The following is a 72,089-nucleotide window of genomic DNA, read 5'->3' as shown; positions in this document are numbered from 1 at the left end:
TAAAGTGGTGTATGGTGTGAATCCTTACATGCCTTTGGATTTGATTGCATTACCAAAGGATGAATTGGTTCAAAAGGATGCTAATGACAATTTGAATGGCATGATGAAACTACACCAACAAGTTCGTGTGAAGATTGCAGCCGTGAATGAGGTGTACAAATAGAATTCCAACATGCATAGGAAACCACGTGTCTTTCAAGATGGTGACTTGGTGTAGGTATATATGAGGAAATAACGTTTTCCTAACAAAAGGAAGAACAAAAGTTGATGCCAAGAGTAGAAGGTGCTTAGAAAGTGGTGCCACATGTCAATGATAACGCTTATAAGGTGGATTTGGGAGGAGACCATGGAGTGTGTTCTACCTTTAATGTGGGAGACCTTTCACCTTATCTTGTTGAGGATGTCATTATGAATTGAGGTTATTTCCTTTCAAAGGGGGAGGGGATGATCCATGCATGGATCACGAAAGCCCAAGGCAACTAATTAAGGATTACTAGTAGGCTAGAAGGTGGTTTGGGCTCAATGGTTGGGTTGTGCATGGTAACCTACGAATTGAATTACGGTCGCATGAGGCTAGGGAAACATTTTAAAGGCTTCCTAGGTGCTCAAAACCGTTAATTTTTGCTTCATAAATCCTCCTAGCTATTTTTGATACTCTTTGGTGGATTACTGTTACACTTTAATGCTACTTGTGGCTCCTTAATAGAGCATGGACGTTTTTTTCATTCATTAGTGTGTCAGACGTTTTTTTATGTGTGGTTTCATGAGTTTCTATAATTTTCATTATTAGTTTTATTGAGCAGATGGTTGCGTGGCTTGTAATCACCAACTATGTGATAAAGGCTTCATATAAGCCAAGTATGCATCGAAAAAAGAGATAGACGAAATTTTAATCAAAAGAACCTATCATTTGTGGTTGTTATTCTAGCTTAATTTACCTAAACAAAACCCTACTCACTTAATCAAGCCCATAAAGAAAGGCAATCATGTTTGTGTCCTTAAACATGCAATACGGGACTTGCTGATTCGTGAAGCTCATGGTGGTGGTTTGGCGGGTCATTTTTCCATTAACAAGACTTTGGAGGTGCTTCAAGAACATTTCTTCTGGCCTAAAGATGTTAGGGATGTAACCAACATAGTGGGCAAGTGTCTTACATGTCGGATGATGAAAAAAACTTTCAAGCATGGTGTTTAAACATCCTTTGCCGGTTCCTATTTGGCCTTGGGAAGATGTGTCAATGGAATTCATTATGGCTTTGCCTAGAACTCAAAGGGGGAAGGATTCCATTATAGTGGTGGTGGATAGGTTTTCAAAACTTTCTCACTCTATGTCGTGTCATAAAACCAATGATGCATCTAATGTGTTTGATTTGTACATTACAGAGGTGGTTTGCTTGCATATTATTCCTAAAACTATTGTTCTGATAGGGATTCCATGTTTTTGAGTTACTTTTGGAACACTTTGTGGAGGAAAGTAGGTACTAAGTTACTTTTTAGTACATCCTATCATCCACAAATTGATGGGAAAACGAAGGTGACTAATAGAACTTTGGGTACGTTGTTGAGGGGGTTGGTTAGCAAAACTCAAAAACATTAGATATCAAACTTGCACATGCTGAGTATCCATGTAATGGTTCTCCTAATTGTGTTATAGGTCACTCTCCTTTTGAAGTGGTGTATGTTGTGAATCCTTACATGGCTTTGGATTTGATTCCATTGCCAAAGGATGAATTGGTTCACAAGTGTGTTAATGACAAGTCGAAAGCCATGATAAAACTACACCAACAAGTTCGTGTGAAGATTGAAACCGTGAATGACGTGTACAAACAAAATTCCAACATGCATAGGAAACCACGTGTCTTTCAAGATGGTGACTTAGTTTAAGTTCATATGAGGAAAGAACGTTTCCTAAAAAAAGGGAGAACAAAAGTTGATGCCAAGTGCAGAAGGTCCTTACAAAGTGGTGTCACGTGTCAATGATAATGCTTATAAGGTGGATTTGGGAGGAGACCATGGAGTGCATGCTTCCTTTAATGTGGGAGACCTTTCACTGTATCTTGTTGAGGATGGCCTTAATGAATTGAGGTCATACCTTTGTTCACTTTGAATTATAGTTATAGTTAACTACTTGTCATAGTTGATACGTGGTCTTGACTTGATACGCATTCAATCAAATATTATTCAAGGATAGTTTTCACCGGTATACAACTTAGTACGTCATGATTACTTATTAATCTGTTCATTTATTCCCATACACCTATCATTTGTGGTTTTTATTCTAGCTTAATTTACCTAAACACAACCCTACTCACTTAATCAAGCCCATAAAGGCATCAAAAGGCAATCATCTTTGTGTGCGTAAACAGGCAATACGGGACTTGCTAATTCGTGAAGCTCATGGTGGTGGTTTGGCGGGTCATTTTTCCATTAACAAGACTTTGGAGGTGCTTCAAGAACATTTCTTCTGGCCTAGAGACGTTAGGGATGTAACCAACATAGTGGACAAGTGTGTTACATGTCGTATGACGAAAAAAACTTTCAAGCATGGTGTTTAAACATCCTTTGTCGGTTCCTATTCGACCTTGGGAAGATGTGTCAATGGAATTCATTATGGCTCTGCCTAGAACTCAAAGGGGGAAGGATTCCTTTATAGTGGTAGTGGATAGGTTTTTAAAACTTTCTCACTCTATGTCATGTCATAAAACCAATGATGCATCTAATGTGTTTGATTTGTACTTTACAGAGGTGGTTCGCTTGCATATTATTCCTAAGACTATTGTTCTGATAGGGATTCCACGTTTTTGAGTTACTTTTGGAACACTATTTGGAGGAAATTAGGTACTAAGTTACTTTTTAGTACATCCTATCATCCACAAACTGATGGGCAAACGAATGTGACTAATAGAACTTTGGGTACGTTGTTGAGGGGGTTGGTTAGCAAAACTCAAAAACATTAGATATCAAACTTGCACATGCTGAGTATCCCTGTAATGGTTCTCCTACTTGTGCTATAGGTCACTCTCCTTTTGAAGTGGTGTATGGTGTGAATCCTTACATGCCTTTGGATTTGATTCCATTGCCAAAGGATGAATTGGTTCACAAGTGTGTTAATGACAAGTTGAAAGCCATGATAAAACTACACCAACAAGTTCGTGTGAAGATTGAAACCGTGAATGACGTGTACAAACAAAATTCCAACATGCATAGGAAACCACGTGTCTTTCAAGATGGTGACTTGGTATAGGTTCATATGAGGAAAGAACGTTTCCTAACAAAAGGGAGAACAAAAGTTGATGCCAAGAGCTGAAGGTCCTTACAAAGTGGTGTCACGTGTCATTGAGAATGCTTATAAGGTGGATTAGGGAGGAGACCATGGAGTGCACGCTTCCTTTAATGTGGGAGACCTTTCACCGTATCTTGTTGAGGATGGCCTGAATGAATTGAGTTCATATCTTTTCAAAGGGGGAGGGGATTGTTTGGTTTTGAGCATTCTAACACTCCTAAGTGTACATGCAACCCTAAATACCTTGGATCTATGTTTTCTCTATTATACATGCAAATATGAATATTGTAACAACGTAAATTTTAAAACAAAATTTTCATTTCAAAATAAAGTATTTTCATTCAAAACAGGGCATAAATATTCCAAGTGTCATATCAAAATACAAATCATAAGAATCCCAAGATCACAAAACATCTTTCAGTGTGTACAGATCACGTCGGCGCCTTCCCACGGTTCTCGCTAGTACCTGAAACACATACACAACAACTGTAAGCATAAATGCTTAGTGAGTTCCCCAAAATACAACTTACGCACATACGCCTTTCCAGGCCCTGACCTTCCGGTCCATGTGTCTCAGGGGACTTCCGTCCCTGCTGGGTAAACCTTCCGGTCCTACCCACGCCAACCTTACGGTCCGAGACTCACAACGCCTTCCGGCCCATAACATAATCGCCTTCCGGCCCACATAACATACGTAGCATATATAACAATTAACTTATCACATATAACACATATATCTCATATCATATCCGACCTTCCGGTCACACAGTCAAACCCTTCTGGGTACAGTATAGTGAGAAGACTCACCTCGTGAATATCGAAAGCTAGCAAATCCCAAAGTCACTCGTGCTCGATCCGCCGAGCTACAATCTCCCTATAACATCATACATCTCTTATTAATACTTTTATCTTCTAAGTTTGAATATCCCTAAGGAGTCAAACATAGGTCAACCCTGGTCAACGGTCAACTTGACCGGACTCGGCGAGTGCTAGAGCGACTCGGCGAGTCTAGACGTCCTCACCAATTCTCTGAGATTCCCTTTCTACACGTCGAGTATCTCCCCTGACTCGACGAGTTCCTTCTGGAAGAATCGCGGGGCCACCCCGACTCAACTCGCCGAGTCTGAAGAACAACTCGGCAAGTCCCAGTTCGACTCTAAGGCAATCTTCAAGCTACTCGCCGAGTCTGTTCATCGGACTCGGCGAGTCCATGCCATGCAACCGCTCAAACTGCTTTCTAAGGTCAGATTTGCTCCAACAATCCAGAGGTATGGCCTTCCTAGACTGGTTCCTCACGTAAAGTCCTCATTTTGGTGCTCATAATACACCCCATGACTCATAATTCACGTTTTGACCTAAGGCATAAGGATTCCAATCCAAAACCTTCCTTGATTCCCGAAATGCTCAGGCATGGGACACTCTGGACTTCCAAAGGTCCCAATAAAAGGTTCCAATCGCTTGGGGAACTAAGGGGACACTCAATCTAGGCACAAAAGGGTTCAATAAACCCTAAATCCATATACACATCAACATAGAAGAATGCAACTCGAAAATATTACCTGAATAATGTTGCTTCGTGTCCCCAATCCTCAGAATATGGCTTCTCATGTTGTTCCCTTAACCAAGCCTCCTCCTTTTTGCAAAACAACACTTCCAAGGTCAATAATGGCCTTCTATCTTGCTCCAGATGCTCTCAATCGTATTAGGGTTTCACTCACAGGACTAGGGTGAACAATGACGGCCATAAGGCCCCTTATATATGTCCCAATCCTGAACGGTTAGGGTTTTCGCTAAACAGCGTAGACTCGCCGAGTCCATATCCAGACTCGTCGAGTCCAGTCGCGAACCCGCGACCAGATCCGCGACCCTACTCGGCGAGTCTGGGCTCCAAATCGCCGAGTCCCCTCTTAAAACACCCAAAATCATAAATATAACAATACCTGGAATTCCGGGCTGTTACAACTCTCCCCCACTAGGATTAGACTTCGCCCTCGAAGTCTCACTCTGAAAATAGCTCCGGATGCTGCTCCCGCATCTCACGCTCCGGCTCCCAGGTCATTTCCGATCCCTTCCGGTGCTGCCACCGAACTAACACTAGAGGTATCTCCTTATTCCTCAGAACCTTGATCTTCCGATCTCTGATGGCCACTGGTCTCGCGGCATAATTCAGGCTCGCATCCACCTGAATGTCCTCTAATGGAACTACTGCCGACTCATCGGCTATACACTTTCTCAATTGCGACACATGAAAAGTGTCGTGGATATGTCTCAATTCCGCTAGCAACTCCAAACGGTAGGCCACCAGTCCTACCCTTGCAATCACACGAAAAGGCCCAATATACAGGGGCCCCAACTTGCCCCTCTTCCTGAATCGAATCACTCCTTTCCAAGGAGAGACCTTCAGGAGTACGAAGTCGCCGACCTGAAACTCAAGCTCGAACCGGCGTCTGTCTGCATAACTTTTCTGTCGGCTCTGGGCGGTCAATAACCTCTGTCTAACCTGCTGAATCTGCTCTGTCGTCTAAAGCACGATCTCGGTACTGCTCATCACTCTCTGTCCCACCTCTCCCCAGCAAATGGGGGTCCGACACCTCCTACCATACAACAGCTCAAAGGGTGGCATACCAATGCTCGAATGATGGCTGTTGTTGTAGGAAAACTCTGCCAAGGGTAAATACGCATCCCAGCTGCCCCCGAAATCTAGCACACATGCTCGAAGCATGTCCTCCAGCGTCTGAATCGTTCGCTCGCTCTGACCGTCTGTCTGGGGATGGTATGCGGTACTAAAATGCAATTTAGTACCCAGCTCCTCATGGAATTTCTTCCAGAATCTGGAAGTGAAGCGCACATCACGGTCTGAAACAATCGAGATCGGCACCCCATGTCGAGATACCACTTCTCTCACGTATATCTCCGCCAACTTCTCCGCTGAAGAACTCTCACTGATGGCAAGGAAGTGAGCGCTCTTCGTCAATCTATCCACGATCACCCAAATTGCATCAACTCCTCTGGCAGTCCTCGGCAATTTGGTGATGAAATCCATAGTGACCTGTTCCCACTTCCATTCGGGAACCTCCAATGGCTGCAACTTGCCATGCGGTCTCTGGTGCTCGGCCTTAACCCTCATGAGGCTTCAACTGCCTCGACGCATAAGGTATCACATGACCCCTCTGCATCAACACTGCACCCAGCCCCGAAATCGATGCATCGCAATATACTACAAAATCCTCCATCCCTTCCGGGAGAGCTAATACCGGGGCCTCGCACAACCTTTGACGAAGTGTCTCAAAGGAGGTCTGTTGCTCGGGACCCCATGAGAACGCAACACCCTTCCGTGTTAATCTAGTGAGCGGCACAGCGATCTTGGAGAAATCCTTAATAAATCTCCGATAATACCCTGCCAATCCAAGGAAACTCCTGATCTCAAAGGGTGACTTCGGCACCTCCCAACTCATCACCGCCTCAACCTTGGCCGGATCGACCAATATCCCTTCCTGATTAACAACATGTCCTAGGAATTGGACCTCCCGCAACCAGAAGTCACACTTGGAGAACTTTGCATAAAGCTTCTCCGATCTCAAAACCCCAAGGACCTCCCTCAAATGTTCCTTATGCTGCTCTCTAGATCTCGAATACACTAGAATATCATCGATAAATACAATCACTGACCGATCCAACATTGGCCTGCATACCCTGTTCATGAGATCCATGAACACAGCCGGGGCATTGGTGAGCCCGAAAGGCATCACCACGAACTCATAATGCCCATATCGCGTCCTAAACGCTGTCTTCTGGACGTCCTCATCCCGCACTCTCACCTGATGGTACCCCGACCTCAGATCGATCTTGGAAAACCAAGATGCTCCCTGCAACTGATCGAATAAATCATCGATCCTCGGTAACGGGTAACGGTTCTTGACTGTCAACTTGTTCAACTCCCGGTAATCAATGCACATCCGGTGTGAACCATCCTTCTTCTTGACGAACAGAATAGGTGCTCCCCACGGTGAGCTGCTCGGCCGAATGAATCCCTTCCCCAACAACTCCTGAAGCTGCGAGGACAACTCTTGCATCTCTGGAGGTGCAAGACGATAAGGCACCTTAGCGATAGGCGCGGCCCCCGGAACCAGATCGATACCAAACTCTACCTGCCTCACAGGAGGTACTCCCGGCAGTTCCTCGGGAAAGACATCTGGAAACTCACGCACCACCGGTACCTCCTCAACTGAACTCGGTCTCTCGGAAGTCGCTCGCGTATCCATCACATACGCCACAAAACCCTTACAGCCCTGCTGTAGACACTGCCTCGCTCTGGCGGCCGAACAAAAGGCTGATCCCAAACGCGTACCCTCGCCGTACACCGAAAGAACTCCCCCACTAGGGTCTCGTATAGTCACCAGCTGACGCTCGCAGTCGATGACTGCACCGAATCGGCTCAACCAGTCCATGCCCACAATGACACAGACATCACCCATCGCGATAGGAATCAGGTCAATCGGAAACTCAACCCCGAAAATCTCTAACACACATCCCCGGAGAACCTCCGTGGCACAAATCACTCTCTCGTCGGCTATAGAAACTCTCAGAGGCCGACTCAACGACTCACGACTAATGCTGATATGCTGACTAAAGGCCAAAGATACAAAGGACCTACTCGCACCCGAGTCAAATAACACTAAAGCAGGCACAGAGTTCATAAGGAAAGTACCTACGCATATCATAACATAAGCATAACATCTCGACATCAAAATAAATACATGAAATAAAGCATACCTGCCACAACATCGGGCGCAGCGCGGACCTCCTCCGCAGTCAGCTGAAAGGCTCTCCCACGAGCCCTCGGGGCCTCGGCCTTCACCGGTCGAGTCTCAGTAGCCCTGGCAGTAGGTGCAGATCCCTGAAGAAGCTGATGGCACTCGGCCGTCCGATGGCTTGTCTGGTTGCAATGAAAGCAAACCGTAAACCCCTTGGGGAAATCCCTAGCGATGTGCCCCTCCTTGCCACACTTGTAGCAAGCACCAGTTCGACATGCCTCCTCATGACCCTTGCCGCACTTTCCGCAAGTGCGGCCCTTCGAACCTCCCGTCCTCGAATCGGCGGACTTAGTCCGCTTGGCTGCCGGCTAAGACTGAGCCGGCCGCCGGTCCATCCGCTGAGACTCGGCCTCCTCCCTGGCCTGGGTCTCCAACTCAATCTCGCGCTTCCTGGCATTCGCCTGAAGCTCAGCAAAGGTATGATAGGTGGAGTTTGACACAAACTCCCGGATATCCCTCCTCAACACACCCAAGTACCGGCTCATCCGAGCCTGCTCTGTGGACACCAGCTCGGGGCAGAACATCGCCCTCTCATGAAACTTCCGCGTGATCACCGCAACCGAATCAGTACCCTGCTTGAGGGTCAAGAACTCCTGAACCAATCGTTCCCTCTCCACCGGGGGAACGTACTCGTCTCTGAACATAGAGGTAAACCCCTAACATGTCACTGCTGAAATCTCTGCCAAAGTGAAGTTCGCCGTCACGAACTTCCACCAATCCTTCGCTCCCAGACGGAGCTGGTTCAAAGCGAACCGTACCCTCAGATGCTCCGGACATGAACAAGTGTAGAAGCACCCCTCAATATCAGTGATCCACCTCATCGCAGCAATCGGATCCTGCGTCCCATCAAACTCAGGTGGCTTCGTGTTGCTGAACTCCCGAAACAGCAACGAGTCACCCCCTTGTGGCCTGGCAGCGGCCACAGCTGCGGTAGCTGCAGCGGCTGCAGCCTCAGTCAATGCGGCGTACCGCTCTTCAAAAGTCTCCATCAAGGTGGTCTTAATAGACCCAAACATCTCCGGAATCTCAGCCCGGATCGCTGCTGCCACCTCCTTATGAATCATCTGACGAATCTCCTCGTCACTCACACCGCTCGTACTCGCTCCGTGGCGTGGTCTAACCATGATCTCTCTGAAATACAACATAAAACTATCAGAGACTCTATCGAGTATAGTCGCACTCGATAACGCAACCCTACTCAGTCTCCGTTATCCAGGGATTCTTACTTGGGTCTCCCACTGACCCGGTGTCTTCGGTAGTACGGGCCCAATACTACCGACCACACCGCATCAGCATTCATCCCAAGTCTTCCTCCCCAAACCCCGGATAGTGAGTACTCTACTTTTGTTACGCACTATCTACCCGCACGCTATCAAAGCATCTCATATAGGCAAACCTCCCTAGACTAAGGCATCATAAATTAGGCCACTCTAGTCCTATTATGAATACCTAGTCTTCTAGCATGCATAACAATTCATATCATATCTTATCTTTTAACATATAACATAACATTGTGAGGTATTTTGGGGATCTTTACCGTTCGGGCGCTGACTGATCGTACACACTGCTTCTTTCTTGTTTACCACAAAATCATTTATAAAAGTTTATGCCTTTATTTTAAAAGTTTCCCTCAAATCCTCGGTTTGAGTTCAGTTACGCCTGAAGGTGCACCTGAATCCCTCAAACCAAGGCTTTGATACCAATTTGTAACAACGTAAATTTTCAAACAAATTTTTCATTTCAAAATAAAGTATTTTCATTCAAAACAGGGCATAAATATTCCAAGTGTCATATCAAAATACAAATCATAAGAATCCCAAGATCACAAAACATCTTTCAGTGTGTACAGATCACGCCGGCGCCTTCCCACGGTTCTCGCTAGTACCTGAAACACATACACAACAACTGTAAGCATAAATGCTTAGTGAGTTCCCCAAAATACAACTTACGCACATACGCCTTTCCAGGCCCTGACCTTCCGGTCCATGTGTCTCAGGGGACTTCCGTCCCTGCTGGGTAAACCTTCCGGTCCTACCCACGCCAACCTTACGATCCGAGACTCACAACGCCTTCCGGCCCATAACATAATCGCCTTCCGGCCCACATAACATACGTAGCATATATAACAATTAACTTATCACATATAACACATATATCTCATATCATATCCGACCTTCCGGTCACACAGTCAAACCCTTCTGGGTACAGTATAGTGAGAAGACTCACCTCGTGAATATCGAAAGCTAGCAAATCCCGAAGTCACTCGTGCTCGATCCGCTGAGCTACAATCTCCCTATAACATCATACATCTCTTATTAATACTTTTATCTTCTAAGTTTGAATATCCCTAAGGAGTCAAACATAGGTCAACCCTGGTCAACGGTCAACTTGACCAGACTCGGCGAGTGCTAGAGCGACTCGGCGAGTCTAGACGTCCTCACCAATTCGCTGAGATTCCCTTTCTACACGTCGAGTATCTCCCCTGACTCGACGAGTTCCTTCTGGAAGAATCGCGGGGCCACCCCGACTCAACTCGCCGAGTCTGAAGAACAACTCGGCAAGTCCCAGTTCGACTCTAAGGCAATCTTCAAGCTACTCGCCGAGTCTGTTCATCGGACTCGGCGAGTCCATGCCATGCAACAGCTCAAACTGCTTTCTAAGGTCAGATTTGCTCCAACAATCCAGAGGTATGGCCTTCCTAGACTGGTTCCTCACGTAAAGTCCTCATTTTGGTGCTCATAATACACCCCATGACTCATAATTCACGTTTTAACCTAAGGCATAAGGATTCCAATCCAAAACCTTCCTTGATTCCCGAAATGCTCAGGCATGGGACACTCTGGACTTCCAAAGGTCCCAATAAAAGGTTCCAATCGCTTGGGGAACTAAGGGGACACTCAATCTAGGCACAAAAGGGTTCAATAAACCCTAAATCCATATACACATCAACATAGAAGAATGCAACTCGAAAATATTACCTGAATAATGTTGCTTCGTGTCCCCAATCCTCAGAATATGGCTTCTCCTGTTGTTCCCTTAACCAAGCCTCCTCCTTTTTGCAAAACAACACTTCCAAGGTCAATAATGGCCTTCTATCTTGCTCCAGATGCTCTCAATCGTATTAGGGTTTCACTCACAGGACTAGGGTGAACAATGACGGCCATAAGGCCCCTTATATATATCCCAATCCTGAACGGTTAGGGTTTTCGCTAAATAGCGTAGACTCGCCGAGTCCATATCCAGACTCGTCGAGTCCAGTCGCGAACCCGCGACCAGATCCGCGATCCTACTCGGCGAGTCTGGGCTCCAACTCGCCGAGTCCCCTCTTAAAACACCCAAAATCATAAATATAACAATACCTAGAATTCCGGGCTGTTACAAATATTCCAAGGTATTACCCTAACTAGCATACAATCTTTTGATACTTGAATAATAAAGTAGATAGAAATACATACCTTGTTGATGTAGCTTAACTCCATGAAGCTCGAGAGCCTAGTGCCCCAAGTGTGACACCTCAAATGGTTCACACAACATCATCAACACTTGGAATAACCATGAAAAGAAGACACTTCATGCTCAAATTGGCTAGCCCTCATATAAGTATCACTAGTGCCAATTTCTTGAGCTAAAGGGGTCTTTATATAGTGTGGCTATTAGGGTTACGCCATGTAACTCATGAATTTACCCATTCCTTATGCTCCATGGGTTTTAACCTCCATGGAGTATCCATGGGTCACCACATGGGTTAAACCCAACATAAGGAATCTTGGATCATAAGCCCACATATATAAGAATTAACGATTTTTCACTAAATTAAGTCCAAATTAATTGTTGATTAATACTAATTAAATAACATGATTTCATATTAATATATTAGAACTTATAATATATTAATATGTCACAAATGTCCTCTTCTCACAAACGGTCTATCCAAATGTTCCGATGCCATGCAACCCAAATGGACCATGCCGAGTCGGGTCAAGTACATACCAATTATAGTTATGGACTTAGACACTAATCCAACAGGGATGATCCATGCATGGATCATGAAAGCCCAAAAGATGATGTATTAAGGATTACTAGTAGGCTAGAAGGTGGTTTAGGCTCAATGGTTGGGTTGTGCATGGTAACCTATGAATTGAATTAGGGTCGCATGAAGGCTAAGGCAACATTTAAAAGGCTTCATAAGTGCTCAAAACCGGTACTTTTTGCTTCATAAATGTTCCTAGCCATTTTGATACTCTTTGGTGGATTAGGGTTACTCTTTAATGCGTCTTGTGGCTCCTTAATGGAGCGTGGACGTTTTTTACATTCATTTTTTTTGTGGTTTCATGAGTTTTTTTAATTTTCATTATTAGTTTGTCACACCCCGAAAACCGAAGGCGGAAACATTTCCGGGGTTGACTCCACGTTGAGTATCAAATCCAATGCACATAGTAAGTAAAGTAAACAACCATTACATTACATATAGAAAAGTTTACATTTGTTTCAAAAGTAAAGTTATACAGTTGTGATACATAGTATATATGAACAAAATGAGACGAGTCTTCAACGCACTCCGTCTTCGCCAAAAGGAATCATCGGGTACCTGTCTAATGTGGACCTGAGAATACAAGCAGTTTGAAAATCAGCATAACGCTGGTGAGTTCATAAGCGGTTTTGTTTTGTGAAAATGTACTGGTTCCTTTCTGTTTCTGAAAATGTTACACACCAAGAAAATCCCATATTTTCTTAAAAGTGGGTTATTAAATCCCAAAATGTAATGTAAAGATGTACACTGAACACATGTTTACCCTTGTGAAATGTAAAGTTAGGTTATTTGGTTTGTTACACTGTTCTGGTTATGTACAAAATATTTTCCCCAGGAAAATCCCATATTTTCCTGAATGTTGGTTACCAAATGTGAAAGATATATACTAAAAACTTGGTTATCCTTGTGAAATGTATTAGTTTTAACACATATATAAAACTAATATATACAAAGTAAATATACTTTATTCATTATTACTATTAAGTAAATCTCTGTTACCCTAATTGCGAGTTCCATAACCATACAATAGACTAGATATGGCAATAAGTAGTCCACATCACCTTATGACTTTCATCACCCTTGAACCATTTCGGTTCGGCTGTAGCTAGCAGCCAGGTGTGGGGTAGTCAGCCCCGTATAGATCTATACGCTCAAGTCACGCTCCCTATCTAAGAGATTTTGGTTACAGATGCGGTCCTCCACTCGCATATCTCTGTGGAGTGTTCACCGAGGACGTGTCTCCAATTATATAGGATTAACAAATTTACTAGTAATAATACAATAATCCTCCACTTGCGTATCTCTGTGAAGTGTTACCGAGGACAAAAAATAGTGTACTAAATTTTATATTCAAAGTTCAGATGTCATGCTTTTAGATATAATGTGGAAAAACATTTGCGAAATTATAAAACATAATAGTTTATAACCCATTTCACAAATAATATGTTTACGTGTTCTGCATGTTCGAACGGTTATCTGTTATAACAATTAGTGTTAAAAGCATATGAGATATGAAACACACACATGAAAAACAAGTTTTGAGTACAAGTATCCCTTGTACTTTGCTTGTATTCCCCCCTGAAAATAGTGAAAAACAGTGAAAAAGGGTAGGGGTATGAACTCACCAGACGAGAAAACGCGACGATTGGAATGCTAAGCGTTGGTTCGGGGCTTGTTAACACGCGAGGTTCCTATGTAATATGAAATGGTATACAAATGTATCTAATTAGATTTTAAAACACTAATTAGATAGGATAATACACTCCAATGAGCGAAAACACTTCAAAAGAAGTGTTTGGAGTGACCCGGGTGACATCTACGGACGTGTGGGAGTTAGGAAATGAGTTTACTCTTCAACAGTAAACTCCTTATGGAGTTTACGGCCCTATACACCACACACATGAGTTCACAGCCGTGAACTCATGGTTGGGGGGTTTATGGTGCTAAATGGCTTGATAACACTTGGGAAAATTAGCTAGGATTAAATCTAGGGCCTTGGGATGGATTGAACTCACTTAAGTACCATTTATTGGAGTTTACGGCAGTAAACATGGAGTTTACGGCCGTAAAATCCCCCATGTTTAATCCTTGATTTATTTGATGATGCTAGGACAATCACATGTGATTCAAACAATTTCTCCAAGCCTTGGGATGAATTTTGGGCACCATTTGACATATGTAAAGGAGTTTATGGCCATGGAACTTGTTCTTGGGGAGTCATGGCCGTAAACACTCAATTGGAGGGTGTTTATCATGTTTAAGGTCCCCAAACTAATATTGGTTGGTTCTAGGATTTATTCCAAGGCTAATGGTGTGTTTACATGGCTTTTTAACACTTGAAAATGAGTTTACTCTCCATGAATGAGGATTTTACGGCCCAAGCATGTTCTTGGGCAGTAAACTCAAGTTTGCTCCTCAAAATTCATGTTTAGGGTGTTCTAAGTCCGAATTTGTAAGCCATATAGTCGTATCTAAGTCCCAAAGTTAGTTTGGAGGGGTTTAAAGGCATCAAAACCCTCTTATTATGTGTTTACGGCCCAAGCATGCTCCTTGGCCTTAAAAACATGTTTGAGGTCCAAAATCAAAGTTTAAACACGAATTTGAAGGCCTAAGAGGTTGAACCTCAAGTTAAGGAAGTTACCTGAAAGATTTGGAGCCTTAATTCTATGTTTTTGGACCTTGAATCTTGGTTGAGGAGAGAGGTTAGAGAGAGAGTAGTGAGAGAGAGAGCAAAAGCTTCAAATGGAACCTTAATCTCCTTTAAATAGTGTCTAGGATTTGGACACGGTGGAATTCTACCCGATACCGACGTTATACGGGACTTTTGGTCGCACCCGATCAAGTTGTCGTAACCCGATATGGTCGATTCTAAAAATATCCCGATTACTAATATGGGGTGTTAAAATGAGTTCTAAATGTGTCGGGACACCCATTAAGTCATAATAGCAATCTCAATTAAATGACTTAATTTAAAAACGAAATCGGAAACGAATTTGGAAATGACAAATAGATTAACGAAAAGGGTTACAAAAAGGATTACAATTGATGATACAAATTTCGGGTTGTTACATAGTTTCACTGAGTAGTTGGTTTGGTGGTTTGTAACCACTAACTTTCTAATAAACGCTTAATATAAGCTAAGTACGCATGAAAAATAGATACAATTTTAATCAATAGAACCTTTGTTCACTTTGAATTATAGTTATAGTTCACTACTTGTCATAGTCGATACGTGTTCTTGACTTGATACACATTCAATCAAATATTATTCATGGATAGTTTTCACCGATATACAACTTAGTACGTCATGTACATTACAGAGGTGGTTCGCTTGCATATTATTCCTAAAACTATTGTTCTGATAGGGATTCCATGTTTTTGAGTTACTTTTGGAACACTTTGTGGAGGAAAGTAGGTACTAAGTTACTTTTTAGTACATCCTATCATCCACAAACTGATGGGAAAATGAAGGTGACTAATAGAACTTTGGGTACGTTGTTGAGGGGGTTGGTTAGCAAAACTCAAAAACATTAGATATCAAACTTGCACATGCTGAGTATCCATGTAATGGTTCTCCTGCTTGTGCTATAGGTCACTCTCCTTTTGAAGTGGTGTATGGTGTGAATCCTTACATGGCTTTGGATTTGATTCCATTGCCAAAGGATGAATTGGTTCACAAGTGTGTTAATGACAAGTCGAAAGCCATGATAAAACTACACCACCAAGTTCGTGTGAAGATTGAAACCGTGAATGATGTGTACAAACAAAATTCCAACATGCATAGGAAACCACGTGTCTTTCAAGATGGTGACTTAGTTTAAGTTCATATGAGGAAAGAACGTTTCCTAAAAAAAGGGAGAACAAAAGTTGATGCCAAGTGCAGAAGGTCCTTACAAAGTGGTGTCATGTGTCAATGATAATGCTTATAAGGTGGATTTGGGAGGAGACCATGGAGTGCATGCTTCCTTTAATGTGGGAGACCTTTCACTATATCTTGTTGAGGATGGCCTTAATGAATTGAGGTCATACCTTTGTTCACTTTGAATTATAGTTATAGTTCACTACTTTTCTTAGTTGATACGTGGTCTTGACTTGATACGCATTCCATCAAATATTATTCAAGGATAGTTTTCACCGGTATACAACTTAGTACGTCATGATTACTTATTAATCTGCTAATTTATTCCCATACACCTATCATTTGTGGTTTTTATTCTAGCTTAATTTACCTAAACACAACCCTACTCACTTAATCAAGCCCATAAAGGCATCAAAAGGCAATCACCTTTGTGTGCGTAAACAGGCAATACAGGACTTGCTAATTCGTGAAGCTCATGGTGGTGGTTTGGTGGGTCATTTTTCCATTAACAAGACTTTGGAGGTGCTTCAAGAACATTTCTTCTGGCCTAGAGACGTTGGGAATGTAACCAACATAGTGGACAAGTGTGTTACATGTCGTATGACGAAAAAAAACTTTCAAGCATGGTGTTTAAACATCCTTTGTCGGTTCCTATTCGACCTTGGGAAGATGTGTCAATGGAATTCATTATGGCTCTGCCTAGAACTCAAAGGGGGGAAGGATTCCTTTATAGTGGTAGTGGATAGGTTTTTAAAACTTTCTCACTCTATGTCTTGTCATAAAACCAATGATGCATCTAATGTGTTTGATTTGTACTTTACAGAGGTGGTTCGCTTGCATATTATTCCTAAGACTATTGTTCTGATAGGGATTCCACGTTTTTGAGTTACTTTTGGAACACTATGTGGAGGAAATTAGGTACTAACTTACTTTTTAGTACATCCTATCATCCACAAACTGATGGGCAAACGAATGTGACTAATAGAACTTTGGGTACGTTGTTGAGGGGGTTGGTTAGCAAAACTCAAAAACATTAGATATCAAACTTGCACATGCTGAGTATCCCTGTAATGGTTCTCCTACTTGTGCTATAGGTCACTCTCCTTTTGAAGTGGTGTATGGTGTGAATCCTTACATACCTTTGGATTTGATTCCATTGCCAAAGGATGAATTGGTTCACAAGTGTGTTAATGACAAGTTGAAAGCCATGATAAAACTACACTAACAAGTTCGTGTGAAGATTGAAACCGTGAATGACGTGTACAAAAAAAATTCCAACATGCATTGGAAACCACGTGTCTTTCAAGATGGTGACTTGGTTTAGGTTCATATGAGGAAAGAACGTTTCCTAACAAAAGGGAGAACAAATGTTGATGCCAAGAGCTGAAGGTCCTTACAAAGTGGTGTCACGTGTCAATGATAATGCTTCTAAGGTGGATTAGGGAGGAGACCATGGAGTGCATGCTTCCTTTAATGTGGGAGCCCTTTCACCGTATCTTGTTGAGGATGGCCTTAATGAATTGAGGTCATATCTTTTCAAAGGGGGAGGGGATTGTTGGGTTTTGAGCATTCTAACACTCCTAAGTGTACATGCAACCCTAAATACCTTGGATCTATGTTTTCTCTATTATACATGCAAATATGAATATTCCAAGGTATTACCCTAACTAGCATACAATCTTTTGATGCTTGAATAATAAAGTAGATAGAAATACATACCTTGTTGATGTAGCTTAACTCCATGAAGCTCGAGAGCCTAGTGCCCCAAGTGTGACACCTCAAATGGTCCACACAACATCATCAACACTTGGAATAACCATGAAAAGAAGACACTTCATGCTCAAATTGGCTAGCCCTCATATAAGTATCACTAGTGCCAATTTCTTGAGCTAAAGGGGTCTTTATATAGTGTGGCTATTAGGGTTACACCATGTAACTCATGACTTTACCCATTCCTTATGCTCCATGGGTTTTAACCTCCATGGAGTATCCATGGGTCACCACATGGGTTAAACCCAACATAAGGAATCTTGGATCATAAGCCCACATATATAAGAATTAACTATTTTTCACAATCAATCCCCATATATTTAATTAGTCTCTTTTGATCACTAAATTAAGTCCAAATTAATTGTTGATTCATACTAATTAAATAACATGATTTCATATTAATATATTAGAACTTATAATATATTAATATGTCACAAATGTCCTCTTCTCACAAACGGTCTATCCAAATGTTCCGATACCATGCAACCCAAGTGGACCATGCCGAGTCGGGTCAAGTACATACCAATTATAGTTATGGACTTAGACACTAATCCAACAAGGATGATCCATGCATGGATCATGAAAGCCCAAAAGATGATGTATTAAGGATTACTAGTAGGCTAGAAGGTGGTTTAGGCTCAATGGTTGGGTTGTGCATGGTAACCTATGAATTGAATTAGGGTCGCACGAAGGCTAAAGCAACATTTTAAAGGCTTCATAAGTGCTCAAAACCGGTACTTTTTGCTTCATAAATGTTCCTAGCCATTTTGATACTCTTTGGTGGATTAGGGTTACTCTTTAATGCGTCTTGTGGCTCCTTAATGGAGCGTGGACGTTTTTTACATTCATTTTTTTTGTGGTTTCATGAGTTTTTTTAATTTTCATTATTAGTTTGTCACACCCCGAAAACCGAAGGTGGAAACATTTCCGGGGTTGACTCCACGTTGAGTATCAAATCCAATGCACATAGTAAGTAAAGTAAACAACCATTACATTACATATAGAAAAGTTTACATTTGTTTCAAAAGTAAAGTTATACAGTTGTGATACATAGTATATATGAACAAAATGAGACGAGTCTTCAACGCACTCCGTCTTTGCCAAAAGGAATCATCGGGTACCTGTCTAATGTGAACCTGAGAATACAAGCAGTTTGAAAATCAGCATAACGCTGGTGAGTTCATAAGCGGTTTTGTTTTGTGAAAATGTACTGGTTCCTTTCTGTTTCTAAAAATGTTACACACCAAGAAAATCCCATATTTTCTTAAAAGTTGGTTATTAAATCCCAAATGTAATGTAAAGATGTACACTGAACACATGTTTATCCTTGTGAAATGTAAAGTTAGGTTATTTGGTTTGTTACACTGTTCTGGTTATGTACAAATGTTTTCCCCAGGAAAATCCCATATTTTCCTGAATGTTGGTTACCAAATGTGAAAGATATATACTAAAAACTTGGTTATCCTTGTGAAATGTATTAGTTTTAACACATATATAAAACTAATATATACATAGTAAATATACTTTATTCATTATTACTATTAAGTAAATCTCTGTTACCCTAATTGCGAGTTCCATAACCATACAATAGACTAGATATGGCAATAAGTAGTCCACATCACCTTATGACTTTCATCACCCTTGAACCATTCCGGTTCGGCTGTAGCTAGCAGCCAGGTGTGGGGTAGTCAGCCCCGTATAGATCTATACGCTCAAGTCACGCTCCCTATCTAAGAGATTTTGGTTACAGATGCGGTCCTCCACTCGCATATCTCTGTGGAGTGTTCACCGAGGACGTGTCTCCAATTATATGGGATTAACAAATTTACTAGTAATAATACAATAATCCTCCACTTGCGTATCTCTGTGAAGTGTTACCGAGGACAAAAAACAGTGTACTAAATTTTATATTCAAAGTTCAAATGTCATGCTTTTAACTGATATAATGTGGAAAAACATTTGCGAAATTATAAAACATAACAGTTTATAACCCATTTCACAAATAATATGTTTACGTGTTTTGCATGTTCGAACGGTTATCTGTTATAACAATTAGTGTTAAAAGCATATGAGATATGAAACACACACATGAAAAACAAGTTTTGAGTACAAGTATCCCTTGTACTTTGCTTGTATTCCCCCCTAAAAACAGTGAAAAACAGTGAAAAAGGGTAGGGGTATGAACTCACCAGACGAGAAAACGCGACGATTGGAATGCTAAGCGTTGGTTCGGGGCTTGTTAACACGCGAGGTTCCTATGTAATATGAAATGGTATACAAATGTATCTAATTAGATTTTAAAACACTAATTAGATAGGATAATACACTCCAATGAGCGAAAACACTTCAAAAGAAGTGTTTGGAGTGACCCGGGTGACATCTACGGACGTGTGGGAGTTAGGAAATGAGTTTACTCTTCAACAGTAAACTCCTTATGGAGTTTACGGCCCTATACACCACACACACATGAGTTCATGGCCGTGAACTCATGGTTGGGGGTTTTATGGTGCTAAATGGCTTGATAACACTTGGGAAAATTAGCTAGGATTAAATCTAGGGCCTTGGGATGGATTGAACTCACTTAAGTACCATTTATTGGAGTTTACGGCAGTAAACATGGAGTTTACGGCCGTAAAATCCCCCATGTTTAATCCTTGATTTATTTGATGATGCTAGGACAATCACATGTGATTCAAACAATTTCTCCAAGCCTTGGGATGAATTTTGGGCACCATTTGACATATGTAAAGGAGTTTATGGCCATGGAACTTGTTCTTGGGGAGTCATGGCCGTAAACACTCAATTGGAGGGTGTTTATCATGTTTAAGGTCCCCAAACTAATATTGGTTGGTTCTAGGATTTATTCCAAGGCTAATGGTGTGTTTACATGGCTTTTTAACACTTGAAAATGAGTTTACTCTCCATGAATGAGGATTTTACGGCCCAAGCATGTTCTTGGGCAGTAAACTCAAGTTTGCTCCTCAAAATTCATGTTTAGGGTGTTCTAAGTCCGAATTTGTAAGCCATATAGTCGTATCTAAGTCCCAAAGTTAGTTTGGAGGGGTTTAAAGGCATCAAAACCCTCTTATTATGTGTTTACGGCCCAAGCATGCTCCTTGGCCTTAAAAACATGTTTGAGGTCCAAAATCAAAGTTTAAACACGAATTTGAAGGCCTAAGAGGTTGAACCTCAAGTTAAGGAAGTTACCTGAAAGATTTGGAGCCTTAATTCTATGTTTTTGGACCTTGAATCTTGGTTGAGGAGAGAGGTTAAAGAGAGAGTAGTGAGAGAGAGAGCAAAAGCTTCAAATGGAACCTTAATCTCCTTTAAATAGTGTCTAGGATTTGGACACAGTGGAATTCTACCCGATACCGACATTATACGGGGCTTTTGGTCGCCCCCGATCAAGTTGTCGTAACCCGATATGGTCGATTCTAAAAATATCCCGATTACTAATATGGGGTGTTAAAATGAGTTCTAAATGTGTCGGGACACCCATTAAGTCATAATAGCAATCTCAATTATATGACTTAATTTAAAAACGAAATCGGAAATGAATTTGGAAATGACAAATAGATTAACGAAAAGGGTTACGAAAAGGATTACAATTGATGATACAAACTTCGGGTTGTTACATAGTTTCACTGAGTAGTTGGTTTGGTGGTTTGTAACCACTAACTTTCTAATAAACGCTTAATATAAGCTAAGTACGCATGAAAAATAGATACAATTTTAATCAATAGAACCTTTGTTCACTTTGAATTATAGTTATAGTTCACTACTTGTCATAGTCGATACGTGTTCTTGACTTGATACGCATTCAATCAAATATTATTCATGGATAGTTTTCACCGATATACAACTTAGTACGTCATGTACATTACAGAGGTGGTTCGCTTGCATATTATTCCTAAAACTATTGTTCTGATAGGGATTCCATGTTTTTGAGTTACTTTTGGAACACTTTGTGGAGGAAAGTAGGTACTAAGTTACTTTTTAGTACATCCTATCATCCACAAACTGATGGGAAAATGAAGGTGACTAATAGAACTTTGGGTACGTTGTTGAGGGGGTTGGTTAGCAAAACTCAAAAACATTAGATATCAAACTTGCACATGCTGAGTATCCATGTAATGGTTCTCCTGCTTGTGCTATAGGTCACTCTCCTTTTGAAGTGGTGTATGGTGTGAATCCTTACATGGCTTTGGATTTGATTCCATTGCCAAAGGATGAATTGGTTCACAAGTGTGTTAATGACAAGTCGAAAGCCATGATAAAACTACACCACCAAGTTCGTGTGAAGATTGAAACCGTGAATGATGTGTACAAACAAAATTCCAACATGCATAGGAAACCACGTGTCTTTCAAGATGGTGACTTAGTTTAAGTTCATATGAGGAAAGAACGTTTCCTAAAAAAAGGGAGAACAAAAGTTGATGCCAAGTGCAGAAGGTCCTTACAAAGTGGTGTCATGTGTCAATGATAATGCTTATAAGGTGGATTTGGGAGGAGACCATGGAGTGCATGCTTCCTTTAATGTGGGAGACCTTTCACTATATCTTGTTGAGGATGGCCTTAATGAATTGAGGTCATACCTTTGTTCACTTTGAATTATAGTTATAGTTCACTACTTTTCTTAGTTGATACGTGGTCTTGACTTGATACGCATTCCATCAAATATTATTCAAGGATAGTTTTCACCGGTATACAACTTAGTACGTCATGATTACTTATTAATCTGCTAATTTATTCCCATACACCTATCATTTGTGGTTTTTATTCTAGCTTAATTTACCTAAACACAACCCTACTCACTTAATCAAGCCCATAAAGGCATCAAAAGGCAATCACCTTTGTGTGCGTAAACAGGCAATACAGGACTTGCTAATTCGTGAAGCTCATGGTGGTGGTTTGGTGGGTCATTTTTCCATTAACAAGACTTTGGAGGTGCTTCAAGAACATTTCTTCTGGCCTAGAGACGTTGGGAATGTAACCAACATAGTGGACAAGTGTGTTACATGTCGTATGACGAAAAAAAACTTTCAAGCATGGTGTTTAAACATCCTTTGTCGGTTCCTATTCGACCTTGGGAAGATGTGTCAATGGAATTCATTATGGCTCTGCCTAGAACTCAAAGGGGGGAAGGATTCCTTTATAGTGGTAGTGGATAGGTTTTTAAAACTTTCTCACTCTATGTCTTGTCATAAAACCAATGATGCATCTAATGTGTTTGATTTGTACTTTACAGAGGTGGTTCGCTTGCATATTATTCCTAAGACTATTGTTCTGATAGGGATTCCACGTTTTTGAGTTACTTTTGGAACACTATGTGGAGGAAATTAGGTACTAACTTACTTTTTAGTACATCCTATCATCCACAAACTGATGGGCAAACGAATGTGACTAATAGAACTTTGGGTACGTTGTTGAGGGGGTTGGTTAGCAAAACTCAAAAACATTAGATATCAAACTTGCACATGCTGAGTATCCCTGTAATGGTTCTCCTACTTGTGCTATAGGTCACTCTCCTTTTGAAGTGGTGTATGGTGTGAATCCTTACATACCTTTGGATTTGATTCCATTGCCAAAGGATGAATTGGTTCACAAGTGTGTTAATGACAAGTTGAAAGCCATGATAAAACTACACTAACAAGTTCGTGTGAAGATTGAAACCGTGAATGACGTGTACAAAAAAAATTCCAACATGCATTGGAAACCACGTGTCTTTCAAGATGGTGACTTGGTTTAGGTTCATATGAGGAAAGAACGTTTCCTAACAAAAGGGAGAACAAATGTTGATGCCAAGAGCTGAAGGTCCTTACAAAGTGGTGTCACGTGTCAATGATAATGCTTCTAAGGTGGATTAGGGAGGAGACCATGGAGTGCATGCTTCCTTTAATGTGGGAGCCCTTTCACCGTATCTTGTTGAGGATGGCCTTAATGAATTGAGGTCATATCTTTTCAAAGGGGGAGGGGATTGTTGGGTTTTGAGCATTCTAACACTCCTAAGTGTACATGCAACCCTAAATACCTTGGATCTATGTTTTCTCTATTATACATGCAAATATGAATATTCCAAGGTATTACCCTAACTAGCATACAATCTTTTGATGCTTGAATAATAAAGTAGATAGAAATACATACCTTGTTGATGTAGCTTAACTCCATGAAGCTCGAGAGCCTAGTGCCCCAAGTGTGACACCTCAAATGGTCCACACAACATCATCAACACTTGGAATAACCATGAAAAGAAGACACTTCATGCTCAAATTGGCTAGCCCTCATATAAGTATCACTAGTGCCAATTTCTTGAGCTAAAGGGGTCTTTATATAGTGTGGCTATTAGGGTTACACCATGTAACTCATGACTTTACCCATTCCTTATGCTCCATGGGTTTTAACCTCCATGGAGTATCCATGGGTCACCACATGGGTTAAACCCAACATAAGGAATCTTGGATCATAAGCCCACATATATAAGAATTAACTATTTTTCACAATCAATCCCCATATATTTAATTAGTCTCTTTTGATCACTAAATTAAGTCCAAATTAATTGTTGATTCATACTAATTAAATAACATGATTTCATATTAATATATTAGAACTTATAATATATTAATATGTCACAAATGTCCTCTTCTCACAAACGGTCTATCCAAATGTTCCGATACCATGCAACCCAAGTGGACCATGCCGAGTCGGGTCAAGTACATACCAATTATAGTTATGGACTTAGACACTAATCCAACAAGGATGATCCATGCATGGATCATGAAAGCCCAAAAGATGATGTATTAAGGATTACTAGTAGGCTAGAAGGTGGTTTAGGCTCAATGGTTGGGTTGTGCATGGTAACCTATGAATTGAATTAGGGTCGCACGAAGGCTAAAGCAACATTTTAAAGGCTTCATAAGTGCTCAAAACCGGTACTTTTTGCTTCATAAATGTTCCTAGCCATTTTGATACTCTTTGGTGGATTAGGGTTACTCTTTAATGCGTCTTGTGGCTCCTTAATGGAGCGTGGACGTTTTTTACATTCATTTTTTTTGTGGTTTCATGAGTTTTTTTAATTTTCATTATTAGTTTGTCACACCCCGAAAACCGAAGGTGGAAACATTTCCGGGGTTGACTCCACGTTGAGTATCAAATCCAATGCACATAGTAAGTAAAGTAAACAACCATTACATTACATATAGAAAAGTTTACATTTGTTTCAAAAGTAAAGTTATACAGTTGTGATACATAGTATATATGAACAAAATGAGACGAGTCTTCAACGCACTCCGTCTTTGCCAAAAGGAATCATCGGGTACCTGTCTAATGTGAACCTGAGAATACAAGCAGTTTGAAAATCAGCATAACGCTGGTGAGTTCATAAGCGGTTTTGTTTTGTGAAAATGTACTGGTTCCTTTCTGTTTCTAAAAATGTTACACACCAAGAAAATCCCATATTTTCTTAAAAGTTGGTTATTAAATCCCAAATGTAATGTAAAGATGTACACTGAACACATGTTTATCCTTGTGAAATGTAAAGTTAGGTTATTTGGTTTGTTACACTGTTCTGGTTATGTACAAATGTTTTCCCCAGGAAAATCCCATATTTTCCTGAATGTTGGTTACCAAATGTGAAAGATATATACTAAAAACTTGGTTATCCTTGTGAAATGTATTAGTTTTAACACATATATAAAACTAATATATACATAGTAAATATACTTTATTCATTATTACTATTAAGTAAATCTCTGTTACCCTAATTGCGAGTTCCATAACCATACAATAGACTAGATATGGCAATAAGTAGTCCACATCACCTTATGACTTTCATCACCCTTGAACCATTCCGGTTCGGCTGTAGCTAGCAGCCAGGTGTGGGGTAGTCAGCCCCGTATAGATCTATACGCTCAAGTCACGCTCCCTATCTAAGAGATTTTGGTTACAGATGCGGTCCTCCACTCGCATATCTCTGTGGAGTGTTCACCGAGGACGTGTCTCCAATTATATGGGATTAACAAATTTACTAGTAATAATACAATAATCCTCCACTTGCGTATCTCTGTGAAGTGTTACCGAGGACAAAAAACAGTGTACTAAATTTTATATTCAAAGTTCAAATGTCATGCTTTTAACTGATATAATGTGGAAAAACATTTGCGAAATTATAAAACATAACAGTTTATAACCCATTTCACAAATAATATGTTTACGTGTTTTGCATGTTCGAACGGTTATCTGTTATAACAATTAGTGTTAAAAGCATATGAGATATGAAACACACACATGAAAAACAAGTTTTGAGTACAAGTATCCCTTGTACTTTGCTTGTATTCCCCCCTAAAAACAGTGAAAAACAGTGAAAAAGGGTAGGGGTATGAACTCACCAGACGAGAAAACGCGACGATTGGAATGCTAAGCGTTGGTTCGGGGCTTGTTAACACGCGAGGTTCCTATGTAATATGAAATGGTATACAAATGTATCTAATTAGATTTTAAAACACTAATTAGATAGGATAATACACTCCAATGAGCGAAAACACTTCAAAAGAAGTGTTTGGAGTGACCCGGGTGACATCTACGGACGTGTGGGAGTTAGGAAATGAGTTTACTCTTCAACAGTAAACTCCTTATGGAGTTTACGGCCCTATACACCACACACACATGAGTTCATGGCCGTGAACTCATGGTTGGGGGTTTTATGGTGCTAAATGGCTTGATAACACTTGGGAAAATTAGCTAGGATTAAATCTAGGGCCTTGGGATGGATTGAACTCACTTAAGTACCATTTATTGGAGTTTACGGCCGTAAAATCCCCCATGCTCAATCCTTGATTTATTTGATGTTGCTAGGACAATCACATGTGATTCAAACTATTTCTCCAAGCCTTGGGATGAATTTTGGGCACCATTTGACATATGTAAAGGAGTTTACGGCCATGGAACTTGTTCTTGGGGAGTCATGGCCGTAAACACTCAATTGGAGGGTGTTTATCATGTTTAAGGTCCTCAAACTAATTTTGGTTGGTTCTTGGATTTATTCCAAGGCTAATGGTGTGTTTACATGGCTTTTTAACACTTGAAAATGAGTTTACTCTCCATAAATGAGGATTTTACGGCCCAAGCATGTTCTTGGGCAGTAAACTCAAGTTTGCTCCTCAAAATTCATGTTTAGGGTGTTCTAAGTCCGAATTTGTAAGCCATATAGTCGTATCTAAGTCCCAAAGTTAGTTTGGAGGGGTTTAAAGGCATAAAAACCCTCTTATTATGTGTTTACGGCCCAAGCATGTTCCTTGGCCGTAAACTCATGTTTGAGGTCCAAAATCAAAGTTTAAACACGAATTTAAAGGCCTAAGAGGTTGAACCTCAAGTTAAGGAAGTTACCTCAAAGATTTGGAGCCTTAATTCTATGTTTTTGGACCTTGAATCTTGGTTGAGGGGAGAGGTTAAAGAGAGAGTAGTGAGAGAGAGAGCAAAAGCTTCAAATGGAACCTTAATCTCCTTTAAATAGTGTCTAGGATTTGGACACAGTGGAATTCTACCCGATACCGACATTATACGGGGCTTTTGGTCGCCCCCGATCAAGTTGTCGTAACCCGATATGGTCGATTCTAAAAATATCCCGATTACTAATATGGGGTGTTAAAATGAGTTCTAAATGTGTCGGGACACCCATTAAGTCATAATAGCAATCTCAATTATATGACTTAATTTAAAAACGAAATCGGAAATGAATTTGGAAATGACAAATAGATTAACGAAAAGGGTTACGAAAAGGATTACAATTGATGATACAAACTTCGGGTTGTTACATAGTTTCACTGAGTAGTTGGTTTGGTGGTTTGTAACCACTAACTTTCTAATAAACGCTTAATATAAGCTAAGTACGCATGAAAAATAGATACAATTTTAATCAATAGAACCTTTGTTCACTTTGAATTATAGTTATAGTTCACTACTTGTCATAGTCGATACGTGTTCTTGACTTGATACGCATTCAATCAAATATTATTCATGGATAGTTTTCACCGATATACAACTTAGTACGTCATGTACATTACAGAGGTGGTTCGCTTGCATATTATTCCTAAAACTATTGTTCTGATAGGGATTCCATGTTTTTGAGTTACTTTTGGAACACTTTGTGGAAGAAAGTAGGTACTAAGTTACTTTTTAGTACATCCTATCATCCACAAACCGATGGGAAAACGAAGGTGACTAATAGAACTTTGGTTACGTTGTTGAGGGGGTTGGTTAGCAAAACTCAAAAACATTAGATATCAAACTTGCACATGCTGAGTATCCATGTAATGGTTCTCCTACTTGTGCTATAGGTCACTCTCCTTTTGAAGTGGTGTATGGTGTGAATCCTTACATGGCTTTGGATTTGATTCCATTGCCAAATGATGAATTGGTTCACAAGTGTGTTAATGACAAGTCGAAAGCCATGATAAAACTACACCAACAAGTTCGTGTGAAGATTGAAACCGTGAATGATGTGTACAAACAAAATTCCAACATGCATAGGAAACCACGTGTCTTTCAAGATGGTGACTTAGTTTAAGTTCATTTGAGGAAAAAACGTTTCCTAAAAAAAGGGAGAACAAAAGTTGATGCCAAGAGCAGAAGGTCCTTACAAAGTGGTGTCACATGTCAATGATAATGCTTATAAGGTGGATTTGGGAGGAGACCATGGAGTGCATGCTTCCTCTAATGTGGGAGGGTTTTCACCGTATCTTGTTGAGGATGGCCTTAATGAATTAAGGTCATATCTTTTCAAAGCGGGAGGGGATGATCCATGCATGGATCATGAAAGCCCAAAAGGTGATGGATTAAGGATTACTAGTAAGCTAGAAGGTGGTTTGGGCTCAATGGTTGGGTTGTGCATGGTATCCTACAAATTTAATTAGGGTCGCATGAAGGCTAAAGCAACATTTTAATGGCTTCATAATGTAACAACCCGAAGTTGTTCATAGCCGAAAACCCCGTTCTACCCGTAAAACTCGCCGAATATCAATTCGTTCCAATTTCGTTTTTGGGTTAAATTAATTAAACATATATGTTTATTTGATGCTAATGAGTGTCCAAACCCCTTAGGAACTTATGAAATTAGCCCAAAATAGTTACTTCAAAAATTTTAGAAACGTTCCTGCCGAGTTACGGAAACTTAATCGGGTGCGACCAAAAGCCCCGTTTAGTGTCGGTATCGGGTAGAATTCCTCCGTGTCCAAGTTTTGCGACCTATATAAACGTGTTAAACCTTTCATTTGAAGCTTTTGCTTCCTCTCTCTACTCTCTCTCTAACCTCTCTCCTAAATCTAAGTTCAAGGGTCCAAAACTCAATTTTAAGGCTTCAAATCTCTAAGGTACCTTCCTAAACTCATTGTATAGCATATTTGACCTTCAAATTCGGGATTAAAACATGAATTAAGGCCTTGTATATGTGTTTACGACCCAGGAAGGAGCTTAGGCCATAAACACATAGTTAGGGGTTTTTAAGCCCTAAAACCCTTCGTAGACCCCAACAAGACATAGATATGACTTCTAGAATTTTGGTTTTAGCCTTGGAACACTTTAAACATAAAATTCGAGGGACAAATGAGAGTTTACGGCCAAGGCATAGCTTGGGTCGTAAACTCCATGACATGGGGAGTAAACTCAATGTAAAGTGTTAAAATGCCACTTTAACACACCTAAAGCCTTAGGATAAATTCTAGAAGTGTTTACAAACAAGTATTGGACCTTAAAACATATTATTTTCCCCATCTAAGGAGTTCACGGCCATGAGGGTGTTCATGGGCCGTAAACTCCAAAATCTAGGCCAAAAGTCCCTTAAAAATCAATACAAGGCTAGGAAAAATTATTGGAATCACATGTGATTAGTTTTGGGACATTAAATCACTCATTCAAGGGGGGTATAGGAGTTTACGGCCGTAAGCTCCATGCTAAGGCCGTAAACTCCCTTAAGTAGTGTTATTTGATGAATTTAATCAATTCCAAGCCTTAAATCAAACCTTAGAAAATTCCCTCTTAATAGTTTCAAGCCATTTTGCACCATAAACCACCCCACCATGAGTTTACGACCGTAAACTCATGGGGAATGGGTGTTATAGGCCGAAAACTCTTGTATGAGTTTACTCTTGAAGAGTAAACTCCATTTCCCGGTCATTCAAGTCCTTAAACGCCACCCGGGTCCCTCCAAACACTTGCAATGGGGTGTTTCCGCGACTAAAAGTGTTTGTCCCTAACAATTAAATAATCTAAGTCCTAATTAGATACATATGTGTATCTTTTCATTATACTTAGGAACCTCGTGCGTTTGCAAGCCCCGAACCCACGTTTAGCATCCGAAATCGTCACATTTCTCATCCGGTGAGTTCATACCCCTACCCCTTTTCACTGTTTTTCAATGGTTTCAGGGGGGAATACAAGCAAACTATAAATGTTTTCAAAACATAACTTTGATGTATTTCAAATAATATCTGGCAAACTTATAAATAATTCTACCCCTTATGTATTATGCTGAGCATAAGGGATGATTTATCAACTAAAACTAAATAAATTTTAGTTAAGGAAATAACCAAACTAATCAAATTATTATGGGAATAATTTGAGGTTCTTTAGTTTTCGTTTTATCATGTACTGATATGTGTATAAAGTTATTAGATAAACTATGTCTGATTCAGTTTATCTCCGCATCATTTGAATGTATTGCCAGATAGTTTCATTGTATGTATCTTTATTCATTGTATTATGTTTCATAATCTTTTATATATGTTTGATATCGTATGAGAACCCTGTGAATAGTTTAGTACTAGCTTGTGAGTTCGTCACTACCCTTTATGGATGATCAGTAAATCCTCCCCGGAAGTGTAACCAGAGTCTCCTGGAGGGAGAGCGAGGAATTTGTGAATAGATCTATTCGGGACTGACAATCCCACACCTTAACTGCTAGCTACAGTTAGGCGGGCACGCCTGGGGTGACAAATTCTGGATATCGTCCGACGTCTGACAAGCGTCAAGGAGGTCTCGTTGTCGTATCAGCATGGTTACCCGACTCATAATACGTATTAATATAAGTTTATTCACGACTTTAGTTTTGGATTTGATTTTAAATCAATCTTTTATCTTTAGATCTCATATCTAGTACCGGATGGTAATCCCATGGTTTTTGGTCTATAGGGTTCATATCTATTGCAGGATGTTATTCCTAGGATTAGAATCTATATCTAGTTCGGGATAGTAATCCCATGGTTTTAACAAACTATCTTGTATCTAGTCCGAGATGGTAGTCCCATGGTTTTCAGTCTATATTTTTCAAGTATATCAAACTATCTTGTATCTAGTCCGGGATGATAGTCCCATGGTATTAAGTCTATATGTAGTACGGGATGTAAGTCTCAAGGTTTTCAAACTATTTTCCATCTACAGTTCACGTATGTTAAAGTACTTTATATCTAATTCGGGATAGTAATACCAAGATTCTCAATATATAGTTTTGTGTATTAAACTATACTATGTGATATTAAATCGGTCTTGTATTTAGGAAAATATGGGATTTTTCTGGGGTAACATATAACGCGTAATTGAACTATAATGAAAGATAACTAAACTATTTTACATAAGAAAATATGGGATTTTCTTGGATAACAAACCTTTCCGGAAAACTAAAGGAAACCGGTACATTTTTCAGAAAACAAACATCTTATGAACTCACCAGCTTTATGCTGATTTTCAAACCGCTTGTATTCTCAGGTCCACGTTAGACAGGTACACGACGATATCTTTTGGTGAAGACGGAGTGCTCAGAAGACTCGTCTCTACTTTTGTTCATATGATATATGTATAACACTTGTACAATTTACTTTTGAACCAAATGTAAACTTTCAAATATATGTAATGTAATGGTTGTTTACTTTGATTACTATGTGCATTGGATTTGATACTCAATGTGGAGTCAACCCCGGAAACGTTTCCGCCTTTGGTTTTCGGGGTGTGACAGATTGGTATCAGAGCCCTTGTTTATAGTGAACGGAGTATACCAAACCTTACATGGTATAAAACTATAAACATTAAGGGTCCTAAGTGCTCTGAACTAAAAGTATTCTTTAGAATATAAGTATTTTCAATAGTATATAAGTATACCAAGCCGTCGAGATCCGTAACTACAAGTAGAACAAAACATAAGTAAATGGGTGTTGTACGCTGTGGTTAAACCTGGGCAGTTATGTAGTCGTGTCTAGTGTCAATATAGCCTGGCCAACTATATTCATTCGAGACACGGCCAAACATGTGCTTGGGAGTGACTATGGTACGCAGCATACCTAAAACTTACCCAATACCCCAAACAACGAGTCGTCGTTGCAGTGAATCATGAAATACTATGGGAGTATTTCTCGAGTCAATCCTTTGTAGAAAGTCCTCGTATACGCGTTGTTCCTTGATCATTCCTCTAGCAATAAAATGTTCTGTCTCGATAACTCTTTCCTGCTTTATCGCTTAATATGATGCTATATATGTCTTGATGAGATATCCCCTGTTCCATATCTCTTGATTCAATTCAGAGGACTTATTATCCTCTCTTTCCTGATCTTTTTAGATCAAGATGCCTCCAAGAAAGAGACCCGGCTCAAAGAACAACAACAATCCTCCTCCGCCACCACCTCCTCCTCAATTTAATCTTGCATCGCTTCAGACAGTTCTGACTGCTGCAATGGTAGCAGCCATGTCGCAAATGAACCCCGGTAATTCAGGAGGTGGTCCCCAGCCCCAAAACCCAGAAGATAGCCAGGGACACCAAAAAGGGGGTTCCTATAAAGAATTCATGAACGCGAAGCCCACATCCTTTGATGGCACTGGAGGTGTCATTTCCCTCACCCGATGGTTCGAGAAAATCGAATCAATCTTTGAAATATGCGCCTGTTCGGAGTCTGTTAAAGTAAAGTTCGCCGCCTGCACCTTCCTTAACAAAGCCCTGACTTGGTGGAACGGCCGAGTCAAATCCTTAACACTACCTGTAGCAAATGTTATGGGTTGGGAAGCTATGAAGGAGCTTCTACTCGCAAAGTATTGCCCTCGAGGCGAAATTCAGAAGCTAGAACACGAACTCTGGAACCTTAAGATGAAGGGTTCCGACATAGCCTCTTATACTTCAAGATTCGATGAACTGGCGTTACTCTGTCCGGGAATGGTTACCCCAAAGAGTAAAAAGATTGAGGGATGTTAAAGACAAGTTGAAATGGTGTATGATGTGAATCCTTACATGGTTTTGGATTGATTCCATTGCCAAAGGATGAATTGGTTCACAAGGATGTTAAAGACAAGTTGAAAGCCATGATGAAACTACACCAACAAGTGTGAAGATTGAAACCGTGAATGACATGTACAAACAGAATTCCAACATGCATAGGAAACCACGTGTCTTTCAAGATGGTGACTTGGTTTAGGTTCATATGAGGAAAGAACGTTTCCTAACAAAAGGGATAACAAAATTTGATACCAAGAGCTGAAGGACTTTACAAAGTGGTGTCATGTGTCAATGAAAATGCCTATAAGGTGGATTACGGAGGAGACCATGGAGTGCATGCTTCCTTTAATGTGGGAGACCATTCACCGTATCTTGTTGAGGATGGCCTTAATGAATTAAGGTCATATTTTTTCTAAGGGGGAGGGGATGATCCATGCAAGGATCATGAAAGCCCCAAAGGTGATGGATTAAGGATTACTAGTAGGCTCATGGTGGGTTGGGCTCAATTGTTGGGTTGTGCATGGTAACCTATGAATTGAATTAGGGTCGCATGTAGTCTAAAGCAACATTTTAAAGGCTTCATAAGTGCTCAAAACCGGTACTTTTTGCTTCATAAATGCTCCTAGCAATTTTGATACTCTTTGGTGGATTATGGTTACACATTAATGCTTCTTGTGGCTCCTTAATGGAGCATGGACGTTTTTTACATTCATTAGTGTGGCAGAGGTTTTTTTTGTGGTTTCATAAGTTTGTTTAATTTTCATTATTAGTTTCACTGAGTCGTTGGTTGGGTGGTTTGTAACCACTAACTTTCTAATAAAGGCTTAATATAAGCCAAGTACGCATGAAAAAAATAGATATAATTTTAATCAATAGAACCTTTGTTCACTTTGAATTATAGTTATAGTTTACTACTTGTCATAGTCGAGACGTGTTCTTGACTTGATATGCATTCAATCAAATATTATTCTTGGATAGTTTTCACCGGTATACAACTTAGTACATCATGATTAATTATTAATATATTCATTTATTCCCTACTCAATTAATCAAGCCGATAAAGGTATCAAAAGTCAATCATCTTTGTGTCCGTAAACATGCAATACGGGACTTGCTGATTCGTGAAGCTCATGGTGGTGGTTTGGCGGGTTACTTTTATATTAACAAGACTTTGGAGGTGCTTCAAGAACATTTCTTCTGGCCTAAAGATGTTGGGGATCTAACCAACATAGTGGGCAAGTGTGTTACATGTCGGATGACGAAAAAAATTTCAAGCATGGTGCTTAAACATCCTTTGCCGGTTCCTATTCGGCCTTAGGAAGATGTGTCAATGGAATTCATTATGGCTTTTCCTAGACCTCAAAGGGGGAAGGATTCCATTATAGTGGTGGTGGATAGGTTTTCAAAACTTTCTCACTTTATAATGTGTCATAAAACCAATGATGCATCTAATGTGTTAGATTTGTACTTTACAGAGGTGGTTCGCTTGCATATTATTCCTAAAGCTATTGTTCTGATTGGGATTCCATGTTTTTGAGTTACTTTTGGAACACTTTGTAGAGGAAAGTAGGTACTAAGTTACTTTTTAGTACATCCTATCATCCACAAACTGATGGGAAAACGAAGGTGACTAATAGAACATTGGGTACGTTGTTAAGGGGGTTGGTTAGCAAAACTCAAAAACATCAGATATCAAACTTGCACATGTTGAGTATCCCTGTAATGGTTCTCCTACTTGTGCTACAGGTCACTCTCCTTTTGAAGTGGTGTATGATGTGAATCCTTACATGGCTTTGGATTTGATTCCATTGCCAAAGGATGAATTGGTTCACAAGGATGTTAATGAAAAGTTGAAATCCATGATAAAACTACACCAACAAGTACATGTGAAGATTGAAACCGTGAATGACGTGCACAAATAGAATTCCAACATGCATAGAAAACCACGTGTCTTTCAAGATGGTGACTCAGTTTAGGTTCATATGAGGAAAGATGTTTCCTAACAAAAGGGAGAACAAAAGTTGGTGCCAAGAGCTAAAGGTGCTTACAAAGTGGTGTCACGTGTCAATGATAATGCTTATAAGGTGGATTTGGGATGAGACCAAGGAGTTCATACTTCCTTTAATGTGGGAGACCTTTCATCGTATCTTTTTGAGGATGGCCTTAATGAATTTAGGTCATATCTTTTCAAAGGGGGAGGGGATGATCCATGCATGGATCATGCAAGCCCAAAAGGTGATGGATCAAGGATTACTAGTAAGCTAGAAGGTGGTTTGGGCTCAATGGTTGGGTTGTGCATGGTAACCTACGAAATTAATTAGGGTCGCATGAAGGCTAAATCAACATTTTAACGACTTCATAAGTGCTCAAAATCGGTACTTTTGCTTCATAAATCCTCCTAGCCGTTTTGATACTCTTTGGTGGATTAGGGTTACACTTTAATGCTTCTTGTGGCTCCTTAATGGATCCTGGACATTTTTTACATTCATTAGTGTGTCATAGGTTTTTTTTGTGTGGTTTCATGAGTTTTTTTAATTTTCATTATTAGTTTCACTGAGTAGTTGGTTGGGTGGCTTGTAACCACTAACGTTCTAATAAAGGCTTAATATAAAGCCAAGTACGCATGAAAGGAAAAATAGATATAATTTTAATCAATAGAACCTTTGTTCACTTTGAGTTATAGTTATAGTTCACTACTTGTCATAGTCGAGACGTGTTCTTGACTTGATACGCATCCAATCAAATATTATTCTTGGATAGTTTTCACCGGTATACAACTTAGTACGTCATGATTACTTATTAATATATTCATTTATTCCCATACACCTATCATTTGTGGTTGTTATTCTAGCTTAATTTACCTAAACAAAACCCTACTCAATTAATCAAGCCGATAAAGGTATCAAAAGTCAATCATCTTTGTGTCCCTAAACATGCAATACGGGACTTGCTGATTCGTGAAGCTCATGGTGGTGGTTTGGCGGGTTACTTTTATATTAACAAGACTTTGGAGGTGCTTCAAGAACATTTCTTCTGGCCTAAAGATGTTGGGGATCTAACCAACATAGTGGGCAAGTGTGTTACATGTCGGATGACGAAAAAAACTTTCAAGCATGGTGTTTAAACATCCTTTGCTGGTTCCTATTCGGCCTTGGGAAGATGTGTCAATGGAATTCATTATGGCTTTGCCTAGAACTCGAAGGTGGAAGGATTCCATTATAGTGGTGGTGGTGGATAGATTTTCAAAACTTTCTCACTCTACGTCGTGTCATAAAACCAATGATGCATCTCATATGTTTGATTTGTACTTTACAAAGGTGGTTCGCTTGCATATTATTCCTAAAGCTACTGATTAGGATTCCATGTTTTTGAGTTACTTTTGGAACACTTTGTGGAGGAAAGTAGGTACTAAGTTACTTTTTAGTACATCCTATCATCCACAAACTGATGGGAAAACGAAGGTGACTACTAGAACTTTGGGTACGTTGTTAAGGGGGTTGGTTAGCAAAACTCAAAAACATCAGATATCAAACTTGCACATGCTGAGTATCCCTGTAATGGTTCTCCTACTTGTGCTACAGGTCACTCTCCTTTTGAAGTGGTGTATGATCTAAATCCTTACATGCCTTTGGATTTGATTACATTGCCAAAAGATGAATTGGTTCACAAGGATGTTAATGAAAAGTTGAAAGCCATGATAAAACTACACCAACAAGTTCGTGTGAAGATTGAAACCGTGAATGACATGTACAAACAGAATTCCAACATGCATAGGAAACCACATGTCTTTCAAGATGGTGACTTGGTTTAAGTTCATATGAGGAAAGAACATTTCCTAAAAAAGGGAGAACAAAAGTTGATGCCAAGAGCAGAAGGTCCTTACAAAGTGGTGTCACGTGTCAATGATAATGCTTATAAGATGGATTTTGGAGGAGACCATGGAGTGCATGCTTCCTTTAATGTGGGAGACCTTTCACCGTATCTTGTTCAGGATGGCCTTAATGAATTGAGGTCATATCTTTTCAAAGCGGGAGGGGATGATCCATGCATGGATTATGAAAGCCCAAAAGGCGATGGATTAAGGATTACTAGTAAGCTAGAAGGTGGTTTGGGCTCAATGGTTGGGTTGTGTGTGATATCCTACGAATTTAATTAGGGTCACATGAAGGCTAAAGCAACATTTTAATGGCTTCATAAGTGCTCAAAACCGGTACTTTTTGCTTCATACACTTATGATACGTGTATGGGCTGTTTTGTATTGAGATTGAATAGTGTTTGAGACAAAAACAATAAAAGGATAGATTTGATAAACAAACTAGACCTATAGCTTGTAAATCTGAAGACAAACTAAGACCTATTAGTTTGAATTCGATCAACTCAAGGATCACGTCCAAAAGATGATAATTTGTGAACTATGACAATAATTCAAAGTGACAAAAGGGTTCTTTGATTAAAATTCGTCTATCCCTTTTTCCATGCATAAACTTGGCTTTATATGAAGCCTTTATTACAAATTTGGTGGTTACAAGCCAACCAACCAAATATTCATTAAAACTAGTAAATGAAAATTAAGGAAACTCTTTAAATAACACAAAAAACGTCCAAGACACTTGAGAATGACAAAAAAAACGTCCATGTCTTCAATTAGTCTTCAATTGCTAGTAATTGGTTATGAGAAGATGTAGAGTGTAACTCCCAAGGATTAAAGAGAGCCATCAATGATAACATTGTAACTCCCAAAGTTTAAAGAGGACCATCAATATTACCCTTCCAAATGCTTCCATAACCATCCAAGCATTGAATCAAACAATCAATGAAGTCTTGGATTTATTAAACTTCTATTAATTTAATTAAGAAAACCCTAATCCAACAACTACCTCACCATGCACACCCCATAGGCCATTAAGCCCAAACAACTTTCTAGCCCAATAGTAAGCTACCCATAACCTTTTGGGCCTTCATTATCCATACACGGATCATTCCCTCCTTGTTCGAAAGGAATTGTCCTCAATTCAGTAAGGACCAGATTATGTTGTTCTCCCATATGAACCTTCCATGACATTAGGTCCATTTGCTTTGGCTTAGCAGCTCTGATGTCATCAATCTCACTCTCCTTTTGATCCATAGAAGTATGAATCAATACTTGCATTATTTTGGACAAACCACCATAGAAACTAAGCACAACATCCTCTTGTCCATCTACATACCCATTCACAAGTTTGTAATCCTCCACAACATTCTTTTTCCAAAGTTGATCATGATTGATGCGCCACATGGCCTTGGGTTTTGAATTCCACCCATGTGTAATTATTTTTAGATGGTTAGCTGATACGAGATCCTCTTTTAACCCACGCCATGATCCATGCTTCCATCCTCCTGTTTTATGTTTTAACACTTGTGAAAAGTGCAAATCATGGACATAAGTATCTTTATGAGATAGGGTATTGCACAAAAGGATCATCCCACAATTAATGTTCTTGAACTTGAAAAGATAAAATAAATTTAGCCATATTAACGCAGGAGCAGCAACCACGTGTTTTTCATTCATTGCAAATAACCTTGTAATGTCTCTCCTCCACATACACATGTTCGTCTTCAAATAACTCAAAGAACTCGCTGAATTCACTCCTAACCATATCTTCCATTTGTGGATCAAAAACCACTTTTGTACACTCCCATGAACAAGATTAGGACCTAGTAAATTATCCTTGTAATAATCTAAAGGATTGATAATGGTCATATGAAATAATGGATCATGGTTTGTACATATGGGTTGATAAACAACATGTTCCAATAACATGGCTTCCCAACTTAAGGCACACCAAAAGAATAGGAATCCAAGCATTATGAACTCCCTCCCTCGTAATTGCTCGGAACTTGGAACTTGATGGGTCACTCCTTCTTCTAGGTTCTTAGAAAGACGGTTTGTTATAAGACGAGTATCGTCATCCTTCTTAACCACAACCACATCTTCGTGGTCAAGAACCTGCTCCACCTTTTTGGATTCTTCAATCTTTTCTTCAACAATTTTGTTTGTAACAACAAAATCGATTTCTTTCACAGTTGTTTCAACAATTTTGTTTCCAACCACGAAATTTATTTCTTCTTCAATTTCTTCATGGTCGTCTTCCCCATCAGTGGCATAGAAAGGGTTAGAGTGTTCAACAATTTCTTCTCCAGTCACTAAATTAATTCTTTCAACAAATTCCCCTTCCCCATCGGTGTCATAGATGGGACCGGAATCTTCTTCCTCCTCTTCTTCAAATTTCTCTTCCTCTATTTCTTCTTCATAGTATAACTTACGCAACATGTTTGGAAAACAATTTCTGAATAGGAACTGAAATCAAACAAACCTAGAAGGATTTTTTTGAACAAGAACTTAGTTACACCCAATCGGAACTAGGCTCTGATACCACTTATGATACGTGTATGGGCTGTTTTGTATTGAGATTGAATAGTGTTTGAGACAAAAACAATAAAAGGATAGATTTGATAAACAAACTAGACCTATAGCTTGTAAATCTGAAGACAAACTAAGACCTATTAGTTTGAATTCGATCAACTCAAGGATCACGTCCAAAAGATGATAATTTGTGAACTATGACAATAATTCAAAGTGACAAAAGGGTTCTTTGATTAAAATTCGTCTATCCCTTTTTCCATGCATAAACTTGGCTTTATATGAAGCCTTTATTACAAATTTGGTGGTTACAAGCCAACCAACCAAATATTCATTAAAACTAGTAAATGAAAATTAAGGAAACTCTTTAAATAACACAAAAAACGTCCAAGACACTTGAGAATGACAAAAAAAACGTCCATGTCTTCAATTAGTCTTCAATTGCTAGTAATTGGTTATGAGAAGATGTAGAGTGTAACTCCCAAGGATTAAAGAGAGCCATCAATGATAACATTGTAACTCCCAAAGTTTAAAGAGGACCATCAATATTACCCTTCCAAATGCTTCCATAACCATCCAAGCATTGAATCAAACAATCAATGAAGTCTTGGATTTATTAAACTTCTATTAATTTAATTAAGAAAACCCTAATCCAACAACTACCTCACCATGCACACCCCATAGGCCATTAAGCCCAAACAACTTTCTAGCCCAATAGTAAGCTACCCATAACCTTTTGGGCCTTCATTATCCATACACGGATCACTAGTAAGCTAGAAGGTGGTTTGGGCTCAATGGTTGGGTTGTGTGTGATATCCTACGAATTTAATTAGGGTCACATGAAGGCTAAAGCAACATTTTAATGGCTTCATAAGTGCTCAAAACCGGTACTTTTTGCTTCATAAAGCCTCCTAGCCATTTTGATACTCTTTTGTGGATTAAGGTGACACTTTAATGCTTCTTGTGGCTTTTTAATTGAGCGTGGACGTTTTTTACATTCATTAGTGTGTAAGAGGTTTTTTTGTGTGGTTTCATGAGTTTTTTTTTATTTTCATTATTAGTTTCACTGAGTAGTTAGTTGGGTGGCTTGTAACCACTAACTTTCTAATAAAGGCTTAATATAAAGCCAAGTACGCATGAAAGGAAAAATAGATATAATTTTACTCAATAGAACCTTTGTTCACTTTGAATTATAGTTATGGCTCACTACTTGTCATAGTCGATACGTGTTCTTGACTTGATACTCATTCAATCAAATATTATTCATGGATAGTTTTCACCGGTATACAACTTAGTACGTCATGATTACTTATTAATCTATTCATTTATTCCCATACACCTATCATTTGTGGTTGTTATTCTAGCTTAATTTACCTAAACAAAACCCTACTCAGTTAATCAAGCCCATAAAGGTATCAAAAGGCAATAACCTTTGTGTCCCTAAACATTCAATAAGGGACTTGCTGATTCGTGAAGCTCATGGTGGTGGTTTGGCGGGTCATTTTTCCATTAACAAGACTTTGGAGGTGCTTCAAGAACATTTCTTCTGGCCTAAAGATGTTGGGGATGTAACCAACATAGTGGGAAAGTGTGTTACATGTCGGATGACGAAAAAAAATTTCTAGCTAGGTGTTTGAACATCCTTTGACGGTTCCTATTCGGCCTTGGGAAGATGTGTCAATGGAATTCATTATGGCTTTGCCTAGAACTCAAAGGGGGAAGGATTCCATTATAGTGGTAGTGGATAGGTTTTTGAAACTTTCTCACTTTATAACGTGTCAAAAAACCAATGATGCATCTAATGTGTTAGATTTGTACTTACAGAGGTGGTTCGCATGCATATTATTCCTAAAGCTATTGTTCTGATTGGGATTCCATGTTTTTGAGTTACTTTTGGAACACTTTGTGGAGGAAAGTAGGTACTAAGTTTCTTTTTAGTACATCCTATCATCCACAAACTGATGGGAAAACGAAGGTGACTAATAGAACTTTGGGTACGTTGTTGAGGGGGTTGGTTAGCAAAACTCAAAAACATTAGATATCAAACTTGCACATGCTGAGTATCCCTGTAATGGTTCTCCTACTTGTGCTACAAGTCACTCTCCTTTTGAATTGGTGTATGATGTGAATCCTTACATGGCTTTGGATATTATTCCATTGCTAAAGGATGAATTGGTTCACAAGGATGTTAATGACAAGTTGAAAGCCATGATAACACTACACCAACAAGTACGTGTGAAGATTGAAACCGTGAATGACGTGTACAAATAGAAGTCCAACATGCATAGGAAACCACGTGTCTTTCAAGATGGTGACTTGGTTTAGGTTCATATGAGGAAAGATGTTTCCTAAAAAAAAGGAGAACAAAATTTGATACCAAGAGCTGAAGGTCTTTACAAAGTGATGTCATGTGTCAATGATAATACTTATAAGGTGGATTAGGGAGGAGACCATGGAGTGCATGCTTCCTTTAATGTGGGAGACCTTTCACCGTATCTTGTTGAGGGTGGCCTTAATGAATTAATGTCACATCTTTTCAAAGGGGGAGAGGATGTACCATGCAAGGATCATGAAAGCCCCAAAGGTGATGGATTAAGGAATACTAGTAGGCTAGAAGGTGATTTGGGCTCAATGGTTGGGTTGTGCATGGTAACGTATGAATTGAATTAGGATCGCATGAAGTCTAAAGCAACATTTTAAAGGCTTCATAAGTGATCAAAACCGGTACTTTATGCTTCATAAATGTTCCTAGCCATTTTGATACTCTTTTGTGGACTAGGGTTGCACTTTAATTCTTCTTGTGGCTCCTTAATGGAGCATGGACGTTTTTTACATTCATTAGTGTGGAAGAGGTTTTTTTTGTGTGGTTTCATGAGTTTTTTTAATTTTCATTATTAGTTTCACTGAGTCATTGGTTGGGTGGTTTGTAACCACTAACTTTCTAATTTAGGCTTAATATAAGCCAAGTACGCATGAAAAAAATAGATATAATTTTAATCAATAGAACCTTTGTTCACTTTGAATTATAGTTATAGTTCACTACTTGTCATAGTCGAGACGTGTTCTTGACTTGATATGCATTCAATCTAATATTATTCTTGAATAGTTTTCATTGGTATACAACTTAGTACGTTATGATTACTTATTAATCTATTCATTTATTCCCATACACCTATCATTTGTGGTTGTTATTCTAGCTTAATTTACCTAAACAAAACCCTACTCACTTAATCAAGCCCATAAAGGTATTAAAAGGCAATCACCTTTGTGTCCCTATACATGGAATAAGGGACTTGCTGATTCGTGAAGCTCATGGTGGTGGTTTGGCGGGTTATTTTTCCATTAACAAGACTTTGGAGGTGCTTCAAGAAATTTTCTTTTTGCCTAAATATGTTGGGGATGTAACCGACATAGTGGGCAAGTGTGCTACATGTCGGATGACGAAAAAACTTTCAGGCATGGTGTTAAAACATCCTTTGCCGGTTCCTATTCGGCCTTGGGAAGATGTGTCAATGGAATTCATTATGGCTTTGCCTCTCTCAAAGGGGGGAGGATTCCATTATAGTGGTGGTGGATAGGTTTTCAAAACTTTCTCACTCGATGTCGTGTCACAAAACCAATGATGCATCTAATGTGTTTGATTTGTACTTTATAGAGGTGGTTCGCTTACATATTATTCCTAAAGATACTGTTCTGATAAGGATTCCATATTTTTGAGTTAATTTTGGAATGCTTTGTGGAGGAAAGCAGGCACTAAGTTCCTTTTTAGTACATCCTATCATCCACAAACTGATGGGAAGACGAAGGTGACATGCTGAGTATCAAACTTGCACATGCTCAAAAACATTAGATATCAAACTTGCACATGCTGAGTATCCCTGTAATGGTTCTCCTACTTGTGCTACAGGTCAATCTCCTTTTGAAGTGGTGTATGGTGTGAATCCTTACAAGGCCTTGGATTTGATTCCATTGCCAAAGGATGAATTGGTTCACAAGTGTGTTAATGACAAGTTGAAAGCCATGATAAAACTACACCAACAAGTTCGTGTGAAGATTGAAACCGTGAATGACGTGTACAAACAAAATTCCAACATGCATAGGAAACCACGTGTCTTTCAAGATGGTGACTTGGTTTAAGTTCATATGAGGAAAGAACGTTTCCTAAAAAATGGGAGAACAAAAGTTGATGCCAAGAGCAGAAGGTCCTTACAAAGTGGTGTCACGTGTCAATGATAATGCTTATAAGGTGGATTTGGGAGGAGACCATGGAGTGCATGCTTCCTTTAATGTGGGAGACCTTTCACTGTATCTTGTTGAGGATGGCCTAAATGAATTGAGGTCATATCTTTTCAAAGCGGGAGGGGATGATCCATGCATGGATCATGAAAGCCCAAAAGGTGATGGATTAAGGATTACTAGTAAGCTAGAAGGTGGTTTGGGCTCAATGGTTGGGTTGTTCGTGGTATCCTATGAATTTAATTAGGGTCGCATGAAGGATAAAGCAACATTTTAATGGCTTCATAAGTGCTCAAACCGGTACTTTTTGCTTCATAAAGCCTCCTAGCCATTTTGATACTCTTTGGTGGATTAGGGTGACACTTTAATGCTTCTTGTGGCTCTTTAATTGAGCGTGAACGTTTTTTACATTCATTAGTGTGCCAAAGGTTTTTTTGTGTGGTTTCATGAGTTTTTTTGATTTTCATTATTAGTTTCACTGAGTAGTTGGTTGGGTGGCTTGTAACCACTAACTTTCTAATAAAGGCTTAATATAAGCCAAGTACGCATGAAAAAAAAATAGATATAATTTTAATCAATAGAACCTTTGTGCACTTTGAATTATAGTTATGGTTCACTACTTGTCATAGTCGATACGTGTTCTTGACTTGATACTCATTCAATCAAATATTATTCATGGATAGTTTTCACCGGTATACAACTTAGTATGTCATGATTACTTATTAATCTATTCATTTATTCCCATACACCTATCATTTGTGGTTGTTATTCTATCTTAATTTACCTAAACAAAACCATACTCAGTTAATCAAGCCCATAAAGGTATCAAAAGGCAATCACCTTTGTGTCCCTAAACATTCAATAAGGGACTTGCTGATTCGTGAAGCTCATGGTGGTGATTTGGCGGGTCATTTTTCCATTAACAAGACTTTGGAGGTGCTTCAAGAACATTTCTTCTGGCCTAAAGATGTTGGGGATGTAACCAACATAGTGGGCAAGTGTGTTACATGTCGGATGACGAAAAAAAATTTCAAGCATGGTGTTTAAACATCCTTTGCCGGTTCCTATTCGGCCTTGGGAAGATGTGTCAATGGAATTCATTATGGCTTTGCCTAGAACTCAAAGGGGGAAGGATTGCATTATAGTGGTAGTGGATAGGTTTTTAAATCTTTCTCACTTTATAAGGTGTCATAAAACCAATGATGCATCTAATGTGTTAGATTTGTACTTTATAGAGGTGGTTCGCTTGCATATTATTCCTAAAGCTATTGTTCTTATTGGGATTCCATGTTTTTGAGTTACTTTTGGAACACTTTGTGGAGGAAAGTAGGTACTAAGTTACTTTTTAGTACATCCTATCATCCACAAACTGATGGAAAAACGAAGGTGACTAATAGAACTTTGGGTACGTACGTTGTTGAGGGGGTTGGTTAGCAAAACTCAAAAACATTAAATATCAAACTTGCACATGCTGAGTATCCCTGTAATGGTTCTCCTACTTGTGCTACAGGTCACTCTCCTTTTGAAGTGGTGTATGATGTGAATCCTTACATGGCTTTGGATTTGATTCCATTGCCAAAGGATGAATTGGTTCACAAGGATGTTAATGACAAGTTGAAAGCTATGATAAATCTCCACCAACAAGTACGTGTGAAGATTGAAACCGTGAATGACGTGTACAAATAGAATTCCAACATGGATAGGAATCCACGTGTCTTTCAAGATGGTTACTTGGTTTAGTTTCATATGAGGAAAGATGTTTCCTAACAAAAGGGAGAACAAAAGTTGATGCCAAGCGCTTTAGGTGCTTACAAAGTGGTGTCACATGTCAATGATAATGCTTATCAGGTGGATTTGGGAGGAGACCATGGAGTGCATGCTTCCTTTTATGTGGGAGACCTTTCACCGTATCTTTTTCTGGATGGCCTTAATGAATTGAGGTCATATCTTTTCAAAGGGGGGGGGGGGGATGATCCATGCATGGATCATGAAAGCCCAAAAGGTGATGGATTAAGGATTACTAGTAAGCTAGAAGGTGGTTTAGGCTCAATGGTTGGGTTGTGCATGGTAACCTACGAATTTAATTAGGGTCACATGAAGGCTAAAGCAACATTTTAACGACTTCATAAGTGCTCAAAACTGGTACTTTTGCTTCATAAATCCTCCTAGCCATTTTGATACTCTTCGGTGGAGTTTTTTTTTGGAAAGAGGATGAAGCGTCGGCAAAGATTTTATAAATTCAAAAAGAGAAATACAAGAGTTATGTCATTTTTAGACAAACCCAAAAAATGACCAAAATCCAAATATCACGCAAATACCAAAACCAAAGGCTAACCCTAGCGACAATGTAACCAAAGAAAATACATTTTATTCTAACCCAACTCCACAACCCGGAGTGGTCTTCAAATTTCCTTTCCAAAACGAATTGAACTCGCCATCTTTTCTGCCAATCTTCTTAAATGCAATCTCTATGTATGCTCCACATCCTTATGTCAAAAATAACACAAGTCCCATGAACAAAAATATCCCAAGAGTTCCACAAAAAAAATGCATATAGTATCCACATTCCAATTCCCAATGATATCCACAGTAGCAATCTTCTTTCTTTTCTCCACCCTTTTATCTTTATTTTCTTTTATGCACATCGAAAGTATAATGCTAAAAATAGCCAAACTATCACCCTCTCTATTATCTCTATTCACAATCTTCCAATTCTTACAATCCTCTTTCCTATAACCTCCAAAAAATAAATCCATATCCAATGTCCATCCAATCCTAACCAAAAAAACTAATCTTTTAGAGCATTTGCCATCAAAACCTCTTTTATGCACATCAAAAGTCTCCAAAAACATCTTTAATAAAGCCTTCCAATTATCATCAATTCCAAAAAGCCTCAAAAAAATCTTCAAAAAATCCCCATCTTCAATAAAGCTATAAAGAATATATCTGTCAATTCCATGAATGTAAACACCTTGTTTCCAAGGCGTGTGTTCACTTTTAAGGGAAAAAGTGACAAAAATCCCGAATCCGTCAATTCCTTGAATATACTTACCTTGTTTCCAAGGCGGATAATCACTTTTAAGGGAAAAAGTGAGAAAAATCCCGAGACCGTCAATTCCTTGAATAAACTCATCTTGTTTCCAAGATGGAAGTTCACTTTTAAGGTAAAAAGTGATAAAAATCCCGATTCCGTCAATTCCTTTGATATACACACCTTGTTTCCAAGGCGGGAATTCACTTTTAAGGGAAAAAGTGATAAAAATCCCGATTCCGTCAATTCCTTGGGTATACACACCTTGTTTCGAAGGCGGAGGTTCACTTTTAAGGGAAAAAGTGATAAAAATCCCAAAGCCGTCAATTCCATGTTTATACACACCTTGTTTCCAAGGCGGAGGATCACTTTTAAGGGAAAAAGTGGGAAAAATCCCAAATCCGTCAATTCCTTTTATATATCATAACAATTGGGAAAACCCAAATGAAAATGATAAAAATCCACTTCATAAGTTCTTAACCAAATGAAACTCGGGATCAAACCGAGATGCAATTCACTTTTAAGGGAAAAAGTGAGAAAAGTCCCAATTCCGTCAATTCCAAGCTTATACACACCTTGTTTCCAAGGCGGAGAATCATAACAATTGGATAATAAACCCAAATGTAAATGAAATAAATCCACATCATAAGGTCTAAGCCAAATGAGACTCGGGATCAAACCGAGATGCACTTTACTTTTAAGGGAAAAAGTAATAAAAATCCCATATCCGTCAAATCCTTGAAAATACACACCTTGTTTCCAAGGCGGAAATTCACAATAAATGAGAATAAATTCCATATATTGATGAAAAAGAACCACATCATAAGGCATAAACCAAATGATACTCGGGATTAAACCGAGTTGCAATCCATTTTTAAGGGAAAAAATGGTAAAAATCCCATGTCCGTCAATTCCTTTATAAAAATATTGGAAATGAACTCCTTCATAATCAAAAGAATTCATCCATATCCAATAATTCCGAATTTGCCCCTTAACCATAACAAGGACCATACTCCATTTACACCTCAAGCCAATAACTTTAAGATGATCTTTGTTCTTTTTTTTATTAAAAACCTCCAAATTCCAATGAATAATCACAAAAGGAATAAGATTGGCACCCTTCACATAATTTTGACCAATTTGCCCCTGTCTCCTCATACTAAGATGAAAAGAAAAATAACTTTCAACAAGATTATTCCAAGCACTATGTGAGACCAACCAATCCCCATTATGATCAAAACAGTGCCAGAAGTCTTCAAAAATAGATAAATGCCCAAATTGCCCCTGCTTATTATCCATCTCAATTGTAAAAAGAAACCGCTGCCAATCACACCACCCATTCCCATCTTCAATTTTCAATTGCTTTTCAAATGACCAACCCATCATAACCAAAAATTGAACAAATTGTCTCACTCCATGCATCTCTAACCAATCAAAATTCAAAACCCACCATCGCTGAATGCTAAATATTCCAGGTACAAATAAAAATAAAAAATCAGAGGACATCGGCACCCATAGGCGACTCCAGCAATTTCTATTATTCGACACCCAAAATCTTTTTAAATCACTGATACCATTGAATAAAATTAACCAATCAGCCCCTTCAAAATCAGAAATCTCAATCAAATCTTTTATATCCTTAAATTGACTAAAATACCCTTTGGTCCAAATCTTTATATTTCGATCATACTTATCCGCACTCCCCTTTATCCAAAAATCAAACTCAATACAACCAATTTTATTAACTTCTATTAGTCTCTTATCCTTTATTTTCCATAAAAATCTCGTATTCATGTTCTTCAACTCAAAAGCAGAGATCGAAAAAATACAAGAAATTATTCTCCTTTGCCAGCAACCCTAACAGATGGTATTCCAATCCAACAGAAAATCAAGATTGACTTCCATGATCACGATACAAACTTTTAACAGGGACAATCCATTCCCTATATCTCTTCATTAAGACCAAGATAACCCTAATTAAGGCTAAAAATCTTAAGTCTAATGTCCTCCATAATATTCTTAACCACTCCATCCACAGAGTTTCTTTTCTTCCCAAACAATCTCTTATTTCTTTCATTCCAAATGTGATATATAGAAGCAGCTAAAGCAATTTTCCTGATGAAATTATCAATGCTCTTCTTCTTTAACGAAAATTGAAGCTCCTGAATGATCTGAACTAGATGCCCTGGTTTATGTTTTAACTTGACTTTAACTTTCATAATCTCCCACACTTCCTTAGGAAAATTACAATAAAAAAACAGATGAGAGTGAGAATCCATTTGTTTGTTGCAGAAAGCACAACTTAAATCATTAGACTCTTTCCATTTATTCATTCTATCCTGTGTTCTTAACCTTTCAAGAATAGCAAGCCAGAGGATGAAACAGTGACTTGGAATTCTATTCTGGAACCAGACCAAATCAAACCAAACAACTTTTGATTCATGACAAATAAGAGAAGATGAGACTTGATTAACAGAAAATGGAACAACATCCCTTTTCCAATTCATCCATAACACAACATCCTTCTTATCCCTGGATAATTTAGGGATGGGAAATTCTCCAAGCTGAGGAATCAATCTTAACCAATCCATAGGCCATCTCCAATCATTGTTGACTATCACATCACTAACTTTGTCCCGAATATTAAATCCATCACAAGCAATTTCTCTATGTGAAAGAACATAACTCAAAGGACCGAGCTGATGCCAGTTATCAAACCACATGGAAGTATTCTTGCCATTTCCAATCTGAACATAAAAAGAATCCCTAATGCATGATCTAATCTTCAGCAAATGCCTCCAACTCCAGCTCAATTTGTCTTTAGGACCCACATCCCAAAAACTCCTTCCCTCAAGAAGATAAGAATTAACCCATTTAACCCATATAGAGTTATGACCACTTAAGATTTTCCAAATTCTGCTCGAGATAAGCGCAATATTCCAATCATTTAAATTTTTTAACCCAAGCCCCCCATAAATCTTAGGTTTACATATCTCATTCCATGAAACCTTAGCAGCTCCTTTCTTGTTTTGATCATTATTCCAAAGAAAATTCCTCATACTTTTTTCAATCTCCTTAGTGATGCCTTTAGGAAGTAACATAACAGAAGCCCAATAAACAGGAAGAGAAGCAAGCACAGAACTTATCAATTGAAGCCTTCCAGCATAAGAAAGCGACTTATTCTTCCAATTATTAACCCTCTTCTTCACTTTATCCACAAGACCTTTGGAATCTCTAATAAATAACTTAGTAGAGACCAAAGGCACCCCTAAATACTTCAAAGGAAGTTTACCTTCAACAAAAGCAAGAATTCTCAAAATTTTCCTTTTAAAAGGTTCCTTCACATTACCAAAAAAAATGTGGCTTTTAGAAAGATTTGGTGACATCCCCGCAGAACTAGCAAACTCAACTAACGCCTTCTTGATGACTTTTATAGATCCAATATTACCATGACAGAAAATCATCAGATCATCAGCAAAACACAAATGAGTAATCTCCTGTTTTTTACACCTCTAATGAAATTTAAACCCGTTATCTTCCTGAATACACCTTTTTAGCATAAGATTAAAAACATCCATGACAAGAGTAAACAAATAAGGAGATAATGGACATCCCTGACGAAGCCCTCTCTTTCCTTGGAAGAATCCATGAAAGCTTCCATTAATATTGATCATGAATGATGAAGTAGACACACAATTCATGATCCAAGAAATCATAGAATTATGAAATCCAAATTCTTTCAAAATAAATTGGAGATATTTCCAATTAACAGTATCATATGCTTTTTGGATGTCAATTTTCATGGCACAACGAGCAAAACCCCTGTCAATATGATATCCCCTTACAAGTTCTTGAGAAAGCAGGACATTATCCATAATAGATCTCCCCGAAATAAAAGCCGATTGATTATCCGAAATCAGTAACCCAAGATAATCCCGGATACGATTGACAATAACCTTGCTAATGCATTTATACACCACATTACAACAGGAAATTGGTCTATAATCTCCAACTTTCCCTGGAGTCTGCACTTTAGGAACTAACGCTATGACTGTAGCATTAATCTCCTTAAGGATCTTCTTTGACTGGAAAAATTCTTTCACAGCTGTGCAAAAATCATCCCCCACAATCATCCAGGCCTTCTTAAAAAATTTCGCAGAATACCCATCAGGACCCGGAGCTTTGTCATCATCAATATCAAAAAGGCCAGTCTTAATTTCCTCACATGTCACTTCTCTAACCATATCAATAGCATGCTGAGCATCAAGCTTTTTAGAGAAAATGGTATCAGGGGAAATAATGGGTTCAACATCTCTTTCTACACCAAGAAAGTTGCTGAAATAATCAACAATTACTTTAAACGCCTCATCTCCTTCCTTCCATATATCATTCCCATCAAGAATAGTTTCAACTCTATTTCTGTTTATTTTTCCTTTAACTACTTTGTGAAAATAAGCAGTATTGGAGTCGCCCTCCTTAAGCCACTGAACCTTCGCTCTTTGTTTTAAAAAACATTCCTCTTCCTAACTAGCATTCAAGAAAGATTGGAGATAATGACCCTTTTCAATTCTCAAATCTTCATTAAAAGGGTCATTATCTAATTCAACCTGAATCCTATAGAGTTCCTCCCTGCACTTACCAATTTTTTCTGCATAATTCCCTTGAGTAACCAAAAGTTTACGAAGAGGTTTTTTCAACAGTTTAAGCTTTTGGCACAGCCTAAACATACCATAACCTTCAATATCAGTTCTCCACACATTAGCAACAATAGGCAGAAATTCATCCAACAAAGTAAGGGAGTTGACAAACTTAAATGGACGAACTCTAAATTTCTTTTTCAAAGGAAATTTGATGATCATAGGGCTATGATCAGAATTTCTATATGGCTGGAAATTGGCAAAAACATTAGGATGATCATCCACAAACTTGAAATTTCCCATCACACGGTCCAATTTTTTCAAAACTCCATGGACCCCTCTAGGCCTTTGGTTCCAAGTATAATGCAGACCATTGCTGTTGATGTCTTGAACTTCAATTCGATTAAGAAATTCATTAAATTCCACCATGCCCCTAGAGATCTTAGAGTTACCAGCCGTAGAATCAATAAGTTCCCTAGTAACATTAAAATCCCCAACAATCAACCAAGGAGAATTATCAATCGAACATTTATGTTTTTCCAACGATTCCCAAAGTTTTCTTCTATCTATGTAATAATTACAAGCATAGATAAAAGAACAAAAAATCCTCTTATTTTCTTTTATGAAGAGAATCTGACAATGCATAGCCTGACTACTAGCATCCAACGGCATGACCACTAATTCATCCGGATCCCACCCAATGATAATACGAGTACCTTTGGGGCTCACTTCTTGATTAGAAATCCACATCCAATTCCCAAAAACTTTATTACAAGTCATTTGAAGCTTATTGAATCGCACTTGAGACTCAAGAATAGCAATCAAAGACAACTTATTACTATTAATCACCTTTTTAATTTCTTCTTGTTTAGGCCTAAGATTAGAGTCCCTCACATTCCAGCAACCTATACCCAACATCATTGATCAACAACTGAGGTTTCGGTGCTTAACTTCTGGGCACCACCAGTGATAATCTCCGGATCAATCTCATCTAAATATGACATATCCTTTAACCCCAATTCATCCGTTAGAACATCAAAAGGATTTTTTGAAATTATCTCATCCCGATCTTCTTTTCCTGAAGTAGAACCCAAATGATCAAAATTAGAGCTAATTTTGACATTAACCGACTTCTTTGGAACATAAACTTTTTTCTTTGATTCCTCCTTTTTCCCCTGCATTTCTTCTTTCTTGGCATTGAAATTGTCTATAACATTCTTGACTTTATTCCCCAATTTCTCCTTTGGAATAAAAACTCCAGTTCCATTCGATTTCCCACTTTTTCCATCAAAAGACTGAAATGCCCCTGCAACCTTCCCATCTTTTTTGAGTTTACCCACAGCAAACTTAGAATAGCTCTCTGCACTGTTTTTCCCTTCTTTTCCTTTGTTGTCTTCTGAATCTTTTTGACTTACTTCTTTAACTTCTGCCTGCTTATCTTTTTGCTTCCCTTTATTGTCTTCGTTTTCCTCACTTTTTCCTTCCTTATTATTACTAACAATTCCCTCCATTGGAACAGAGCTTTTTTCCAAAGATTTAATCAAATCAATTTTCCCATTTTCTTGAAGAACAACATTGTTACTAATTTGCTTCCCTTAGTTATTCTTTTTGGTGACCAGAATAAACCCATCATCATCAACTTTATCATCCTTATTTCCCTCTTCTATAACAACCTTTCCATCTTCTTTTGCATCCTTTTCTTGACTATTTACAATACCACAGTTGCTATTTCTATGACAATACACTTTGCAATGAGCACAAATATCTGGTCTCCAAGCATATTCAATCCTGCATTTAGATTCAACTTTTTCCCCTGTTCCAAAATCGATTGACACAACACTTATCTCCTTCAGCCACTCCTCTTCAACTGACATTTCAATGAGAAATCTCATAAATGCAGGCCTTTCCCCAGTGCTCATTACACATCTTTTGCGTAATCTTGTCCATAGCCATCGGTTTCCCAATTTCATTAGCAATCAATGTTACTCCCTTGCTATTCCAATATTGCAAAGGAACATTAAAAACTTTAACCCATACAGGAACAGAGTTGATCTGTGGTTTGCACAAAACAAGTCCAGGTCTCCATCTTTGGATAAACAATGGAACATTGTTAATAAGCCAAGGTCCCCCTTCAATCACATTCATCATACCTTCTTTAGAATCAAACTTAAAAAAGAAGAAGTCTTCATCATTGACCATAATATCCTTCAATCCAAATATCTTCCACATTTTGAAACAGAAATGATTCACAGTTGGGAACGCAAGTTTCTTACCCACAAAAATCCATACAGAGTAGCATGATAGGGAGCTCCTCCAAGCAGAAGATCTGCATAGGGCAATTCAACTTTGCCAATTGGTTTCCCATCAACTTTAGGAATTACTTTAATGTTTAAATCAACCACAGTACTTGTAGATTCAACCATTCTAGCATAAGTCTTCTTGTTATATTCACTAACCAATTTGGCTGCAAGAGAAACTCTTGAGTTTGAGAAATTATCAACATTCATTGGCTTTGTATCCCATTTTAGATCCAGAAAACTAGTACCCTGACTATTCCTCAAAGCAGCATCAGGTTCTTCACTCGTTTTCTCATCTTCGTTCAAAGCTTCCTTCATCATCTCATCACTAAAATTAGTAGATTATTCCACCTACTTAACAGAATCAGATCCAATGACAGGAGAGGAATGATTGACATCTGGACTCTTACCCAAAATACCCTTGGCAGGAAACGATTCACTATCATGAGACGGGGAATAAGAAAGAGAAGCATTCACCTTATCCTTTGAGGAATTGAAACCCTCAAGCATATCCGATGTAATTGGAAGCATCACAAACCCTTTTTCCTCCACCGATACACTCTTCGATTTAGATATCCTCTTAGATTTTGTCGCAATTTGTTGTTCCAGTTTCTTCCCATTAGCAATTACTTTCTCAAACGCATCTAGTTCCGATTTAATGAAATCAGGATCGACATTCTCCTTGCCATATCCAGCTTTAATAACTTCACGCACTCCAGCTCTTAAGACAACCTTCGAACTTTCAATTTGGGATTTCGAACTCAAATACTTCTTCTCTTCCTGAATTCGCTTAGCCTTAGATTCAATTTTTTCTTTCAATCGAGGGGGCTTATCCCCAGAATAGGGAGAAATTTCCTTGTGCACAGCTCTTCTACCTCTTCGTCTAGCTCCAACATCAGCATCCAATTCGTCTTCATACACTTTTTGATTATCTGGATCAGGAGGATCAGTTGAATTCATGCCGAACATACTTCCAATTTTTCCAAACATTGAATCTTCACCTACACAGATCATAGGTGAAGGATACTCAACATAATCATAGCAAGAAAAAGGTGATTCCGGCACCGGATCGAGCTCCGGTCAGCCAAAATCGCCACCAAGCCACACGCAAAAACTGGAAAAGCGAGAGAGAGAATACTAGAGAGAGAAAGTTAGAAAGAGAAATTTTTTTGCAAATGACTTCTCTTTGGTGGAGTTGGGTTACACTTTAATGCTTCTTGTGGCTCCTTAATGGAGCCTGGTCGTTTTTTACATTCATTAATGTGTCAGAGGTTTTTTTATGTGGTTTCATGAGTTTTTTTAATTTTCATTATTAGTTTCACTGAGTAGTTGGTTGGGTGGCTTCTAACCACTAACGTTCTAATAAAGGTAAGCCAAGTACGCATGAAAAAAAATAGATATAATTTTAATCAACAAAACCTTTGTTCACTTTGAATTATAGTTATAGTTCACTACTTGTCATAGTCGAGACATGTTCTTGACTTGATACGCATTCAATAAAATATTATTCTTGGATAGTTTTCACCGGTATACAACTTAGTACGTCATGATTACTTATTAATCTATTCATTTATTCCCATACACATATCATTTGTGGTTGTTATTCTAGCATAATTTACCTAAACAAAACCCTACTCACTTAATCAAGCCCATAAAGGTATCAAAAGGCAATCACCTTTGTCTCCCTAAACATGCAGTACGGGACTTGCTGATTTGTGAAGCTCATGGTGGTGGTTTGGGGGGTTATTTTTCCATTAGCAAGACTTTGGAGGTGCTTCAAGAACATTTCTTCTGGCCTAAAGATGTTGGGGATGTAACCAACATAGTGCGCAAGTGTGTTACATGTCGGATGACGAAAAAAACTTTCAAGCATGGTGTTTAAACATCCTTTGCCGGTTCCTATTTGGCCTTGGGAAGATGTGTCAATGGAATTCATTATGGCTTTGCCTAGAACTCAAAGGGGGGAAGGATTCCATTATAGTGGTGGTGGATAGGTTTTCAAAACTTTCTCACTCTATGTCGTGTCATAAAACCGATGATATATGCATCTAATGTGTTTGATTTGTACATTATAGAGGTGCTTCGCTTGCATATTATTCCTAAAGCTATTGTTCTGATAGGGATTCCATGTTTTTGAGTTACTTTTGGAACACTTTGTGGAGGAAAGTAGGTACTAAGTTACTTTTTAGTACATCCTATCATCCACAAACTGATGGGAAAACGAAGGTGACTAATAGAACTTTGGGTACGTTGTTGAGGGGTTAGTTAGCAAAACTCAAAAACATTAGATATCAAACTTGCACATGCTGAGTATCCCTGTAATTGTTCTCCTACTTGTGCTACATGTCACTCTCCTTTTGAAGTGGTGTATGGTGTGAATCCTTACATGCCTTTGGATTTGATTCCATTGCCAAAGGATGAATTGGTTCACAAGGATGTTAATGAAAAGCTGAAAGCCATGATAAAACTACACCAACAAGTTCGTGTGAAGATTGAAACCGTGAATGACGTGTACAAACCGAATTCCAACATGCAGAGGAAACCACGTGTCTTTCAAGATGGTGACTTGGTTTAGGTTCATATGAGGAAAGAACGTTTCCTAACAAAAGGGATAACAAAATTTGATACCAAGAGCTGAAGGTCTTTAGAAAGTGGTGTCACGTGTCGATGATAATGTTTATAAGGTGGATTAGGGAGGAGACCATGGAGTGCATGCTTCCTTTAATGTGGGAGACCTTTCACCGTATCTTGTTGAGGATGGCCTTATTGAATTAAGGTCATATCTTTTCAAAGGGGGAAAGGATGATCCATGCAAGGATCATGAAAGCCCTAAAGGTGATGGATTAAGGATTACTAGTAGGCTAGAAGGTGGTTTGGGCTCAATGGTTGGGTTGTGCATGGTAACCTATGAATTGAATTAGGGTCACATGAAGGCTAAAGCAACATTTTAACGACTTCATAAGTGCTCAAAACCGGTACTTTTGCTACATAAATCCTCCTAGCCATTTTGATACTCTTTGGTGGAGTTGGGTTACACTTTAATGCTTCTTGTGGCTCCTTAATGGAGCCTGGACGTTTTTTACATTCATTAGTGTGGCAAAGGTTTTTTTATGTGGTTTCATGAGTTTTTTAATTTTCATTATTAGTTTCACTGAGTCATTGGTTGGGTGGTTTGTAACCACTAACTTTCTAATAAAGGCTTAATATAAGCAAAGTACGCATGAAAAAAAATAGATATAATTTTAATCAATAGAACCTTTGTTCACTTTGAATTATAGTTATAGTTCACTACTTATCATAGTCGAGACGTGTTCTTGACTTGATATGCATTCAATCTAATATTATTCTTGGATAGTTTTCACCGGTATACAACTTAGTACGTCATGATTACTTATTAATCTATTCATTTATTCCTATACACCTATCATTTGTGGTTGTTATTCTAGCTTAATTTACCTAAACAAAACCCTACTCACTTAATCAAGCCCATAAAGGTATCAAAAGGCAATCACCTTTGTGTCCCTAAACATGCAATAAGGGACTTGCTGATTCGTGAAGCTCATGGTGGTGGTTTGGCGGGTTATTTTTCCATTAACAAGACTTTGGAGGTGCTTCAAGAACATTTCTTTTTGCCTAAAGATGTTGGGGATGTAACCAACATAGTGGGCAAGTGTGTTACATGTCGGATGACGAAAAAACTTTCAAGCATGGTGTTAAAACATCCTTTGCCGGTTCCTATTCGGCCTTGGGAAGATGTGTCAATGGAATTCATTATGGCTTTGCCTCTCTCAAAGGGGGGATGTCACACCCCAAAAACCAAAGGCGGAAATATTTCCGAGGTTGACTCCACGTTGAGTATCAAATCCAATACACATAGTAAAACAGTAAACACAAGACATTACATTACATAATATTGTTTACATTTGTTTGAAAGAAAAGTTATACAAGTGTTATACATATATCATACGAACAAAAGTAAAGACGAGTCTTCGGAACGCTCCGTCTTCTCCAAAAGGTGGCGGTGTACCTCTCTAACACTGACCTGAGAATACAAGCAGTTTGAAAATCAGCATAAAGCTGGTGAGTTGATAAGCGATTTAGTTTTGAAAAGAACGAGTTCCTTTGCTTTCTGAAAAAGTTGTTCAAGAAAATCCCATATTTTCTTATGAAAACAGATTAGTTATCTTTCGTTACAATTTCGAAAATGGTTTGTTATGTCATTCTAGGAAAATCCCATATTTTCCTAATAGTTCAGTTATTCGTTTGTTACTTTATTCGTTTCTAATTTCGTTACTAGTTGTTATGTTACTTCAGGAAAATCCCATATTTTCCTATGTGTTGAGGTTGGTTCTTAAGTTTAATTTCGAAGTACTAATGATTACCATACTCGTAGTATTAGTTAAGTATTCTAAACTCTTAGTTATTCTACATTCGAATGTCTATCATCTACTAACTTAGTTGTATTTTCGAATATTTGGATTCACTAGAAACGTACATTACAGTATTTTCAATTATTCTGATGATTTCCAAAAGAGTACATTAGTTGTATTTTCGTATCTCTGGCGACATTCTAAGGCGGATGTATTCGAAACTCAGTAGAGGTCCAGAGGCGTACTTTCGTATTAAATTCGAAACTCTGGTGACATTCAAGGCGTACATTAAGTGTATATTCGAAGTCTTGGTGTCATCTAAAGGCGTTATTTCGCATTCGTAGTCCTATTTCTATTCGCATTCGTATTCGAGTTCGTATTAACCTAATAGTTATATTTGTATTCGTATTTGCATTCGTATTCGTACTAACCTAATAGTTATATTCGTATTCGTATTCGTACTCATATTCGTACTATACTATTGGTTATATTCGTATTCGTATTCGTATTCGTTCTATCCTATTAGTTATATTCGTATTCGCATTCATATTCGTACTAACCTAATAGTTATATTCGTATTCGTATTCGTACTATACTATTAGTTATATTCGTATTCGTATTCGTATTCGTTCTATCCTATTAGTTATATTTGTATTCGCATTCGTATTCGTACTCGCATTCGTATTCGTACTATGCTATTGGTTAGATTCGTATTCGTATTCGTTCTATCCTATTAGTTATATTCGTATTCGTATTCGCATTCGAATTCGTACTATGCTATTGGTTAGATTCGTATTCATATTCGTTCTATCCTATTAGTTATATTCGTATTCGCATTCGTATTCGTACTAACCTAATAGTTATATTCGTATTCGTACTATACTATTGGTTACATTCTTATTCGTATTCGTATTCTAGTTCGTATTCGTATTCTAGTTCGTATTCGTATTCGTATTTGTAATATCCTATTGAATTCGTATTCGCATTCGTTTAGTATTAATCTTAGTTATGATTAGTATGATTTCTTTTACAGAAAGTAATATAGATCAAAACACTTTTTAAAGAAATTTGGCTTTAGTCTAACTGTTTAACCTGCAATTCGAACCATTAGTTATCACAATTTTCATTATTAGAATCATACATGAAATAAAACATTTGAACTGAAAATACGTTTAAGTACAAGATTCCTTGTACTTTTGCTTGTATTCCCCCTGAAAACGTTGAAAACAATTTGAAAAACACATGAAAAAGGGTAGGGGTATGAACTCACCGGTTGAGAAACGCGTCAGATTGGATCCTAAACGTCAGTTCTAGGTTCGTGAACACACAAGATTCCTATGGATTATGAAATGATACATATTTGTATTTAATTAGGACTTGATTAATTTATTTGCTAAGGACATACACTTCTAGTTGCGGAAACACCCCATTTTGAGTGTTTGGAAGGACCCAGGTGGCGTTTAACGACTTGTATGACTAGGGAATGGAGTTTACTCTTGAAGAGTAAACTCCTTTAGGAGTTTACTACCCTAAACACCTCATCCATATGAGTTCATGGCCGTGAAATCATGGAGGTTGATTTTGGGTGCAAAATGGCTTCAAAACACTTGGGAAATATTGCTAGACTTGGATTTTAGACTTTGGAATAGATTGAAACTAACATAGGGACCATTTATTGGAGTTTACGGTTGTAAACATGGAGTTTACGGCCGTAAACTCCCCCCTCACATCCAGTTCTTAAAGTTTTGGTCCTTAGACAATCACATGTGATTCTAATGATTTTTCCTAAGCCTTGTATCAATTTTTGGGGGACTTTTGGCATGCTTTTAGGAGTTTACAACCCATGAACACCTTCATGGCCGTGAACTCTTATGAAAGGGTGATTTTATATGTTTTAAGGTCCAATACTTGTTTGTAAACACTTCTAGAATTTATCCCAAGGCTTTAGGTGTGTTAAAGTGGCATTTTAACACATTTAGAGGAGTTTACTCTCCATGAACAATGAGTTTACGGCCCAAGCATGTTCTTGGGCAGTAAACTCAAGTTTACTCCTCTAAATTGATGTTCAAGGTGTTCCAAGGCCAATTCCATAATTCTACAAGTTGTATCTAAGCCTTATTGGTGTTTTGGAAGGGTTTAAGGGCTTAAAACCCCCTTTAATATGTGTTTACTCTCCATGATGTGGAGTTTACGGCCCAAGCATGATCTTGGGCAGTAAACTCATGTTTACTCTCCAAAAATTAAGTTCAAGGTGTTCTAAGTCCGGTCCATTAAGCCATTAAGCCATATCTAAGCTCCAAAGGTCGATTGGAAGGGTTTTTGGGTTCCAAAACCCATTTTATGTGAGTTCACGGCTTAGGACTGTTCTAGGGCCGTAAACTCATGAATGTGGTCCTATTCCATGATTTGAACTCGAATTTGAAGGCTAGAGGGGTTGCATAACAAGTTAGGGAAGGTACCTTGGTGATTAGAAGCCTTAAATTTGAGATTTGGACCCTTAAACTTGGATTTAGGAGAGAGGTTAGAGAGGGAGTAGAGAGAGGAAGCAAAAGCTTCAAATGAATGTTTAAACATGTTTAAATAGGTCCCAAAACTTGGACACGGAGGAATTCTACCCGATACCGGCATTAAACGGGGCTTTTGGTCGCACCCGATTAAGTTTCCGTAATTCGACGGGATAGAATTTAGAAATTTCAAGTTAATGATTTTGGGCCATTTTCATGAGTTTTAAATGGATTTGAACACTTACAAGATTAAAATAAACTTATAGTTTATATATCTTAGCCCAAAAACGAAAACGGGACGAATCGATAAAGGCGGATTTTTACATGTGGAACGGATTTTGGTGATGGACAACTTCGGGTTGTTACAGGGGAGGATTCCATTATAGTGGTGGTGGATAGGTTTTCAAAACTTTCTCCCTCGATGTCGTGTCACAAAACCAATGATGCATCTAATGTGTTTGATTTGTACTTTACAGAGGTGGTTCGCTTGCATATTATTCCTAAGGCTATTGTTCTGATAGGGATTCCATATTTTTGAGATACTTTTGGAACGCTTTGTGGAGGAAAGTAGGCACTAAGTTACTTTTTAGTACATCCTATCATCCACAAACTGATGGGAAAACGAAGGTGACTAATAGAAATTTGGGTATGTTGTTGAGGGGGTTGGTTAGCAAAACTCAAAAACATTAGATATCAAACTTGCACATGCTTAGTATCCCTGTAATGGTTCTCCTACTTGTGTTACAGGTCACTCTCCTTTTCAAGTAGTGTATGGTTTGAATCCTTACATGGCTTTGGATTTGATTCCATTGCCAAAGGATGAATTGGTTAACAAGTGTGTTAATGACAAGTTGAAAGCCATGATAAAACTACACCAACAAGTTCGTGTGAAGATTGAAACCGTGAATGACGTGTATAAACAAAATTCCAACATGCATAGGAAACCACGTGTCTTTCAAGATGGTGACTTGGTTTAAGTTCATACGAGGAAAGAACGTTTCCTAAAAAAAAGGAGAACAAAAGTTGATGCCAAGAGCAGAAGGTCCTTACAAATTGGTGTCACGTGTCAATGATAATGCTTATAAGGTGGATTTGGGAGGAGACCATGGAGTGCATGCTTCCTTTAATGTGGGAGTCCTTTCACCGTATCTTGTTGAAAATGGACTTAATGAATTGAGGTCATATCTTTTCAAAGCGGGAGGGATCCATGCATGGATCATGAAAGCCCAAAAGGTGACGGATTAAGGATTACTAGTAAGCTAGAAGGTGGTTTGGGCTCAATGGTTGGGTTGTGCGTGGTATCCTATGAATTTAAAGCAACATTTGAATGGCTTCATAAGTGATCAAAACCGGTACTTTTTGCTTCCTAAAGCCTCCTAGCCATTTTGATACTCTTTGGTGAATTAGGGTGACACTTTAATGCTTCTTGTGGCTCTTTAATTGAGCGTGGATGTTTTTTACATTCATTAGTGTGTCAGAGGTTTTTTTGTGTGGTTTCATGAGTTTTTTTGATTTTCATTATTAGTTTCACTGAGTAGTTGGTTGGGTGGCTTGTAACCACTAACTTTCTAATAAAGGCTTAATATAAGCCAAGTACGCATGAAAAAAAATAGATATAATTTTAATCAATAGAACCTTTGTTCACTTTGAATTATAGTTATGGTTCACTACTTGTCATAGTCGATACGTGTTCTTGAGTTGATACTCATTCAATGAAATATTATTCATGGATAGTTTTCACCGGTATACAACTTAGTACGTCATGATTACTTATTAATCTATTCATTTATTCCCATACACCTATCATTTGTGGTTGTTATTCTAGCTTAATTTACCTAAACAAAACCATACTCAGTTAATCAAGCCAATAAAGGTATCAAAAGGCAATCACCTTTGTGTCCCTAAACATTCAATAAGGGACTTGCTGATTCGTGAAGCTCATGGTGGTGGTTTGGCAGGTCATTTTTCCATTAACAAGACTTTGTAGGTGCTTCAAGAACATTTTTCTGGCCTAAAGATGTTGGAGATGTAACCAACATAGTGGGCAAATGTGTTACATGTCGGATGACGAAAAAAATTTCAAGCATGGTGTTTAAACATCCTTTTCCAGTTCCTATTCGGCCTTGGGAAGATGTGTCAATGGAATTCATTATGGCTTTGCCTAGAACTCAAAGGTGGAAGGATTCCATTATAGTGGTAGTGGATAGGTTTTCAAATCTTTCTCACTTTATAAGGTGTCATAAAACCAATGATGCATCTAATGTGTTAGATTTGTACTTTATAGAGGTGGTTCTCTTGCATATTATTCCTAAAGCTATTGTTCTGATTGGGATTCCATGTTTTTGAGTTACTTTTGGAACACTTTGTGGAGGAAAGTAGGTACTAAGTTACTTTTTAGTACATCATATCATCCACAAACTGATGGGAAAACGAAGGTGACTAATAGAACTTTGGGTACGTTGTTGAGGGGGTTGGTTAGCAAAACTCAAAAACATTAGTTATCAAACTTGCACATGCTGAGTATCCCTGTAATGGTTCTCCTACTTGTGCTACAGGTCACTCTCCTTTTGAAGTGGTGTATGGTGTGAATCCTTACATGCCTTTGGATTTGATTCCATTGCCAAAGGATGAATTGGTTCACAAGGATGTTAATGAAAAGTTGAAAGCCATGATAAAACTACACCAACAAGTTCGTGTGAATTGAGGATGGCCTTAATGAATTGAGGTCAGATCTTTTCAAAGGGGGAGGGGATGATCCATGCATGGATCATGAAAGCCCAAAAGGTGATGGATTAAGGATTACTAGTAAGCTAGAAGGTGGTTTGGGCTCAATGGTTGGGTTGTGCATGGTAACCTACGAATTTAATTAGGGTCGCATGAAGGCTAAAGCAACATTTTAACGACTTCATAAGTGCTCAAAACCGGTACTTTTGCTTCATAAATCCTCCTAGCCATTTTGATACTCTTTCGTGGAGTTCGGTTACACTTTAATGCTTCTTGTGGCTCCTTAATGGAGCCTGGACGTTTTTTACATTAATTAGTGTGTCAGAGGTTTTTTTGTGTGGTTTCATGAGTTTTTTTAATTTTCATTATTAGTTTCACTGAGTAGTTGGTTGGGTGGCTTGTAACCACTAACGTTCTAATAAAGGCTTAATATAAGCCAAGTACGCATGAAAAAAATAGATATAATTTTAATCAATAGAGCCTTTGTACACTTTGAGTTATAGTTATAGTTCACTACTTGTCATAGTCGAGACATCTTCTTGACTTGATACGCATTCAATCAAATATTATTCTTGGATAGTTTTCACCGGTATACAACTTAGTATGTCATGATTACTTATTAATCTATTCATTTATTCCCATATGCATATCATTTGTGGTTGTTATTCTATCTTAATTTACCTAAACAAAACTCTACTTACTTAATCAAGCCCATAAAGGTATCAAAAGGCAATCACCTTTGTGTCCCTAAACATGCAATACGGGACTTGCTGATTCATGAAGCTCATGGTGGTGGTTTGGCGGGTTATTTTTCCATTAACAAGACTTTGGAGGTTCTTCAAGAACATTTCTTCTGGCCTAAAGATGTTGGGGATGTAACCAACATAGTGGGCAAGTGTGTTACATGTCGGATGACGAAAAAAACTTTCAAGCATGGTGTTTTAACATCCTTTGTCAGTTCCTATTTGGCCTTGGGAAGATGTGTCAATGGAATTCATTATGGCTTAGCCTAGAACTCAAAGGGGGAAGGATTCCATTATAGTGGTGGTGGATAGGTTTTCAAAACTTTCTTACTCTATGTCGTGTCATAAAACCGATGATGCATCTAATGTGTTTGATTTGTACATTGTAGAGGTGGTTCGCTTCCATATTATTCCTAAACTAATGTTTTGATAGGGATTCCATGTTTTTAAGTTACTTTTGGAACACTTTATGGAGGAAAGTAGGTACTAAGTTACTTTTTAGTACATCCTATCATCCACAAATTGATGGGAAAACGAAGGTGACTAATAGAACTTTGGGTACGCTGTTGAGGGGGTTGGTTAGCAAAACTCAAAAACATTAGATATCAAACTTGCGCATGGTGAGTATCCATGTAATGGTTCTCCTACTTGTGCTACAGGTCACTCTCCTCTTGAAGTGGTGTATGGTGTGAATCCTTACATGCCTTTGGATTTGATTCCATTGCCAAATGATGAATTGGTTCACAAGGATGTTAATGAAAAGTTGAAAGCCATGATAAAATTACACCAACAAGCTCGTGTGAAGATTGAAAACGTGAATGACGTGTACAAACAGAATTCCAACATGCATAGGAAACCACGTGTCTTTCAAGATGGTGACTTGGTTTAGGTTCATATGAGGAAAGAACGTTTCGTAACAAAAGGGATAACAAAATTTGATACCAAGAGCTGAAGGTCTTTACAAAGAGGTGTTACGTGTCGATGATAATGCTTATAAGGTGGATTAGGGAGGAGACCATGGAGTGCATGCTTCCTTTAATGTGGGAGACATTTCACCGTATCTTGTTGAGGATGGCCTTCATGAATTAAGGTCACAACTTTTCAAAGGGGGAGGGGATGATCCATGCAAGGATCATGAAAGCCCCAAAGGTGGTGGATTAAGGATTACTAGTAGGCTAGAAGGTGGTTTGGGCTCAATGGTTGGGTTGTGCATGGTAACCTATGAATTGAATTAGGGTCGCATGAAGTCTAAAGCAACATTTTAAAGGCTTCATAAGTGCTCAAAATCGGTACTTTTTGCTTCATAAATGCTCCTAGCCATTTTGATACTCTTTGGTGGATTAGGATTACACTTTAATGCTTCTTGTGGCTCCTTAATGGAGCATGGACATTTTTACATTCATTAGTGTGGCAAAGGTTTTTTTCTGTGGTTTCATGAGTTTTTTTTTAATTTTCATTATTAGTTTCACTGATTCGTTGGTTGGGTGGTTTGTAACCACTAACTTTCTAATAAAGGCTTAATATAAGCCAAGTACGCATGAAAAAATAGATATAATTTTAATCAATAGAACCTGTGTTCACTTTGAATTATAGTTATAGTTCACTACTTGTCATAGTCGATACGTGTTCTTTACTTGATACGCATTCAATCAAATATTATTCATGGATAGTTTTCACCGGTATAGTACTTAGTACGTCACGATTACTTATTAATCTATTCATTTATTCCCATACATCTATCATTTGTGGTTGTTATTCTAGGTTAATTTACCTAAAGAAAACCCTACTCACTTAATCAAGCCCATAAAGGTATCAAAAGGCAATCACCTTTGTGTCCCTAAACATATTCAATAAGGGACTTGCTGATTCGTGAAGCTCATGGTGGTGGTTTGGCAGGTCATTTTTCCATTAACAAGACTTTGGAGGTGTTTCAAGAACATTTCTTCTAGCCTAAAGATGTTGGGGATGTAACGAACATAGTGGGCAAGTGTGTTACATGTCGGATAACGAAAAAAAATTTCAAGCATGGTGTTTAAACATCCTTTGCCGGTTCCTATTCGGCCTTAGGAAGATGTGTCAATGGAATTCATTATGGCTTTGCCTAGAACTCAAATGGGGAAGGATTCCATTATAGTGGTAGTGGATATGTTTTCGAAACTTTCTCACTTTATAAGGTGTCATAAAACCAATGATGCATCTAATGTGTTAGATTTGTACTTTATAGAAGTGGTTCGCTTGCATATTATTCCTAAAGCTATTGTTCTGATTGGGATTCCATGTTTTTGAGTTACTTTTGGAACACTTTGTGGAGGAAAGTAGGTACTAAGTTACTTTTTAGTACATCCTATCATCCACAAACTGATGGGAAAACGAAGGTGACTAATAGAACTTTGGGTACGTTGTTGAGGGGGTTGGTTAGCAAAACTCAAAAACATTAGATATGAAACTTGCACATGCTGAGTATCCCTGTAATGGTTCTCCTACTTGTGCTACAGGTCACTCTCCTCTTGAAGTGGTGTATGGTGTGAATCCTTACATGCCTTTGGATTTGATTCCATTGCCAAAGGATGAATTGGCTCACAAGGATGTTAATGAAAAGTTGAAAGCCATGATAAAACTACACCAACAAGTTCGTGTGAAGATTGAAAACGTGAATGACGTGTACAAACAGAATTCCAACATGCATTAGAAACCACGTGTCTTTCAAGATGGTGACTTGGTTTAGGTTCATATGAGGAAAGAACGTTTCCTAACAAAAGGGATAACAGAATTTGATACCAAGAGCTGAAGGTCTTTACAAAGAGGTGTCACGTGTCGATGATAATGCTTATAAGGTGGATTAGGGAGGAGACCATGGAGTGCATGCTTCCTTTAATGTGGGAGACCTTTCACCGTATCTTGTTGACTATGGCCTTAATGAATTAAGGTCACAACTTTTCAAAGGGGGAGGGGATGATCCATGCAAGGATCATGAAAGCCCCAAAGGTGGTGGATTAAGGATTACTAGTAGGCTAGAAGGTGGTTTGGGCTCAATGGTTGGGTTGTGCATGGTAACCTATGAATTGAATTAGGGTTGCACGAAGTCTAAAGCAACGTTTTAAAGGCTTCATAAGTGCTCAAAACCAGTACTTTTTGCTTCATAAATGCTCCTAGCCATTTTGATACTCTTTGGTGGATTAGTATTACACTTTAATGCTTCTTGTGGCTCCTTAATGGAGAATGGACGTTTTTACATTCATTAGTGTGGCAGAGGTTTTTTTCTATGGTTTCATGAGTTTTTTTAATGTTCATTATTAGTTTCACTGATTCGTTGGTTGGGTGGTTTGTAACCACTAACTTTCTAATAATATAAGCCAAGTACGCATGAAAAAAAATAGATATAATTTTAATCAATAGAACCTTTGTTCACTTTGAATTATAGTTATAGTTCACTACTTGTCACAGTCGATACGTGTTCTTGGGTTAGTTTTGGAACACTTTGTGAAGGAAGTAGGTACTAAGTTACTTTTTAGTACATCCTATCATCCACAAACTGATGGGAAAACGAAGGTGACTAATAGAACTTTGGGTACGTTGTTGAGGGGGTTGGTTAGCAAAACTCGAAAACATTAGATATCAGACTTGCACATGCTGAGTATCCCTGTAATGGTTCTCCTACTTGTGCTACAGGTCACTCTCCTTTTGAAGTGGTGTATGATGTGAATCCTTACATGGCTTTGGATTTGAATCCATTGCCAAAGGATGAATTGGTTCACAAGGATGTTAATGACAAGTTGAAAGCCATGATAAAACTACACCAACAACTACGTGTGAAGATTGAAACCGTGAATGACGTGTACAAATAGAATTCCAACATGCATAGGAAACCACGTGTCTTTCAAGATGCTGACTTGCTTTAGGTTCATATGAGGAAAGATGTTTCCTAACAAAAGGGACAACAAAAGTTGATGCCAAGAGCTGAAGGTCCTTACAAACTGGTGTCACGTGTTAATGATAATGCTTATAAGGTGGATTTGGAAGGTGGCCATGGAGTTCATGCTTCCTTTAATGTGGGAGACCTTTCATCGTATCTTTCTGAGGATGGCCTTAATGAATTGAGGTCATATCTTTTCAAAGGGGGAGGGGATGATCCATGCATGGATCATGAAAGACCAAAAGGTGATGGATTAAACATTACTAGTAAGCTAGAAGGTGGTTTGGGCTCAGTGGTTGGGTTGTGCATGGTAACCTATGAATTGAATTCGGGTCGCATGAAGGCTAAAGCAACATTTTAAAGGCTTCATAAGTGCTCAAAACCGGTACTTTTTGCTTCATAAATGCTCCTAGCCATTTTGATACTCTTTAGTGGATTAGGGTTAAACTTTAATGCTTCTTGTGGCTCTTTAATGGAGCGTGGACGTTTTTATACATTCATTAGTGTGGAAGAGGTTTTTTTGTGTGGTATCATGAGTTTTTTTAATTTTCATTATTAGTTTCACTGAGTCGTTGGTTGGGTGGTTTGTAACCACTAACTTTCTAATAAAGGCTTAATATAAGCCAAGTACGCATGAAAAAAAATTGATATAATTTTAATCAATAAAGCCTTTGTTCTCTTTGAATTATAGTTATAGTTCACTACTTGTCATAGTCGAGGCGTGTTCTTGACTTGATATGCATTCAATCTAATATTATTCTTGGATAGTTTTCACCGGTATACAACTTAGTACGTCATGATTACTTATTAATCTATTCATTTATTCCCATACACCTATCATTTGTGGTTGTTATGCTAGCTTAATTTACGTTAAGAAAACCCTACTCACTTAATCAAGCCCATAAAGGTATCAAAAGGCAATCACCTTTGTGTCCCTAAACATGCAATACGGGACTTGCTAATTTGTGAAGCTCATGGTGGTGGTTTGGCAGGTCATTTTTCCATTAACAAGACTTTGGAGGTGCTTCAAGAACATTTCTTCTGGCCTAAAGATGTTGGGGATGTAATCAACATAGTGGGCAAGTGTGTTACATGTCGGATGACGAAAAAACTTTCAAGCATGGTGTTAAGACATCCTTTGCCCGTTCCTATTCGGCCTTGGGAAGATGTGTCAATGGAATTCATTATGGCTTTGCCTAAAACTTTCTCACTCTATGTTGTGTCATAAAACCAATGATGCATCTAATGTGTTTGATTTGTACTTTACAGAGGTGGTTCGCTTGCATATTATTCCTAAAGCTATTGTTCTGATAGGGATTCCATGTTTTGAGTTACTTTTGGAACACTTTGTGGAGGAAAGTAGGTACTAAATTACTTTTTAGTTCATCCTTATCATCCACAAACTGATGGGAAAACGAAGGTGTGAATCCTTACATGCCTTTGTATTTGATACCATTGCCAAAGGTCACTCTGCTTTTGAAGGTCACTCTGCTTTTGAATTGGTGTATGGTGTGAATCCTTACATGCCTTTGTATTTGATACCATTGCCAAAGGATGAATTGGTTCACAAGGATGTTAATGACAAGTTGAAGGCCATGATAAAACTACACAACCAAGTTCATGTGTAAATTGAAACCATGAATGACATGTACAAACAAAATTCCAACATGCATAGGAAACCACGTGTCTTTCATGATGGTGTCTTGGTTTGGGTTCATTTGAGGAAAGAACGTTTCCTAAAAAAAGGAAGAAAAAAAGTTGATGCTAAGAGCTGAGGGTCTTTACAAAGTGGTGTCACGTGTCAATGATAATGCTTATAAGGTGGATTTGGGAGGAGACCATGGAGTGCATGCTCCCTTTAATGTGGGAGACCTTTCACCGTATCTTGCTAAGGATGGCCTTAATGAACTGAGATCATGTATTTTCAAAGGGGAGGGCATGATCCATGCATGGATCATGAAAGCCCAAAAGGTGATGGATTAAGGATTACTAGTAAGCTAGAAGGTGGTTTGGGCTCAATGGTTGGGTTGTGCATGGTAACCTACGAATTTAATTAGGGTCGGATGAAGGCTAAAGCTACATTTTAACGATTTCATAAGTGCTCAAAACCGGTACTTTTGCTTCATAAATCCTCCTAGCCATTTTGATACTCTTTGGTGGAGTTGGGTTACACTTTAATGCTTCTTGTGGCTCCTTAATGGAGCGTGGACGTATTTTACATTCATTAGTGTGTCAGAGGTTTTTTATGTGTGGTTTTATGAGTTTTTTTTTTAATTTTCATTATTAGTTTCACTGAGTAGTTGGTTGTGTGGTTTGTAACCACTAACTTTCTAATAAAGGCTTAATATAAGCCAAGTACACATGAAAAAAAAAGATATAATTTTAATCAATAGAACCTTTGTTCACTTTGAATTATAGTTATAGTTCACTACTTCTCATAGTCGAGACGTGTTCTTGACTCTATACGCATTCAATCAAATATTATTCTTGGATAGTTTTCACCGGTATTCAACTTAGTAAGTCATGATTACTTATTAATCTATTCATTTATTCCCATACACCTACCATTTGTGGTTGTTATTCTAGCTTAATTTACCTAAACAAAACCCTACTCACTTAATCAAGCCCATAAAGGTATCAAAAGGCAATCATCTTTGTGTCCCTAAACATTCAATATGGGACTTGCTGATTCGTGAAGCTCATGGTGGTGGTTTGGCGGGTCATTTTTCCATTAACAAGACTTTGGAGGTGCTTCACGAACATTTCTTCTGGCCTAAAGATGTTGGGGATGTAACCAACATAGTGCGCATGTGTGTTACATGTCGGATGACGAAAAAAACTTTCAAACATCGTGTTTAAACATCCTTTGCCGGTTCCTATTCGGCCTTGGGAAGATGTGTCGATTGAATTCATTATGGCTTTGCCTAGAACTAAAAGGGCGAAGGATTCCATTATAGTGGTGGTGGATAGGTTTTCAAAACTTTCTCACTCTATGTCGTGTCATAAAACCAATGATGCATCTAATGTGTTTGATTTGTACTTTACAAAGGTGGTTTGCTTGCATATTATTCCTAAAACTGTTGTTCTGATAGGGATTCCATGTTTTTGAGTTACTTTTGGAACATTTTATGGAGGAAAGTAAGTAGTAATTTACTTTTTAGTACATCCTATCATCCACAAACTGATGAGCAAACGAATGTGACTAATAGAACTTTGGGTACGTTGTTAAGGGGGTTGGCTAGCAAAACTTAAAAACATTAGATATCTGGTACGTGTATGGGAGGTTTTGTTTTGGAGTGTTTCTGATTGCAGCGAAATGATAACAAATAGAGAAGAAACAATGCAAATGGGGCTGTTTTTTTGTTATATTTGGAACGGTTTTGCAAGGGAATAACACGAACAAGTAACAATGGATAGTATGATGATCAAGTTAGACCTATAACTTGAAAATCGGTGAAAACAATCCAAGACCTATTGAATTGTATTCAAAAATCACGAATGAGATCACGTCCCAAACAATGATACAATTCTAAATTATAAGCAATAATTCAAGAAAGGGATGAACAAAGTTCTTATTTTTCTACAAAAGATAACTGGTTTTCAAGTACAAGTATGAACTCTATTTATAGTGCAAATGACATAACTCTCGGAAATATCAAAAGTCTAAAGCAATTAAATAACTATTAAAGTCTCATTATTAAACTCATTAATGACCCATTATTGATATATTAAAGATCCATTATGGCAGCAACTAATAAGCCGATTATGAAGATTCTTCAACTCATTTAAGCTAGTTATGATCATTTTCATTAAGCCCTTCTTGCCACCCAATCATGAAACTCTAGAAAACGTAAGGGTTGGGTCATCCTTATTAAATCACGCATCATTCTCCCCCTCTTAAAAAAAGACTTGTCCTCGAGTCTTCGTCTTTATTCTCAAGTCTTCATCTTTAATTCCTCTTGCCCACGGTTTCCAAAGGGAAAACGATTTCCAAAGTTTAAAACGAACAAAAACGTACCAAACGGGGAAATAGTCTTGATCACATATGTTTTTGGTAGACTCGTTAGATTCCTTGATTCTGATTTCTTGAGTATCCATTGAAAGTAGATCATGGTTAAAAACCAGAAAACTCTTCGTAGATATTATCATGACCAATTTCCTCAACTAAGAATTTTGAAAAAGAAATATTATTTTCAACATAAACTTCTTCTTCAACGAACTCGCCTTCATCTTC

At 38.4% G+C, this 72,089-nt stretch overlaps 1 protein-coding gene across 1 annotated transcript; it reads right to left on the bottom strand.

Moving 5' to 3' along the window:
- Positions 1-53,179: 53,179 nt before the first annotated feature.
- Positions 53,180-53,919, bottom strand: LOC145099360 (uncharacterized). Its single transcript, XM_079036946.1, has 2 exons — positions 53,578-53,919; positions 53,180-53,524 (listed from the first exon to the last, which is right to left on the bottom strand). The coding sequence occupies exons 1-2, from the start codon at positions 53,917-53,919 to the stop codon at positions 53,180-53,182; spliced, it is 687 nt and encodes a 228-aa protein (XP_078893072.1).
- Positions 53,920-72,089: the final 18,170 nt, after the last annotated feature.

The sequence above is a fragment of the Lactuca serriola genome, chromosome 4 (assembly GCF_051521515.1).
Source record: "Lactuca serriola cultivar US96UC23 chromosome 4, Lser_US96UC23_V15, whole genome shotgun sequence".
In the NCBI taxonomy this organism is placed as follows: Eukaryota; Viridiplantae; Streptophyta; class Magnoliopsida; order Asterales; family Asteraceae; genus Lactuca; species Lactuca serriola.
The sequence above is the reverse complement of the archived record's forward strand: the minus strand, read 5'-3'. Positions and strand labels throughout refer to the sequence as shown.

Coding starts and splice junctions, on each gene's coding strand:
- LOC145099360 (XM_079036946.1), bottom strand. CDS start 53,919: ATGAAGGAAGCTTTGAACGAAGATGAGAAAACGAGTGAAGAACCTGAT. Junction 53,525..53,577: donor CTCTGTATGGATTTTTGTGG/GTAAGAAACTTG, acceptor AAAATGTGGAAG/ATATTTGGATTGAAGGATAT.